Below are 51,015 nucleotides of genomic sequence, written 5' to 3'. Positions count from 1 at the left end.
TCAGCTCAGGTCATGATCTCAGGGTCTTGGGATCGGGCCCCACATCGGGCTCTCTGCTTAGCGGGGAGCCTGCTTCCCCGCTCTCTCTGCCTGCCTTTCTGCCAACTTGTGATCTGTCAAATAAAAAAAAAGAAAAAGAAAAAAAAAAGAAAGAAAGTATCTTAAAAACCTGGTCATTGATTTCTCTCTTCAGTGTCTTTCAACTGACCTGAGGGCTGGAGGGATCCAAAAGAGGATCTTTGCCCCACCTGCTGATCAAGTTGCCTATCTTGTCAACACAAATCATAGAGGGGTGTTTGGTTTTCTGAGCCCCCAGTCCTCAGGCCTGGGGTCTCATTTCTCTGCCTTTTTTTCCCAAGGCTGTTCCATTCACTTCAGCTATGGGCAATCTGCATATCTTTTGGCTGGTAGTTGTGGTAACTTGTCAGAAAGGAAATAGTCATGACAATGTCTGTTTTTTGTGCTTAGTTCCCTTAAATATCATCCCACATGGAACTTCTAGTGAGCTGGCCTATTCATTCATCCAACAAATACTGAGAATCTTTCACATGCAAGATGTAATGTTAGGGGATGCAGGTATATACAGAAATCTTTGGTAATCAAGATAGTTTAAGGTCTAAAAAGGAGGTGAGAAAGTAATTTTTTTAAAAGATTTTAAAAATTTATTTGACAGCACAAGCAGGGTGAGTGGCAGGCAGAGGGAGAGGGACAAACAGGCTTCCCTCTGAGTATGGGGCCCTGTGGGTCTGGATCCCAGGATCCTGGGACCATGACCTGAGCTGAAGGCAGATGCTTAACCAACTGAGCCACCTGGGTACCCCAAAATGAAATAATTTTTTTTTAAATTTTTTTTTTATTTATTTGACAGAGATCACAAGTAGGCAGAGAGGCAGACAGAGAGAGAGGGGGAAGCAGGCTCCCCGCTGAGCAGAGAGCCGATGTGGGTCTGGATTCCAGGACCCTGGGATCATGACCTGAACCGAAGGCAGAGGCTTTAACCCACTGAGCCACCCAGGTGCCCCAAAATGAAATAATTTTTAAGGGGAAAATGCAAGTATCATAAACCGTATGAAAATGTTTTAATGGGTCCTGAAATAAATTTAGTGGGCTTGTTACCACTTTTTAAAAGATTGAAATAGGATATAAAATATCAGTACATTGTCTGTACTAATGAAATGTTTAAAAACTTGTTTGCTGTATTATTTATACTCGAGTTGTTATTTATAGTGGAGTGTAAAATATATACTTTTTAAAGATTTTATTTATTTATTTGACAGCGGGAGAGGGAACACAAGCAGGGGGAGGGGCAGAGGGAAAGGGAGAAGCAGGCTCCCTGCTGAGCAAGGAGCCCAATGCGGGGCTTATCCCAGGACCTTGGCATCATGACCACAGCCAAAGGCAGATGCTTAAGGACTGAGCCACCCAGGCACCCCTGTAAAATATTTTTTTAATGTGGGTTACAATCAAGAAAGTTTGAAAGGGTAGATCAAATGTGCTACAGAAGAATCAAGAAACTTTCTGAAGTGGCTTTGAAGAGTTAGGATTTTAACAAGTGGAAATGAGAAGAGGACTAATAAGGGCTAATAAGAAGGGCATATTTTGTAAAAAGAGATACAGAACTGGGGACCCAAACATGGCACTAGGCATAAAAAATTGAGTAGTACTAGGCAATAAGGAGAGACTTAGGGTTCATCTACAGAATTTTGTGTGGGGGTGGATAAGGAGAGTTAAAACCTTTTGATTTTAAGCTGTGTTAATAATTAATTGTATTCCCCTAATGGATTACTGATAGCTTATCAGCTTTGGTGGACTTTGGCAACTGTACCCTTCGTCTGGTTGCAAACAAGTGAAGTGCTGCCATAGGCCCTGTGGTGGGGTGTCTTGTCCTGCCTGCCCTTCTGTCTGTCTCTCTGAAAGGAGCCTGTTCCCCTGGGTGCAGTACTGACACCTTGCTGGAGAAGTCATGGTATTGTTTTTGGACCTCAGGTTTAAGAAGAGATTAACACCCCTGTGCAATCTGCATTTAAGGGCTTCATACTTTTCAGAGCTGTATGTGTTGGAAGCATGCTTATTTTGTTTCATCCCTGGGTGAGTTTCTCATTCCTTTCCCAGTACTTTAAAGAAAGGAAGGAGTGGTATAGATTGGACCATTTCTGACAGCCCATTGGAGATGGGATTGAGTCCCAGTGGATGACATAATGTCTGAAAAATACTCCGAGTTTAACCAAGAAAGACAAATATAAAGGGTTATTACAAAGATGAAGGGGCTCTGAGGGAAATTCTGCAAGATACCATTACTTTGAAATCACTTGGAAAATGAGAGGAATATCATCCCACCCTTATCCAACTGGAGCACTGTAATTACAGTATGAGGATAATTGAACTTTAGAAAAACCCAGGGCCCAGCTAGTCTCTTCAAGAGTGGCATAAACACTCTGGCCCGCTCTGGCTTTGTTTCAATTCTTTCCTTTCCCGTCCTTACCCAGTACTTTGGAACAAGCTGTCATTGAGCCCCGGATTCTTACTGCTGCGTGCTCCAGAGATTGCTTTCCTTTTATCGTTAGCACTGACTGCCAGCAGGAGGCTTCCTCTCTCCCAAACTCTGCAGAGTGGGATATGGTCCCCCTTCCCTGAGCAAATTCACAGATACCCTAAGTGCCACTGAGGCATCAGTCATTGAGGTAAAACTGGGACATGGGTACTAACTGGCTGTAGTTCTGCTTCAAGACCTTTCCTTTGGGTCCCCTAGACCCAGGTGGCAGCTGGTTTAGCTGTAGAGGAAATAATCATGATGTCCAGCAGAATAGGACAATGGGAGTTTAATGGGTGGCTTATTTTCTCAAGAAATTAGCATTTCCGAGGCCTGATATCCATCTCAATAGGACTATCCCACACCGGAAGAGACTCCTAGGACCCGCCGCACTCCAAAATTAACATTTCTCCCAGTTTGGGATTAAGAAATGTAGCGCCCTTAGAGAGCCTGATTATTTGGGGGGTGCGATGCGACATGCATGGTTTATTCGCAACTCGAGTCGGAAATTTTTACTTTTGTTCCTTTGGCTGGTTAAAATATGCAGAAGAAACATTGTGTATGGGTGCGTCCCCTTCTACGGTACATTTCAGAACTGAGCTGGGGGTGAGAAGGTTTTTACATCAACCAAAAGTTAAGATATATAATGCATATCGGGTGAGTAGCAGTCTTACTGCTAAGGGATGGAGGCCAGGTTGTAAGAGCTGCCCACGCTGAGAGGGAAAGGTCTTAATGGGAGTTTCCAGGGGAAGGAGGAGTCTACATGGCCTCAGTGAATGAAGAATGGAATTCGCGTAAGGGCTAGAAGACCAAGCTGCTGCGGCTAAGATCCCCGCGAGCTAGCTCTCGCCTGGGGCGGCAAGGCGCCAGCGCCGGCCGGGCCTAGCCGGCGGCCAGCCGGCTGACAGCTAGCGCACGTCGCCCTACGGCCCGCGGGGGTCCCACGTGGCAGGCCCTGGGGAGAGCAGGGTGGGGCGAGGGCGAGGTTGAGGGTGGGGGCGGGGCCAAGGCCCGGGGGTGGGCCCGGCCGCTGACGCGCAGGCTTATAGCGGGGCATGCGCAACGGTGGCGGGGACGGACGCAGGCAGCGGGGCTGGGGCACGCGGGCTCCCTCCGCAGACGCACCGACTGGGGTACCGCTGGCGTTGCGGCTTGCCCGAGGGCCTGGCTTGTGAGGTTGCGCGGAGCACAGGTGGCGTCCGCCCGAGCTTCAGGTGAGGGCGGAGGGCGTGCGTGCGTGCGGGACCGCGCAGTGCTGAGGAGTGGGGCATCGCGCGGAGAAGCGGCGCGCCTCCAAGTCTCGGGGTCACCGGGTGGGGGCGGGGGCCCGGCGGCGCCAAGGACTGGGAGCTGGGCTCCGGATTCCGAAGCCTCGGACTAGACCAGGGAGGCCCCCCCCCGGGGCACCCGCACATGCGCCTGGACGCTGGATGGAGGGGACACCTGGCCGCGGTGCCACGATGGGGGTTAGTTGGTGGCAGCTGCTCTCCTTTCGGCAGGAGATCGAGGGATGTGGGAATCAAAGAAGGGTGTCCGGAACGTGGATAGCCGCACTAAAAGCCCAAAGGGCTTCCTGGAGCCCATAGATAGGAGAAAAAGCAGAGAGCAGATGGGCAAATCTGGTGGGCAGCTCCGATGGGACACTCGTCTCTGTACTTTGCTTTCCGGGAACTGTGTCCCCCAGCCCATCCCACCCCGGCCGAATCGCCAACCAGCAGAAGAAAAATGACCCAAATCTTCCGGATGACTAGTACCGAGAGCTGGAGGGACTGTGTGAAACCCTGACCTGGCTTACCCCGTGGGCATGGTTTTTTTTTTTTTTTTTTTAGCTATTTTTGGTCCTGCCGACCAATTTGGGCGATCTGGCTCAGACTGCCCTCTCTTGGTGGGTTAGGGCAATGGGACAAAATAGCCATCCAAGCCCTTTCACCATGTGATTCTGAGATTCAATTAAAGCCAAGAAAATTTTCTCGACTCGAAGTTGTGGCTTCAGTTGTGAGGATCTAGTGTCTGCTAGGGTCCGGGGGTCCAATAGGACGGTGTGGGCATGATTTGATAAAGGCAGAATGCTCACCTGGGGCATAAGGAATGGTGGGGGCAGGAACCACTTTGAACCCTTGAATCCTTTTCTTCCTGGAGCTACCCTGGATTTGGTTTTGCCTTCAGAATCACTCTTCCCTAGGAACCACAGGCACGTGGGTAGGCTACTGGGAAGTGGTGGTGGTAATGTGTACTGTGTACTGGCCTGGTTATCCTGGTCCCTGTCCCAGCTCTGCTCTTAACTTGCCCTGTGACCTTGGGAAGGGGTCAGTGCTAGGGTCAGAATAGATCTCTCACCTACAGCATCTGTGATTATTCCTTAACTCTTGAAACAAGAGCCATAAAAAGTGAGAGGAACTTGATGATGAAGCAAGAGAGAGGGTGTCCAAAATTGTGACTTTTAGAAGCTGTAATTAAAAACTACATATTCCATTTCTTGTTGGAGGCCCAGAGGTGGGCTTTTCCTAAGTTGTGTGGTAGCCAGAAGTTAGACTAGTGGTACTCTTTCTGCCTTTGGTTTGCAGGTGTGACTAAAGGGCATCAAACAGAATTAATGGCCTTGTCATTTAGGCAAGAAGAATAAGAACTGTAGGCTCTATCGCTCTTTGAGTAGTCCTCGTCTCTCGTATGTCAGTACACAGGGCCCAGTCTGTGCTCAGCTCTGCAGTGGCCACTGCCAGGTGCAAGGAGGGGATGAGGCCTGGCTCCTGCAGACTCCTGATGAGGAGAGGACATCCAGACACGAATAAAGTGGCCACAACAAGAGAGGCCACGCTGTTGTGTTCAGTTAAGTTAGGAAAAGACGGCACTCTACTGGAGACGGTGTGAGGCGGTGTGAGATTCTGGGCTTTCGAGCCAGATCAGTCTGCCCAAATCCTGGCCCCATTACTCTCCAGCAGGGTGGTTTCGTAACCTCTGTGGGCCTGTTCTCCCTACCGTGAAGCACGTTGTGATTGTTCCTGGAACATGGTAGAGGTCTCAGCAGCAGCAGCATCTCTGTGGGATGGGGTGTATTATTTAGTGGTTCTAGAAACTAGGTAGGTTGGGTTGTAGGAGTGCTATGAGTGCAGACTTGGGCCTGATTCATCTCCTCCTTGGGAACATGAATGCAATTTCCCTGCCTCTGGGTAGGCTGCTTTTCTGTGCCCTTCCAGGGATTGTTCCACAGAATTACTGGACATAGGGAAAAGGGGTTCCCCGCTACCTTTAGTTTTGGGAGCTGTTGTGATTTCTTTAGGTAGCAGAAGTACTTATTTACTGGGCTGATAATGGGCTGGAAGGACTAACATTGTGTGGGGGGCTTGCAGGTATATATCAGTCACTGGACTGGCTCTATTTTCAAACCCTTCCCACAGTCTTCCTTTTTCCTTACCTGCTCATATCCCACTCAGTTCCGGGAGGAACCTGAAATCATGTCCAGTGTTCACAGGATCTTGGGATCTAAGTAGTAGTGCTGTGAATAGAGTGTATATATCTGAGAATTGGGACCCCTTCTCTCCACTGTGTTAAAATAATTCAGCCTGTTTGTGTGAAAGAAGTAATGCTTAGGCATCTTGCAGAACTAAAGGCAGCAGGATGTTGAACTGCAGGGATTTTGAGAATCTTTCAGTCTAGGCTCTTTGTTCTACAACTAAAGAAACTAGATTATTTTACAACTAAAGAAACTAGATCTGGAGAGGTTAATGGGTCACATTAACCAAGTCACTTTGCTTGCTAGTGACCATGAGGCTTGATGGCGAAGACCATCAAGTGTTCTGTTTTTATTTGTAAATGTGATGATGAAATTGGTAATTCTCCTTGAAAATGTGAAGAGGAAGGAGCCAGTTATCCCCTATGCCTACTTAGGGGGAAGAAAGTCCCTTTACTTGTGTGGATAAAAGTTTCTACTGCAGGAGTCCTTTTTTATTTTACTTTATTTTTTTTTAAGGTTTTATTTATTTATTTGACAGAGACACAGTGGGAGGGGGAACCCAAGCAGGGGGATGTGGGAGAGGGAGAGGCAGGCTTCCTTGCCCAGCAGGGAGCCCGATGTGGGACTTCATCCCAAGACCCTGGGATCATGACCTGAGCTGAAGGCAGACACCTAATGATTGAGTCACCCAGGCGCCCCAGTGCAGGAGTCGTCGTCTTCTCTTTCCAGAATACTTTGAGACATGTGAGGGTAGGGACTGGATGTGGAAGGGTCATACTGCTGGGGCCCCAGCCAGGACTGGCTAGATGTCTACAGTGGGACTTGTCTGACCTGGAGGCTGGTGGTTTGGCAGAATGTCAGCAGATAAGGAGTCCAGAGTCTGCTGCCAGCCAGGGGCCTCATGCCCTCCCGGGAGCCAGCAGGACAGCCTTGCTACAAGGTCTCTGAGACCCTGCTGCCTTGTCCCCACCCTTGCTGTGGTCACTGAGCCTTTCAGAGGCAGAATACACTTTGGGAGGCCCACAAAGCGGGAGGGAGAGTGGCCATAGAATCAGCCTGGAGAGAGCCTGGCATGCCCAGCAGTGGGAAACCGTCTTGGAAACTTCAAGATCTGACTGCGTTCTCAGGCCTAACCACCTTCCACCAGCAGCTGGCCCAGGAGAATGTTGGAGTTTGATGGAATGAGAAGGTGACAGTCCCGAATTTGTTACCATTGGATCCCTAGGAGCTCTTAGGCAAGGCACTTGGTGTTAGTAGTTAATAAAAAGTCAGTTTAAAGTGGAGAGTTTTAAAACAATCCATGTTTTAAACAATTCATTTTACTTTAAAAACATATGCATGTATTTTTTTACTCACCAAAATTGATTTAGGGCTGAGGCCTTTTCTTTGAGTCTCTGGGTACTCTAATTAAGCTTGCAAATTCTCTATAAAAATCATACCTATACATACCACCTGCTGTTTTCTCACATTTTGTTTTATTCCTTTTTTTTTTTTTTTAAAGAAGATTTTATTTATTTATTTGACAGAGAGAGAAATCACAAGTAAGCAGAGAGGCAGGCAGAGAGGGGGAGCAGGCTCCCTGCTGAGCAGAGAGCCTCATGCGGGGCTCGGACCCAGGACCCTGAGATCATGACCCGAGCTGAAGGCAGTGGCTTAACCTACTTAGCCACCCAGGTGCCCCTCGTTTTATTACTTTTAAAGATTGTATGAGCGAGTGGTTGCACGAGCAGGGGGAGGGGCAGAGGGAGAGAGGGAGAAGCAGGCTCCCTGCTGAGCAGGGAGCTCCACATGGGGTCTGATCCCAGGGCCCTGAGATCATTACTGGACCCGAAGACACACACTTAACCGACTGAGCCACCTAGGTGCCCCGACATTTCCTTTTATTTTATTAAATTTTTTTTCACGTAGTTGAAAAATCAAAAGGTTGAAAACAATATATACATTCACACACACACTTGGTATTCAGTGCAACACCGTACCCCGCCCCTCCACCCCTCTTTTTTACAGATGGTTCGGGTTAGCACTTTAGACGTGTTGTTTAGCCCCTGGATGTTTTCACCTAGCAACTGTGTTGGATCTTTCCATATGAGCACAGAGAACACTTGGGTCATTCTTTTATTGTAGCCACACAATATTCAGGATATGGAAGTACGGTGATACTTTAACCAATGTACGTAAGTCATCTCTCTCTGTCCCTGAACTATGTTGTTTCCATTATTTTGTCTATTCTGTTGTTACCTACAGCGCTGCAATGAATAACTTTGTACAAATGGCTTTTCCTACATGTGTAATTACGACTTGAAGAAATTCTCAGAAGGGGAATTCTGGGTAAAAGGCCATATACATCTGTTCATTAGTTTTTCTTAAAGAATTTAAGACATTTGCCTATCATTCTGCATATAGAAACCTACTTTTTTTTTTTTTTTTTTTAGATTTTATGTTTTTGTGGGAGAGGGAGCAGTAGGCTTCCCGCTGAGTAGGGAGCCCAGTACAGGGCTGGATCTCAGGACCTTGATATCATAACCTGAGCTGAAATCAGATGCTTAATTGACTGAGCCACCCAGGTGCCCCTTTTTTCCCCTCATTTGTAACATGTCTTTCTAGATGAGCAGTTCTCAGACTTCTTGATCCTAGGATTCTTTAATATTGTCTTTTGTTTATGTGCCAAATCTTTTGATATTTGCTGTGTTAAAAATTAAAACAGATTTGGGGCACCTGGGTGGCTCCATCAGTTAAGCATCTAGTTCTTGGTTTCGGCTCAGGTTTTGATCTCAGCGTTGTAAGATTGAGCTCAGTGTTGTGCTCTGAGCTTGGTGTGGAGCCTGTTTGGGATTCTCTCTCTCCCTCTCCCCCTACTCCCCCTCCCCACCAGATTAAAACATTTAAAAATAATAAATGCAAGATCATTACATGTTAACATAAAAAGCATGTTTTTATGTAAGTACCTGTTTTCCAAGAGTAAAAAAATGGAGAACAGGATGGCATTGTTTTTACATCTTTGCAGATCTACAGAATTTCAAAATAATGATTTATTAGATGATGAGATAGCAGAGATTATAATAGGTATAATGTAAGTTTGCTGGTAAAGACTCAGTTGAAATCTTGAGAACAAACTGAGTTAATCTCTGAACACACATATTTATACCCTAAACTTCTGCCATAGAAATCTTTCAAAACTAAGACTTCTGTATTCACCACACTTCATGTAGCCTCTGAAAAATGAGAGTGAAAAGGCTTTCAACATCTTAATATTATAATGAAAGTCGTTTTTAACTAGTAGACCTCCCAAAATGGTCTCAATGACCCCAGGTGTCCTCTAAGACCAGAATTTCAGAATTACTGTTCTAGAGCACTGAATTTTCATAGAAACCAAACCTTTTTCTTTCTGCACCTACATTTCAGTTACTGTTAATTAAATTATAACCACAAAAACAAACAGAACTAGTGTAAAAAGGTTTGGGCATAGGCACAGCAGACTTGCCAAATGTGACCTCTGCTTGTGAGAGCAGAAAGGTGATTTGCTGGAGGATGTACTGGGGCAGGGCAAACCAGTGGAGCTCAGCTGAGAGCGTACGCCCTGTGAAGACAGGTAAACCTTGTCTCTGGTCTGAAGATGCTTGCAAAGTCCTTGCGGAGATGCACTGACGACATGTGGAAGTTTGTGTGCTGTCTTGTGGGTTTAAGCTACAGTTGAGGGAAGCAGGTGAGATACTTAAGCAGACTGGAAGAAGGTGAAGTGCTTAGGGCGGGAGTGGTCGGGGAAGGCTTCCTGGAGGTGGAATTAAGCCAAATTTTGAAAGCTATGAAGAAAGGAAAGCTGGAAGAGGGGTCCTGGCGAGGAGGTACAAAGATGGACGATCCTGGGGCAGGGGTGATCAGCATAGGCCATAGGTTGGTAGTGATAGAGGGAAGGGCTGGTGACAGGCATGCCTGGAAATTTAGGTTGGACCCAGGGCTTTTGAAGGGCTCTGGGGTCTGAGGTACTTATACTCACTCTGAGAACCCTTAGCTGTTTCCATGTCAAAGACTTAACAGCTCTCTTTCAGCAGCCCTTTGTCTTGGGGTCCAGCCTGCTCTTACCTAGAATAACAACTCTGTGGCCCCAAATCTAGATCTTTTGCACCAGTCCACTTAAACTGCCACCTCCTGCCTCCTCTTAGCCTTCAGAGGCAGGAAACAGCTTTCTATCCCATCTTAACATGGACCTCTCTACCTTAAAAGCCTCTTCCAGAAACTTGGATTAATCATACTCCACAGCATCCCCAAGCAACTGTTTGGTATTTTGGAAAAAAAATTATTATTTTATTTTTTGTTTTAAAGATTTTGTTTATTCATTTGAGACACACACACAGCACAAGCAGGGGGAGAGGCAGAGGGAGAGGGAGAAGCAGACTCCCCAGCTGAGCAGGGAACCCGACATGGGGCTCGATCCTAGGACCTGGAGCTCACAACCAGAGCTGAGGGCAGCTAGCTATTCAACCGACCGAGCCACCCAGGTGCCCCTGAAAATTTTGTTTTTTTCTGGTTGTCAAAAGTAACGCATCCTTATTGTAAAGAAAAGAATAAAGAAGTATTGGAGAAAAAGTCTGTAATCCTGTGGCCCTGAGGCAGCCTCCATTCACAAAATACCTGTTCCCTTGTCATTGTTTTTCATGATATGACTGGGTATCTATCCCCCACTGTACGTTGGCATCAAAATTTCTCCTGAAGCATTTAGTCTGCCTTTTGGCTTGAAAAATATCTTAGGCAGCCACTTCCTTTTAAACTTTTTATTTTGAACTAATTTTAGACTTAAGGAAAAGTTGCAAAAAAATACAGCAGATTTCCTTCATGTCCCTCCCTCTGTAGTACAATTATCAAGAAGAGGAGGGGCACCTGGGTGGCTCAGTGGGTTAAAACCTCTGCCTTCAACTCAGGTCATGATCCCAGGGCCCCACGTCCAGCTCTCTGCTCAGCGGGGAGCCTGCTTCCCTTCCTCTCTCTCTGTCTGCCTCTCTGCCTACTTGTGATCTCTGTCAAATAAATAAATGAAATGCTTTATTAAAAAAAAAAAAGGGGCACCTGGGTGGCTCAGTGGGTTAAAGCCTCTGCCTTCAGCTCAGGTCATGATCCCAGGTCCTGGGATCGAGCCCCACATTGGGCTCTCTGCTCAGCAGGGGGCCTGCTTCCTCCTCTCTCTCTCTGCCTGCCTCTCTGCCTACTTGTGATCTCTGCCTGTCAAATAAATAAATAAAATCTTTAAAAAAAAAAAAAAAAAAGGAACTCAACACCGGCAAATACTATTTAACCAAACTGCGGGGCTTCTTGAAATGTGGCCAGTATTTGCGCTAATGCCTTTTTTCTGTTCCAGGATCCCATGTTGCGTTTAGTTGTTCCTTCTTAGTCTCCTCTAGTATCTGACAGTTTCTGTGTCTTTCCTTCTTAGAATGGGGTCATGCATTTTGGGCGAGAATATCACAAAAATGATACTGCATCCTTTCAGAGCATCCTATCCAGGCACCCGGGATGTCAGTATGTCTCGCTACTGGTGATGTGTTCTTTCACTTGGTCCAGCTGGTGTCTGCTAGACTTCCACACTGGAAAAATTACGGTTTCTCCCATGGTGAATCCTTTTATGCCTCAAATCCCTTTGGCCAGGAAGAGCCTGTCTTTTTCCAGTGCTCACCTGATTAGTTCTGGTCACATAAAGTAATTTCTCTATCTTAAGGTCAACGAATTTGGTCAGCTAACACCAGCAAAATCCCTTCTGCCAGATAACGTAACATAGTAGCAGGAGTGATACCTCATATTTACAGGGCCTACCCACAAGCAAGGGCAAGGGTCATGGGGGGTCATCTTAGAATTCTGCCAGCCATACATAGCAAGAGAACCCCAGATAAAAACAATCAGGCATTAATTCCAGCACTGAAGCATTTGCTTCCCATGGCTGCTTTAGCAAATTTATCACAAATTGGGTGGCTTGAAACAGCAGCAATGTGTCCTCTCACAGTTCCGGAGGCTGACTTTTGAAATCAAGGTGTCAGCAGTACTATACTCCCTCCAAAGGCTCTAGGGGAGAATCCTTCCTTGCCTCTAACAGCTTCTCTTGGCTCCAGGTGTTCTTTGGCTCATTCCAATCTCTACCTCCATCTTCACATATCCTTCTCTGTGCCCCTCTGTCCAAATCTCCCTCTCCTTTATCTTGTAGAGATGCCAGTCATTAGGACCCACCCTAAATACAGGATGATTTCATCTCAAGATCCTTTACTAATTATATCTGCAAAGATCCTATTTCCAAATAAAGTCACATTCTGAAGTTTTGGGGAGACATGGATTTGGGGGGATGTTTTTCAACTCACTACACTCAGGATGGGGAGAAATGTCCTGTATAGACTGTCATTCACAGAGTTGCAAAAGAAAAGGGAGGCTTCTTTTTAGACCTAAGACAGAATTCAGGATTTGCTGTTGAGGCCAGGGCCCAGCCTCAGCCTGCCTGCTCCCCTCATTTGACCCAGATCTGAGAACCAAGCAGAAATTTGAAAGCCGGCCTCTGAGGTCCTTCATGCTTGGGATCAAGACCAGCAACTTTTCGGTAACAACAACGTGTGTGTTCATGGAGCTCTCACTGAGCACTAGTTTCCCTGTAGGGTGGGCAGGGCAGAGGTGGTGGGAACCATTTGGTAGAGAGAGGGGTGATCTGACTTAAGAGAGTTTAGATAAATCACAGAAGGTTAATAGCTAGTCCTGTCTAGTATAGCAGTCCTGAAATGTCAGACCAGTGCCCCAGACTACAGTCCAGTTGATCTCTCAGACCTAGATGTATAGATACCTGGATCTCATCGAAGAAGCCCTGATCCAGGAGAACTGAAGTGAGGCCCTGCTCAACTTTAAGATTTTAAAATAAAACTTAAGATCTTATTTACTTAGGAACCAGGCACAAATGTAGTGCAGCCCAGGGCAGATGAGGACTGCAGTCCACCTCCATATTCTTAAAGGGGAGGAAAAAGCCTTCTCACTTGGTCATCATTAAGTCTTTCCCCTTTCCCAACTGGAGTCTAAAATTAACTGTCTTCTTAAAGTAATATATGTTCATTGTAAAAAATGCAGATGAATAAAAAGATAATAGATGTAAGCATTAAATCCATCATCAGAAGATAACAATTATGCGTTTTTAGTCTTTCTCTGAATGAATACAGCTTAAGGAAAGTTGGTCTGCTGTGTCTACAGTTTTATAGGCTCTTTTTTAATTTTTTTCCACTTCCCATATCATGAACATCTTTCCATGTTAATCTTCCCCCAAATAACTAATATTAATTGAACAGTTACTGTGTGTTGGCACTTATAATTCAGTATCTCATTACCTGCTCTTAAGTAGGGACCATTAGTAGGCTTTGTTTTTCTGTATAAGGACCACGAGTCTCCTTGACCCAAGCCTTGAAGCTAGTAAAAGCAGACTAGGATTTGCCCTGAGGTCTTTCTCACTGAGAGCCAAAGCGCCTAATCTCTGCTCAAACATGTTTTTGTTACATGGATTGCCTTACTCTAGCAGTTCAAGTGTATTATACATTTATTCATTTTAAGGATTTTTTTTAAAAGATTTTTTATGTTTATTTGATTTTGTTTGTTTTGTTTATTGCTGTATTCCCTAGGCCCAAAACAGTCAGCACTCAATAGATCAAAATCACCATGATTTCCATAGGATGAATTCCAAAAGGGAAGTATTGGGATTTGACAAGAGGACTTAAAAAGTTTTTTCTGAAAGAATAAATGTACAAAAATCGCCAAAACAATTTAAAGAAGAAAGTAGTGAAGTTAGACTTGATTTACCAGGGGGGGAAATGGTGACATTGGTACAGGATAGGTGAATAGAACAAAATAGAAACATCCAAAACCAGACCTCAGTATGTGTAGGAATTTAGCAAATAATGGTATTTCTGACTAGTTGTGGCCTGATTTTGATCAAGTATTCTTAGCTTCAGTATCCTCATCTATAAAATGAAGATGATGTAATTTTGTGATGCTTTTATTTTAATGTTTCCAAAATAGGGAGCTGTCTTACTGATGTGTGCTTTTCATGGAATCTTTTCCTACTCCAAAAAGGTGTCATTGATACTTTTACAATTATAGCGAAGTCCTGTAGACTCTATCAAAACGGAGGTTGTTGAGAAGATCAAACGAGGATGAAAACAAATTGCTTAACTGCAGTGCCTAGCAGACGACAATAAATCTGAGCAATTCTTACTATAAAATTAAGGAAGAAAGGATCGTGGATGAGTTACAGGGATGTTTAGTGCAAATGACAGAGTCCAACCAATGCCGCTTTGGGAAATGACTTGTAAAGCATCTGGCAGTTAGCTTTGTGAGGCCTGTGCTCCTGCTCCGCGATGCCTGTAGGGTCCCAGGCTCTCCTTAGTGTGTCTCTCTGCTCTGCCATCCTTTGCAGGTAGGACTTCTGTCTTGTAGTTGTTACTTGCCAGCCTATACTTCTGAGCAGGAAGGAGAGGAAATAGATGGCACCCACATCTTATTAGCTAGAGTAGCCACCTGTGCAAAGGATATGTTTGAATCTACCTCCATTTCTTACCTTTTATAGACTCTGCACTTGAAGTTTATAAAGAAAATAGACATTATTAAACAATATTGGGATAATTGAGTATCTTTTTAAAAGTTAGATTCTCTTTGTTTTTTTTTTTTAAGATTTTATTTATTTGCCAGAGAGAGAGCGAGCGAGCAAGCGAGTACACACAAGCAGTCAGAGAGGCAGGCAGAGGCAGTGAGAGAAGCAGACTCCCAGCCGAGCAAGGAGCCCGATGCGGGACTCGATCTCATGACCCTGGGATCATGACCTGAGCCGAAGGCAGCGGCCTAACCCACTGAGCCACCCAGGCGTCCCTAGATTCTCTTTCTTACACTGTGTCAGATCAAATTCTAGATGAGAGGGCTCCTGGGTGGCTCAGTCCCTTAAGAGTCTGCCTTTGGCTCAGGTCCTGATCCCAGAGTCTTGGGATCAAGTCCTGAGTCAGACTCCTTGCTTTGCCAGGAGCCTGCGTCTCCTTCTCCCTCTGCCACTCCTGCTTGTGCTCTCTTGCTCGCTCTGTCAAATAAATAGATAAAATCTTTTTTAAAAAAAATTCTAGATGAGAGATTTAAAATTTTTAAATGCAAGAAAATGAAGATATATATTTCTATAATTTATGAGTGGGAAAGGATTTTCCAAGCATGCTACTTAAAGCAGTAATCTTAAAGGAAATGTGTGATATATTTATTTGCGTTATTTAAAAAATTTGTCAGTTATACCTATTAACAAAATTAGGAGGCAAATGATTAATTAGGAAGGTATTTGTAACATATGAAAAGAGATTAATATTTTTACCATACAGTGAGCTCCTACATACACCAATAAGAACAAAGATGAATGAATCTCAGCAAAAATGGGCAAAGGAGAGTAATAGTTTATGAAGGAAGAAATATAAATGTCAGTAAACCTGATAATACGTTTAGCCATACTGAGAATTTGAGAAATGCAAATTAAAGGAATTGAAAGAATGATTTTTAACCTATTTGGTAAAGATGAAGTACTATTTTAATAGTCATCGTTGGTGAGAATCCTGAAACAGGCCTTCTTTATTTTTTTAAGAGTATGCACCTGTGAGTGGGGAAGGGGCAGAGAGGGAGACTGCCAGGCAGGCTCCACACCCGGCTCGGCTTGGAACTGACAGGGGCCTCATTCCATCTCACAACCCTGAGATCACTACCTGGACTGAAATCAAGAGTTGGATACACAGTCAACCGAGTCACCCAGGCTCCCTTAAGCAGGCATTCTTTTTTTTTTTTTTTTTTTTTTTTTTTTTTTTTTAAGATTTTATTTATTTGACAGAGAGATCACAAGTAGGCAGAGAGGCAGGCAGAGGGAGAGGGGAAGCAGGCTCCCTGCTGAGCAGAGAGCCTGATGCGGGGCGTGATCCCAGGACCCCAAGATCATGACCTGAACCAAAGGCAGAGGCTTAACGCACTGAGCCACCCAGGTGCCCCTGAAGCAGGCATTCTTATACACAGATAGTCTGAGTATTAAATTAGTTAAACCTTCAAAAGGGTGATTTAGTAGATTGTGGAGTAAGGGTTTTATTTCTAATAGATTTTTTTTTTTTTAAGATTTTATTTATTTATTCGAGAGAGAGCAGGAGCCGGGTCTGGGGGGAGTGGCAGAGTGAGAGGGAGAAACTGGCTCCCCACTGAGCAGGGAGCTGGATGCAGGGCTCGATTTCAGGATGCTGGGATCCTGAAGGCAGATGCTTGACGGACTGAGCCACCCAGGTGCCCCAGTTTTGTTTTTTGTTTTTTGTTTTTTTTTTTAAGATTCATTATTTATTTTTGAGAGAGAAAAAAAAAATCATTATTTATTTATTTATTTTTGAGAGAGAGAGAGAGTTTCCATGAGCAGCTGCACAGGGAGAGGGAGAGAATCTCAAGCAGACTCCCCGATGAGCTCGGAGCCCGACCACATGGGGCTTGATCTCACAACCCTGAGATCATGATCTGAGCCTCAGCCAAGACGGACAGTCAGACTTTTAACCCACTGAACCATCCAGGTGCCCCTGGAGTAAGTTCTTAGTAACTGTTTGTTGATTGCCACTATGGGGACAGGACTGACCCCCAGGCAACTTGCTCCTCTATCTCACTGGTCCTTTCCTTCTGCAGAGATACCCCTGATCCCTTAGGGCCTCTCTCAGGTGTCTGGCTGCCAGGTGGAGATTGAGGGAGGAGGCAGCCCACTCTCCTGAAAGGCCTTTCCCATCACCACCTCCCTGGCCCCAGGATTGCTGAGCTGACCCAACAGCTGTTTTGTTTTTTTTTTTTTCCCCTTACTTTTTTACTGGAAGCCTAAAAGGTTGGTTTGTGGGAGAAAGGACTGGGGTATATGTGTGTCCTGCTAGTCAGGAAAGCCCTGTAAATCACGGGGAGCAAGCTGAACTGTTGGACTACTGTTGTCCTTTCCTGGAAACTGGAGGGCTCCCAGCCAGTCCCACAGACTCTCGTTTTCTTAGAGCACAGAGTACGTGAGGCTTGGGGCAAGGTGGAGCCATGTCGGCCTGGGAAAGCTGGCCCTCTTTTTCCTCTAGGAGATGAGCCAGAGCTGTAAGGCCCTGAAATCCCTTCCTGCCTCTTTCTTTCTCTCCTGTGCCCACGGATGGCATGTCCTGTACTCAGCCATCCCAGGCCCAGGTGACATTGATTGGCGTGTATATATTTCAGTGCTTTTTTTTTTTTTTAAGATATTATTTATTTGACAGACAGAGATCACAAGTAGGCAGAGAGGCAGGCAGAGAGAGAGAGGGGAAGCAGGCTCCCCACTAAGCAGAAAGCCCGATGCGGGGCCCGATCCCAGGGGATCATGACCTGAGCCGAAGGCAGAGGCTTTAACCCACTGAGCCACCCAGGCGCCCCAGTGCTGACCATTTTTTCTCTGATGTTGGAAATGTTCCATTTGAGAGGCCAGGCAAATTCTCAGGATACCAGGTCCCCGGTGAGTTTCCAGGAGCTGCAAGCCACGACAGTTCTCATCACTTTTCCCAGAAAGGTGCAAAAAGTAAAGTCACCCATGCCCCCAGCCTCAGGCCACTAGCCAAAGTGGCCTCTGGTGCAACCTGAGCAGCCCTAGGAGCAGAGACTGTCCCAGTTCCTGCTCCTCCCTCCTCAGCCACCGCCCCCCACAGCCAGCAGACACTGCGTGGGGATGCCTCCTACGGCAAGAGGCCTTGACCGGGGGCGAACAGAGGTGTGTGCACGGTTCTGCTGGCAAGATTATGCCTGTGACCTTGACTATTCTCTCACTATTCCCTCTTGGCGGCCACTCACAAAGCCCCTCCCCCCGCATTTCAGGATGTGTGCAGTTGGCACGTTGAGAGGTTATATGCCACTAGGCTGAGACTCAGAGTTTCCATGAGCAGCTGAGAAATTCTAGAAACAGCCTGTACTTGTGGGGTTTGCTTTCCTTTTCTCCCCCTGCCACGGGGGAGAGTTCACGTTATTTTCGGCGGGATTATCAGATGGTTGCCCATCCTCGGCACATTTGTTGTCTTCGGGATTGCTGGGAAGGGAGGCTGCCTGCCTGTGTCTGCTTCCCTCCCGCCACCTTGCTCTTGGATCCCCTGCTGTGGTTTAGGTTTCTCTTTAGTTTCTCTGACTGGTGTTCTGTATTCCAGCTCCAGACAACCTTCTGGCTCTCGGGGAGAGGAGCTACAGGAGAGGAGATCTAGCCCCTAAGGTTGCCAGCAGTTCAGCTGTGGCTAGGGACCAAAGAACAACACAATTCAACAACACAATTCTGAACTGCCTGGCGCTGTGACAATGGGCGGTGGGAAATTAACACTTCCATTCATTTTTTAAAGATTTTTTTTTTTTTAATTGAGAGCACTTATGTGCAGAGAGGAGCAGCAGATGGAGAGGGAGAAGCATACTTCCTGCTGAGCAGGGAGCCTAACCACGTGGGGCTTGATCTTAGGACCCTGAGATCATGACCTGAGCCAAAGGCAGGCACTTAACCCACCAAGCCACCTAGGCACCCTATGAGAACTATTTTATTTTATTTTATTTTTTAAAAGATTTTATTTATTTATTTGAGAGAGAAAGGGGGAGGGGCAGAGGGAGAAGCAGACTTCGCATTGAGCAGGAAGCTCCGTGTGGGGCTCCATCCCAGGACTCTAGGATCACAACCTGATCCAAAGGCAGACGCTTATAGTGACATACACTAAGAAGAAAATAAAACAGTGTTTTGGGATTCTGAATACCTGGAAGTGAGCTTACCACCCTCCCCATGAACCACATGGGCATCCATACCTTTGTAGAAGTGACATTTGAACTGAGACCTATGAAGATCTAGGGGGAAGGCTCTCTAAACAGAGGGAACAAAGGCCCTGAGGTCAGAATGCACATGATAACGTTAAAGGGACAGAAAGAAGGCCAGAGTGGTTAGATCCTAGTGAGTGAGAGGGCTCAAAAATGTCAGTGCAGTTGGCAAGGGCCAGATGACACAGTGAGTTTTAGGCTAGGAAAGGGAGTCGAGTTTTTATTCCACTTGTACTGGAAAACCATCAGAGGGTTTAAAACAAAGATCGTGCTGTGATCAGATTTGTAGTTCCAAAGGAAGTACATTGAGCTGTACACTTAAGATTTGGCACTTTACATGTGTGTATGTTATACTTTAAAAAAGAGAGAAAGGACTGACAGTATGGGGGTAGGTGCCCAGTGGAATCTGGAAGGCTGGTTAAGAGGTTTCATTTCATTTCAGCATCTCCTCCACTCACATTTCCTATGCCCCATCAGCTTTATGAGGAAAACTGGATGGGTTCTTGTCCACAGGGAATTTACAGTGCAGTATCTTCAGATTCAGACCGTCCTTCCCAGCCTTCCTGGAGAAGAGGTCTGGAAGAATGAGTGGCATTCCCAAGGCAGTTGTTAGTAACATCTTAGAAGGTATACACGCAGTGTTTATGTCACTATGGTTGATTCACTCTTGTATACTATTCCATTGTGAGAACTGGTTTGTTAATTCATCCACTCCTGCTGATGGGTTTTTGGGGTTGCCTCCATGGTTTTTACTATCGTGAATAGTGCTCCCCCAGAATTATTCTTTTTCTCTCTCTGTTTGGAGTGGAAAGTCATGCAGACTACAGCATGTCTGAGTAGCAAGCTAAAATCAGAAACCCTTTCCAGGTGGTAATCCAGTTGCCCCTCATGGTTGGGGTTAGGGTTGGCCGGAGAGGGGGTAAGCCTTTAAGTCTGGTCAGAATGTTGATCCCTTTTTAATAGACAAGCAGTTTATAGGCGCTAGGGAAGTGGAAATACACGCATAAGTAGTTTTGTTGTTAGGGAAGTCACTTCTGCAGCTGAAGTCCGGACTGCTGCGGACCCACAGCCTTGAGGGTGTTTTAACCTGGGAAATGGAAGCTTTGCCTGTGTGTTTTTTTCGTTGGTCCTGGTCTGGATCTGAGTGTGAGAGGACCCAGAAACCTGGTTGTCTTTGCTCTGGAATCCATCTGTGTGCTCTTGACAGCCTCTCTAGAGCTCTGGCAAAGAAAGGACAACTTGGAGGGCAAAGGGTCAGGTCCTCATGCTCTCCCTTCACCCCTTTATAGAGGGGCCTTTGGGAAGACACTCATTTGCTCCTGCCCTTGATCCTGCAGCTGAAAGTGGGGCATCTTCAGCGAGGTCTGTCCCAGCCATTTTGTGATCTCTAGAAAAGGCGGGGGTATATCTGAGTCCATATGCATTGGTATATATGTGTTCATGCAGCAAGTACTTACTAGGTTCTACTGGCCTAGGATTGTCATGAAGCAACCTGGGAAGACAGTTGAAAGGACTAGAACCACCCTGGCCTTCTAAGACAGTGTATAGTTGAGACAGGAGTGGTGGGAGCCCAAGGAAGGTGCTTCCCTGTGTGGTGGGACCGGTGCTAGGCAGGATTTGGGGTGGGTCAGAGATGGGGCTTTGCCTGCCCCCCCTTTTCTCCCTCTTTCCCCCCCCTTCTTCCCCCTTCACATCCAGGCCCTTCATACCTTGCAGAGAGAGTGCTTGAAACACATCCAGACTTTCTGACAGGCATTTCTAACAGATGTTAATCAGACTTCTAGCCTGTGGGTTGCAGAGACAGGAGGTGCAGGGGTGAAGTGGGGTGTGGGCAGAGCATTCTGGGTAGAATCCAGGGCCCAGGCCAGAGAGTAAAGATGGGCGATGATGGAAGCGATGGGGTCTAGTTGCACAAACTCTTAACTATAAGCAGAAGGACTGACTTGCTGTTGGGTGAAAGAGATTACTGGAAAGGTAGCATTTTATCAGGAGGTAGGATGGTATGGTGCAGGGGAGTGGAGGCGAGGGAAGGGAGTATGTAAGCAGATACAGCATGAAACTGTGGGTGACACTGCATTCTCTTCGGGATTTGTAGGAAGAGGGTTTCTCTGGGCACATGGGGAGGCCCACAGTGAGGAAGCAGGATGTGGGGAAAGCCTTTTGCCTCAGTAATCAGATGGTGACTGCCAGTAACCTTGGGTCAGTGATGAGCCACGTGGGCAGTTTGGACAGTGGGAGGGAAAATGGGAGGAATGATGATTCAGTAGTGTAATTACTTAGTGTCCCTCCCTTTCCTGTTACTTTTCCCCAATTTGGAAATACGGGCTTTTTCTTTCTTTTCCCCTAGAATCTTCTTTCTCATGAGAGTTGGGCTCATTTATGGCTCTGCTGAAAATCAATTATGGTGCTGGCCACTGAGAAATCTAAGACCCCAGATGGAGCCTGTGCCTTTCTGCTGGGGTGGAAAATCGCTCACATGCAGGAGCAGCGGCTGGGCAAGAAGGGGTTGCCCTCTTTGGTGAAGAAATCTGGAAATCTAACAAAAGCTCTGGATCTTCCTCTGAGAACAGTGGTCCTCAGACTTTAGGATGCATTGCGATCACCTAACGGGTGTCCTAAAATGGATCGCTGGGCTCCACCCCAGATCTTTTGAGTCCTCAGGTTCAGGTGCCACTGAGAATTTCACTTCCCAGTGCCCAGGTGATACTGCTGCTGCTGGTTCAGGTACCACACTTTGGGAACAACTTTTCTAGAAAAACTACCACACGGTCCACCATCTCTGCTATAGAGATCCCCATGGTCAGAGTCTTTGGGGGAGGAGTCGGGGACTTGAACGGGCTTAAGGATGAGGGTTGTATAGGGAGAGCTAGGGTGCAGAAGCCATTGAAGGGGAAGGGCAGGTGGAGCAGCAGGCCTCAGGGCCAAGATCGTCTTCTTCCGCGGAGCCCTGGAGCTGCCCAGGACCTGGCTTCTAGTAGAGAGAGGTTCACTGCACCAGGGAAACGAAGCACACCTCTGCCAGCTGTAGCTCAGGGTCTTACAAAGGCTCACTGTTTGGGAAGGGCCCACCTCACCTCCCAGAGGGATCCTGAGGCTCAGAGAGTAATTCATACCCATTTTGGGAAGAAGGCAGCATAAGAGACTTCTAGTCAGGGTGGCAAATTCTGCCCACAGTGTTGCTGCCAGGGAGCGGGAGCTAGTGTTTATAAATGGCCCTCCTGTGACAGCAGGACAGCGGAGCTGACTTGTTTCAGCCTGATTTAGGAAATGATGGCAGGAGGTAGGTTGGTTTTTTTGAACTCTGGTACTTTGGGTGATGAGGACAATGATGTGGCTTGTTCCTTCCTGGTGGCTGCTAGAGAGGACCCTATTCAGTTTTTTAATGGAAAAGTATGTGACCAGCAGCTTCGGGGGCAGGGGAAGCGCCCCAGGCTGGCTTTTGAAGCAAGGAGAAAGAAGCCTTGCTCTTTAGAACAAGCTGAGTGCTGTGCTCTCCCACCCAGACACGAGACAGCCTCCTGGTCTCCCAGCCTCAGGGATTGACAACCTTCAGTCCATTCTCTAGACTGTAGCCAGACGGGTATGCTAAAACCACCGGTCGGATCACATCGTTAGTGAAAATGAGGTCCAGTCACCTTAACGTGGCCTATTGGACCACTGCCTTGGCCCCACTGGACATGAAAGTTCTTACATGCGCCATCTTTGCAGCTACATTCTAGAACATTCCACCCCACCCACACCCCCTTGACCTTTACCTGGCCCACTTTTACAGCCCTTCATGTCTCTGCTAAAATAATGTTTTCTTTTTAGAGGTCTCCTCTGACGCTAGATTTGATTGCCCCATTGTGTTCTCCATGGCTTCCTGTACTTCCCCATGTCATGATCTATGGTGTGTGGTGTGCACGGACTTAGTCACCAGGCATCCATGCCAAGGTCACTCTGTGGTTTACTCCTGTTCTCCCCATGTGTTTGTTCACGGTGTCTCCTTTCACCGTCAAGCACACTGCTTTGGATAATTATGGTCCAACCTATCAAAAGAAAATCAAAAACGTGCCAGGCATCCTTGCAGTAAAAGTCCCACTGTGACTTGGATTTGCCAATTAGCAGGATGTAATCTGGTCTTAAGTGGCTGGATATCCTCTTCCTCAAGATGGACCCCAGAACATCCATTTTGCTGGTGTAGATCATGGCAGGGGCGACATGGTTCTGGAGTGGGCAGCTTCTTGATGCCATACTACCTCATGCAGCAGGGGCCGCTGCTCCTTGGTGGTCCGCGTCTGCACTGTGATTTTTGGGAGTAGCTCCTCAGTCTGCAGCATGCTGTGGGTTTCTTCAGCTCTTCCCATGATTCTCCAAGCCATTTAATTGCCATAACTGAACCCTGAACAACATGATGACCCTTGTCACCGTTGTTCTTAGAAGTTGTTGAGTTGTTTGCTCTCCCCACTCAGTGAGGACAGCTGCTAGGCATTCTCAGTACCTAGCATTATTCCCGGTATGAAGCCAGTATGCAATGAATATTTGTTGAATAAATGAACTCTTGGGCTCAGTTTTTCAAAGTCTGGTTGGTGTAGCTAGCTTTTAGCGAATAAAAATGAAATTGAAGGAATGGGGATGGGTTAGGCTAAAGAAGAAAGTAATAAGTGGTGTTGGCCACTGACCTCAGATAATGTCTGAAGGCCCTGGGTCAGGAGGACAGAATGTCTCTGGAGGGGGCCTCTGAGCTCCCTGTTCCTCATCAAGCTGTAGGGGCGATGCAGGCAAACATCATTTAGAAGAAACCTCATTAGAATGAAACATCATTAGACATTGGACTTCACATATTCCAGCAGAAATTTGCTGCTTCTGCTTCCTTGTATGCTCAGTACTGGTCCAGGCACTGTGTTCTGGGGATAGGTAAAGGGAGGGCCCTCCTGGCCTTTACGGAGCAAAAATCTGTTGGGAAGGATCCCTGGAAGACCAGATAATGAGGAGTGCAAAGTAGTTGAAGAGTACCTAAATAGTGATCCAAGAAGGCTTCCTGGAAAAAGGGATCATTGAGCTGCTTTCTTTCTTTACTTTTTTTGCTTTTTTAAGATTTTATTTATTTATTTTAGAGCAATGGCCAGAGAGACAAGCAGACTCTGCACTGAATGGGGAGCCCAACATGGGGCTTGATCCCAGGACCCTGAGATCATGACCTGAGCTGAAGTCAGATGCTTAAGCAGCCTGAGCCACCCAGGTGCCCCCATTCAGCTGCCTTCTGAGAACACGCAGGAGTCAGCTCTAGGAGAAAGGATTGGCCTGAAAGCTTCAGGGAGGGAACAGAAGGAACATGGCACTGGGCTATGACCCTTAAGGTCTCATTTATCGGGGTGCCCATGTGAGGTTGGACATTTTGTTGCTTCATTGTACTAGGGGTACATGGTAAGTTAGTGATAGGCCCCAAATTTGAACCTAGGTCTGCCCAACTTGTCATGTTGTCTGTTGATTTAACCAGTAGATCATACACTTCTCTTATTTATTGGACCTTGAATAACAAGTCCGGGAGTTTTACTTCAAGCAGGTGACGTAAGTGGTGGATGGGAGCACCATGTTTCCTAAGCCACATGTCAAGCCCCATGGTCTGACAAAACAGGAGTGGACATAAGGGACAACAGGTCAGAATTTTGCAAGCCAGTGTCTGGGAAGTGGTGATGGATGAATGATGAGAACAGCAGTGACTCTTGCCCTGGCCTCCGGTGGGGAAGCCCCGACTGGCTGCTGCTCACCAGGCCGTCTGACTCACTCAGTTAGTTTTGGAAGACTCCTCTGCTTTGTCAAATCCAGCCTCCGCCTGAATGCTGGAGCCTGGCAAATGTACTCCCTTTCTCCCCTGGTCCAGCCCCTGGGCCTGGCTGTCATTTCCCTCACTCAGGGCTCAGCAGGTGGCTAAGTCAAGCCACCAGCCTCCCCCCTTACCAACCCCAGCTGTCTGTGCTGGGCCCTGACACTAGGCTCTGCCTTTCTCAATCTCCCTCCCATAGGCACTGACACACACAGTGGGGGCTCAGTAAATATTACTCAATGAGCAGCAGGCTGCTGGTTCTAATTTTGTTCCCTGCTTCTGAGTCCCCACTGATTTTTTTTTTTTTTTCAATCTTTCCATCCTGCCCCTCCCAGCAACGGGGATTTTCTGGGGAAAGTAAATGGGCCACCACCTCTAGGTAACACCACCCTCCTCCCTCCTGCCAGCACCGCCCCCCCCAGACCTCCTGCAGTGTTTGCCGAAATCTCCCACCCTAGGTGGCCTTTGGTTGAGCCAAAGCTTGAGGCTAACGTTCTGGGAGTGGGAACTGGGAGAAGAGAAGATGTCCTTTTAGGGTGTGTAAGAGAGCAAAAGCCCAGAGGGGGGCAGAAGAATGGGCCCATTGAGACCTGGGCCTCTTGGGTGAGGGGGAGGGCTGGCTTGCAAGCTTGAGTGTTTGCACTGTACTTTGGAGGGGGTTTCAGCTTGCCCCAGAGGAGAGTGGTTTCTTGGACTTGGTTCATTTGGTGGGTGGAGAGAGCTGCAGACTTGGTAGTTGTTCTCAAAATTCTTTGGAACTCCAGAAAGCCAGTGGGTGGTATTTACCTAAGGACCAGGCTGTGAGGCTACTGGTTTTCTCACTGGATCTGTTGGTACTTACTCAGATGACTGTATTAGTTTGAGCATGAATACTGGAAGTATACTAATTTATAGAACACTGGGCAGTTTTTGTAGTCAGATGTCTTGATCATTGCTTTTACAGGATGTAGGTTTTGTGCCATACTTAGAAAGTTCTCCCTAACTCCTTGACTATAAAAATAACCATCCATGTTGTCGTGTATTGCCCTACCCCCACCTCCCATTGGGACACATCAATGAGTTGAAGTAAAAAAAAAAATAGAAACAAATACTCAAAATCCCATCACTGAAATAGTCCTTACTACTTTAGGTGAATACTACTATGTAATCTTCCAGCTTATTCACAGATAAATGCATATGGAGAAAAAGAATAATCTTACACAGAAGTATTTAAAATTTCCCTGAATATAACCGAAGAAAAGGAACTAGTAAAATTAAAGGAACTATTAAGCTTTAAAGAAATGTATTTTTCGCCAAGAGATTATTTTGTAAAAGAGGCTTAAAAAAATCTTTGTGAGTCATATCTATAATTACTTACCCATTTTATGTAGTATTTACTGACTCTGCTATGAGAGATGAGGACATTAGCATTTCCGCCTTTTTGTCTCTTCATCTTTTGCTTGTACTAATTATTAGTAGTAAATAGTCCATTTTATAACCCTTAGATTCCGTCCTGTAACTGTAATCTCCAAGGTTTTTTTTATTATTTCTTTTTCGAAGGTTTTTAATGATTACCATCAGTTATTTTCCCATGGTTTCTGCATTCCTGAGACCTTTATTTTTATTTCTCTATTAATTAGCTGCATTTCGTTCTCCTGTTTTTTCACTCTAGGAAGGAGAATGTAGCCTCTGACTTCTTTCATGCTTGAGAATTTCCGCCCGTTGTCCTTTCTAGATTTGTGTGACATCTCAGCCAGGAACAATATCTCCGGTTCTTTTCTCTCTCCCAATGATGTAAACACTGTTGCAATTGCTTCTGATACTGAATGTTACTCTGGGGAGGAGGAGGGCAGCCTGAATTTTCTGCCACTTAAGAGAAGTTTTAATATGTTTCACAATTTTTGTAATAAAATATTTTGGCGGTGGGGGGGGGATTTCCTTTGCAATGCCTGAAAACGTCTTTCAAGTTCAGCATTCAGTCTTCAGGTTCTGTTGCTCCTTTCGATTCAGGGAAATCGTGTGTTCTTTATTTTTGAACATACCTCGTAGTCCAGTCTCGAGTTCTCTAGGAACACCAGTTATCCTATGTTTGATATCTTTGTCTCTCATTACATGTTTTTTAGTGATCTCTACATCCAGCCTGGGGCTTAAACTCACGACCCCGAGACCAAGAGTCTTGCAGGCTGCGCCCACTGAGCCAGCCAGGTTAGGTATTTGTTTGGTTGGTTTGGTTGTTTTTTTTTATTTTTTAAAGATTTTCTTTATTTATTTGACAGAGATCACAAGTAGGCAGAGAGGCAGGCAGAGAGAGAGGAGGAAGCAGGCCCCCTGCCGAGCAGAGAGCTCGATGTGGGGCTGGATCCCAGGACCCTGAGACCACAACCATAGCCAAGCCACCCAAGCGCCCCGGTTGTTTTTTTTTTTTAAGATTTTATTTATTTTGAGAGACACCACAAGCAGGGGGAGGAGTAAAGGGGGAGGGAGAATCAGGTTCCCCACGGAGCAGGGAACCCGATGTGGGCTGATAGGGGATGGGGCCTCAGTCCCAGGACCCTGAGATCATGACCTGAGCTGAAGGCAGATGCTTAGCCGACTGAGCCACCCAGGCGCCCCTCATTACATGTTTTAATCTATCTTTTCCATCTACGTTCACTGTGGTTATCTCAAACCCTCCTTTGTCAGTATTTCTGTTTTAAATTACTGGCAGAAATTTGTTCTCTGTTCATTATAATTTATTTATTGGTTCTTTAGTGATGTTTTGTTCTTCTGCTTTTTTTTTTGGGAAGCCTACATCCCCTTTGATCTCATTTTGTTTTGTAATTTCATCTTTGAGCTCTGGTTTTATTGCATGAATATTCTGCAGTTAGGTGAAGTGGTCGGGAAGATTGCTGCTCTCGAGTTAGGTTTTACTTTGGATTGACATCTTTTGTTTTTTTGTATGGTTTGCCTGCCATTCTCCTCGTGTTCACGCTAGTGCTGTTGGGCTTGTGGGCTCTAAAGTAAGACCTGTTTTCTGTAGCCTGTACCATGTGAGTGCGGGGCTGAGGTGGGGGAGAGGCAGCTGTCCCGGACTCTGGGTTTGGGTGGCAGCCCTGTGGTGTGGCGCAGCCCACAGATCAAGGAGGTGTGCTTCAGTTCTGCTGGGGAAGAATGCCCACTGCAAGTGGATCATTTCTCCAGTTCAGTCTGTGGCCTTGGAGCCCCGATTTCCTTCACTGGAGAATCGCTCATTGTTCTGGTTCCAGTGTCACCTGTTTTGCCAGCAGCTTTCCCCACCACTCCTTAACTGAAGAGGAAAAAGAATTAGCAGCTGTTGGCCTCTGCAGATTGGGGGAGGTGGGTGAGAACTCTGGCTGTGAGGGCTGGGCCAGGCCTAGGAGGTGAGCCCAGGTGAGCCATGGGTGGTGCCCCCTGTTCTCTTAACTTGCCTCTGGTTTTGAAGTTACTGCATTACAGTATGCCTCTCTCCTTGTTTGCTTGCTGCTAGTGATTTTTTTCTGGGGGGGGGGGGGCTAATGTTTTACTCAAATGTTAATGATTAAGGGAAAGGAAATTGTGAATACCATTTCAGTTCTCCATTTAAACTCCGAAGTCCTTATTTTCATATCATGTTTCAACATACTTTTTCTTTCTTAATACTCAGAAAACTGCAGGTTTCTTTTCCTCTTTCGGGAACTAAGGAGACATATGTAATGAGATCAGGGCATGGCATGGAGTTGCTGTGAGTTGGCCTGCTCACACAAGATCCAGTGGTCCTTCTGCTGCCAAAGCCAGCACTTCCTTTAGTTACTTGGGCCCAGGGTTCTTGATTTCTCAAAGACCTACCCACCCTCCCTCCCCCTGGCTTTGTCTTGGTAAATCTCAGGGTTTTGTAACGGAGGCCAGGAGTGTTGCCCCTGGGACTCCCCTGGAGCCATCTGCCTTTGTTTACCTTTGTAGTTAACCGTTAGTGGGGAGTGTTCCCTGGGGAGACAGTCCTATTGGGCCTACCAGATCTGGCCCCAGTGTTAGAATGGGACAGGGATGGAGACAGGGATGGAGACTGGAGCAGGACCAGTCTGTTGGAAGGTATTCTACAGAAGTGAACTCTTGACCAGGAAGGAATCCCCAGACGGGTGGGGAATTGCTTGTGGTTAGTTGGGGGCGTTGGTGCTCACAGCCCTGGAGCCCTGGCTGTCCTAAGGTCAAGGTGCCTCAGAGAGCCCATGCTGTCTGTCCCCAAGAGGAACATAAGGGAACTACACACCTCTTTTGACATCCTTCGGATTTCAGGTGGGGAAGCAGGCAGTTGAAAGGAAAGCTTAAGGGCCCCTGGGTGGCTCAGTGGTTAAAAATCTCTGCCTTCAGCTCAGGTCATGATCCCAGGGTTCTGGGATTGAGCCCCGCATCGGGCTCTCTGCTTGGCAGGGAGCCTGCTTTCTCCTCTCTGCCTGCCTCTCTGCCTACTTGTGATCTCTGTCAAATAAATAAAGAAAACTGTGTAAAAAAAAAAAAAAAAGAAAGAAAAGAAAGGAAAGCTTAAGGTAATTCACTGGGGCCCACCAGTAGAGGGGCCAAGGGCTCTTGGGAGCCTCCCTGTGGATCACTGTGGCCTCCCCTTCCCACACCTCCTCTTCCAGCCCTCCAGCCCCCATGGTCATTCTTGCTTGCTTGCTTTGGTAGGAACAATCAACCTTTTCTCAATTTTAAGTAAAATGCTTTGTAGAAACCCAGTTGAGACTGCCCTTGCCTTGATGGCTACCCTTCAACCTGCAGTGAAGGCCTCAGCTTGAGTTTTAGCTTTATATAAATTCATTGTGCTCCCACATAACCCATCCTTTGAAGGGGCACAGAACAGGCACAGGGAGGTGTGCTTACAGACATCTTTCACCCATTTCCTGTGGCTTACCAGTGGCCTTGGAAAGAGTTGTCTCTGGAGCACTTGGTCTCCCTGTTTCATTCCTCAGCTCAGAAGACCTGAGAGTGAGTGGGGTGGGTGACCCGGCCAGCTGGTGGTCAGGGAAGGGAGTGGATGTTTGGAGACCTGGTAGCTCCCAGGCTCATTGATCGGGTCCCAAGCTCCAGCTTCTGGATTAGTAAGCATCATGAAGAGTTGCTGCTTCGTTACTGTGGGGAGAAGTCCATTTTCACTCCTCTCTGACAGGGGGTGGGCCTAGAAAACAGGCAGCGTGGTAGATAAAACAGTGGGACTATGTCCCCAGCACAGAAGTGCCGTTTGTAGGATAAGATACTTCTGAACAAGTGAAGGCATGGCAGGCAGATGAGATTCTGATTTAGGAGGCCCCCGAAATGGTAAGGAGACCCAAAGTCTCAGGGTCTGAAAGCAAGCATCTCTCACTGACTTTCTCTTGGGTTTTTTACTTCCCCTAGGAGGACTGGGTCTGGCGCCTTGGAGGCAGACCTAAAGGCACTAAAATAATTTACTTCTTTGAACCCAGGCCAAGTGAACAAAGGAGTGGAGAGACTCCAGCTTCTCTTGAGTGGGAGAGACTGGTCCTCTGAGCCAAGAGCACATTCGGACCTTTGTCTCTTTCCCCTTGTTTTCATGTCCTGCCCTGCGTGCTTCTCTTAGTACTTCTGGAAGGTGTCCTTGAGGGCAGCTGGCTTGGCTCCCTGGAAGGCCTGGAGGGGCCCACCCAGGCCCCACCCATTTCCACAGATTTCTAATAGATGCAGCTTCGTCCTGTAGCTGAGCCCACACTGGGAGGACCCCTGCTCGACTTCACCATCCAGCTGCATCAAGAGCTGTATGTGTTCTCTTCCTCTCTCCTTTCATCCAAATACTCTTTTGTAAACTTTTTCTTCCCCCTAAGAATTAACTGGTAGCTAAAGAAAAAAGAAATTTCCATCGGAGCAGAAAGCTCCCCTTTTGTGTCTGCCAGAAGTCCAGAGTCCCTTGGATTTGAAGTGTCTTTTAGCAGCTCCAAGATCCCTGGACCGGGACTTCTTCCTGCCCTGCAGTTGTTTTTAGGTGCTCTGGGGAGTGGGTCATGTCATGAGTGGTGGGTCAGGGAGCAGGTTCCGCTCAGCTGAGTCTACTCAACGCACTCCAGGAGGCTGGACCAGCCACGCCGAGGGGCCACTGGGGCAACAAAGAGCAGATGTTTTGTAGATGCTGACTTTGACCTGAATGCCCATCCAAGTAAAGCCGCTAAAGTTCTGTGGGGTGTCTCACATGTGGGGTGATTCTGTTTCTTCTGAATGTTTTGAGGTTGCTGCAGATAAATCTGAGAAATATGGCTGAAGTGGGAACCACTGTTTTTTTTATTAAGAAGGTGCCCTGTAATGCAGCCTGCCCTCTAAGGTGTACCCAGGGTGGTCCCCTGCACAGGTCTTCCATGCCTGGATTTGGGGTGCTACTTGGGGCTGATAGAAATTGGGAGGAACTGGGGCGCTCAGCTGGACCAGGTGGTCGCACGTGCGGCTCTTGATCTTGGGTTGTACAGTTGAACCCCACGTTGGATGTAGAGATTATTTATTTTTTATAAGATTTTTATTTATTTGACAGAGATCACAAGTAGGCAGAGAGGCAGGCAGAGAGAGAGGAAGGGAAGCAGGCTCCCTGCTGAGCAGAGAGTCTGACGCGGGGCTCGATCCCAGGACCCTGAGATCATGACCTGAGCCGATGGCAGAGGCTTTAACCCGCTGAGCCACCCAGGCGCCCCGCCGAGATTACTTTTTTTTTTTTTTTTTAATCTTTAAATCAAATTGGGAAGACCTGCCTAGAGACCTGTAGGTTTTTACAGACCTCTCTGTGGAGCCTGTGTCTCCACACAGCGGGGAAGTGGTTCAGAATGCGCAGACTTTCATTCAGACCTGGCTTCGGTTCATGAAAAATTTAATTTCTAGCTTCACTACTCAGCTCGTTGGCTGTGGATCTTGTTTCCTAATCTCTGAAAATTTCCTCCTCTCTTCAGTGAGGATAAGCATCCCAACTTCTCCAGGAATCCATGACTGCCAGGTGCTTCTCAGGCTTGGCACTGGGGATTGCCCATGGCTGTCCTCATCTCTTTGCCCTCCTTTGGTAAATCCACACAGCCCTCTTCTCCTTTGCTCTGACAGTACAACACATGCCTCAGACAGGTGACAGGGTGGTTAGGTAGAGAGGACTGTTCTTTTTGTACAATGGATTTTAGCCATTTGGGCCTAAGATCCCACCTGCCCACTGTATTAACTTCTGGTTCTCAGTATACATTTGAGAGTTGGTCGTCTCAGAGTGACACTTTACAGACCACTGTTTGTGCTGATGGCTAATCTACCCTTTGTGTGACTCAAAGTGCATTCTGCTGAAGACTGAGATTTTCTGTCCCCAGATTCTGTGCATTCTGTGTGTGGAGGCTAAAGCCTGAAATGTCCGCTGGTGTGTTTGTGGTGGGGGACTTGTGTGATGTGTGTGCTGTTGGTCTGGAGCAAAGTTAGCCACAGGGGTATTCCTCATAGTGCCAGCAGAAGCTCTGTATCTGGGCTGGGAGCGAGTCAAAGTGGAGGAACCCTGCTGATTATAATCAAATTATAACATCTGGTTGAGTGCTTTCTATAGGTCAGGCACTGGGAGACTTGACATAGTTCATGTCATTTGAATTTGCACAGTAATCCAGTGGGGTGAATACCCATTTTGTAGATGAGAAAACTGAGGTAGAGAGCCCAGGTAACTTCCCCAAGGTTACTCCTATCTGGCCAGCAGTGGCACAGAAATTCAAGTCTGGTCTTTCTGACACTAAAGGCCAGGGTGAGCTGCATCACTATTCTTTTTTTTTTTTTTTTTTTTTTTAAAGTAATCTCTCCGCCCATCATGTGGGGGTTGAGCTCACAACCCCAAGATCCAGAGTTGTAGGCTCCACTGACTGATTCAGCTGGGCGCTCCTGCATCACTACTCTGAGTGACTCTAGAAGGTTGACTCTGGTTAAAAAGCTTGCCCAAGGGGCGCCTGGGTGGCTCAGTGGGTTAAGCCGCTGCCTTCGGCTCAGGTCATGATCTCAGGGTCCTGGGATCGAGCCCCGCATCGGGCTCTCTGCTCAGCAGGGAGCCTGCTTCCTCCTCTCTCTCTGCTTGCCTCTCTGCCTGCTTGTGATCTCTCTCTGTCAAATAAATGAATAAAATCTTTAAAAAAAAAAAAAAAAAAAAAAAAAAAGCTTGCCCAAGATTGTACCACTTGTAAGTGGCAGAACCAGGATGCAAACCAGCCTGCTTTTAAGCACTCTGCTCTAACTCCTTTGTCATAAGCAAAGGCCCAGAGGTGGAGTGACCCACTGTGGGGCAAGCCGGAGCCCTGGGAGCCTGGGAGGCATGGAAATGCCTGCAGTGATTGGGTTTCTAGGTCTAGATTAAATAGGCTCGTCCCTCCTCTCCCTGCCTGGTGTTTGCTTATTTCCCTAATTAAACTATACTGAGGGAAATAATTAACAAAAGGCCTGCTTTCTCTGAGACCTATTTTTCCCTGTTCCTTCTCACCTAATAACTTTGTTACAGAATCTTTCTGCTTTTTTGCTGAACATTAAACTCCATTTTTATAGCTGCATACTAGTCGATGAAATTGCTATAATTCGCCTGACCATAACTTTCTGCCTATAGACTTTTTTATTTGGGGGTTGCTTCTGTTAGTACAGATTGTAGATGTAACAATTGAAAGGATTGAGACACTTATTATCATAACTTTTCAAGAGTCTGGTTATTTAATGTCATTACATAAATATGTAATTTTACCTGCATTATTTAAAGATAATGTAATATCTTCTATAGCACCATCTTACTCTGGTGTTAAACCTCACTAAATTTGGTTTTGTATTTTTTAAAAATCTGTTTTGCTGTTTTAATAAGCAGCAGTATAGCACCATCCATCTTTTAAGTTTATATATTTTTTTTTACTGAAGTATAGTTGGCAAACAATATAGTAGTTTCAGGAGTTTAACATAGTGATTCGACCTTATGTATGTATACGTTACACCCTTGCCACCGTAAGCGTACTCACCACCTGTTGCCACATCAGCTTATTAACGGTGGTGTTCACCGTGTTTGCCGTGCTGCGCTTTTCATCCCTGTGTCTTACTTCTTTTATAGCTGGAGATCTGTACCTCTCAATCCCTTTGACTCATTTCGCCCATCCACCTGACACCCTTAAGTGTATTCATTTTTGTTCTCTAACTAAGGTTTATAGAAATAGGGGCGTCTGGATGGCTCAGTGGGTTAAAGCCTCTGCCTTCGGCTCAGGTCGTGATCCCAGGGTCCTGGGATTGAGCCCTGCATCTGGCTCTCTGCTTAGCGGGGAGCCTGCTTCCTCCTCTCTCTCTGCCTGCCTCTCTGCCTACTTGCGATCTCTGTCAAATAAATTTTTTAAAAAACCTTTAAAAAAAAAGGTATATAGAAATAAACCTTTGTTATGTTTGATGGTGGACTTTTCCCCACTCTATTTTCCCCCTCTATTAGTTGTAGTTTGTTTGTTTGTTTTTTAAGATTTTATTTATTTATTTATTTGACACAGAGATCACAAGTAGGCAGAGAGGCAGGCAGAAAGGGGGAAGCAGGCTCCCTGCTGAGCAGAGAGTCCAGTGCAGTGCTCCGATGCTGGGCTCCATCTCAGGATCCCGAGATCATGACCTGAGCCGAAGGTAGAGGCTTAATCCACTGAGCCACCCAGGAGCCCCTAATTGTAGTTTTTTTTTGTTGTTGCCCTTTTGTGTGTGTTTCGTTTGTTTTTTAAAGATCTTATTTATTTCAAAAAGAGAAAGCATTTTAGCAAGCACAAGCATGAGTGGTGGGAGGGGCAGAGGGAGAAGCAGACGCCCGGCTGAGCAGGGAGCTGGATGCTGGGCTCCACCAGGATCCCGGGATCCTTACCTGAGCCAAAGGCAGACGCTTAACCCACTGAGCCACCCACGTGCTCCTGTTTAAACAATATATGTTTGTTTGTTTGTTTGTTTGTTTTATTTTGGAGCATTTCCAACATATTAAAGTGTAATAGTGTGGGGCACTTGGCTGGTTCAGTCAGTGTTGAGTGTAGAGCTTACTTAAAAAAAAAAAAAAAGAATAGTATAATAAATTCCCATTCATTCATCAAGCAGTTTCATGAGTTACTAACTTATGCCTGGTCTTGTCTCGTCTATGCTCCCCGTGCAAATACCCCCTCCTTTCTTATTTTGAACCAAATTCCAGATGAGATATTGTTTAAAAGTGTTTTTTTTTTTTTTTTTTTTTAATTTATTTGACAGAGATCACAAGTCGGCAGAGAGGGCAGGCAGAGAGACAGACAGGAAGGGAAGCAGGCTCCCTGCTGAGCAGAGAGCCGGATGGGATGCGGGGCTCGATCCCAGGACCCTGGAATCGACCCGAGCTGAAAGCAGAGGCTTAACCCACTGAGCCACCCAGGTGCCCCCAGATGAGATATTGTTTAATGTGTGATTCTTTCAGTGTCTCTAAAAGATACTTTTTAACCACATCACAGTTGTTTTACTTTGTAATTTTTAAATTTAGTCAAATCCGTTGAATTTGTCCTTTCATTATTTTTTTATTTAACGCTTGAAGAGAAAGGTTTTTCTCAAACACTTGGCAGAAGCATTAGAGAAGGGTGGAGAGTCGGAGGGGAGAGGGGGCTGTCCAGAGCGAGGCTGCTGGGTCCTGTGTGCCTGGCAGGGAAGTGGGAGGAGAGAGTGGGTTTCTGGAGCCTGTCGCTCACCTGCCTTTCCTTCTTGCAGGCTTTTTTGTCACCATGAAGCTGCTCCACCTAGCCTTCCTCAGCTGCTTCCTGCTGACCTGCGTCAGCTTATGGAGTTCTGTTCCTAAAGCTCATGCTGTGTCCACGGGGATGCCAGGCGTCAGTGCGGCCTTTTTCCTGCAGGACCTCCTGCATCGCTACGGAGAGGGTGACACCCTCACCCTGCAGCAGCTCAAGGCCCTGCTCAACCACCTGGACGTGGGTGTGGGCCGGGACAATGTTACCCAGCCGGTGCATGGACAGAGGAACCTCTCGACGGTAAGGCTCTCAGCTCTGCTGAGCACTGTCTGCCGTGAGGGGGGGTCACAGTCTAGTTGGGCACGGGGAGCCCAAGACACTTGGAGCAGGCAAGCCGTGATGGCAGAGCAGAGGGGCCAGTTCCTCTTCGCCAATTGTCTGGGTCCCCAGCAGTGCCTCCTGTCCTCCCATGTGGCTGTTCTGAAGCTCTGGCTGGAGGGAGCGGTCAGCAGGAGTTCTCAGCCCTCTGTGTTCCTCACAGCTGCAATGGGATCACCTGCGGGCAAGCCAGGGTGCCCAGGACAGCCGGCATGTCTCATGGGGTTTACAGGTTACAAGGCCCTTTGCCTCAAGTCGCAGGGGAGCCTCACACTCCCACCGGGTGCAGGTGGAAAGTCTTCATTATTTAGAAGGGAATGCCAAGGGTCCCGCACTGAGTTCCTGGACAGTGCAGGACTGAGACCCAAGTCCTTTGGCTTCTGGTTCTTTGTTCTCCCATGTCATCTTGGCTAATCATAGTCCGAGGCTATTTATGGCAGCCAAGTGTAAGTCAGCCAGCAATGTCTTTATATATCTGCTTTGTTCCCTGTGCTGAGTGCTGGGAGAAATAGAGAAAAATGAGTCATGTTAAAGAGTCTGCTTTCAAGATGGAGAGCTTACCCAATGGAGGACTGAGTTATCTGATCCTAAAACGAAGTGTTAGGGATGCCTGGTGGCCTAGTCAGTTGAGCTTCCAACGCTTGATTTCTGCTTAGGTCATGATCTTGAGGTCATGGGATTGAGCCCTGCTTTGGGCTCCATGCTCTCAGGGTGTCTACTCGAGATTCTCCCCCTCTCTGCCCCTTCCCCCTGCTCACTCACTCACTCGTTCTCTCTCCCTAAAATGAATAAATAAACCTTTGTTAAAATGAAGTGTTGGGGTACCTGGGTGGCTCAGTTAGGCGTCTGCCTTCGTCTCGGGTCATGGTCCGGGTATCAAGCCCTGCATCGGGCTCTCTGATCAGCGGGAAACCTGCTTCTCCCTCTCCCACTTCCCTGACCGTGTTCCCTTTCTTGCTGTGTCTGTCTCTGTCAAATAAATAAATAAAATCTTTTTTTAAAAAATGAAGTGTTAAATGCTCTGAGTTGGACAGTCTTCATAGGGTTCAGAGACCAGAGGGGGAAAGGGGTGTATGCTAGAGTGATCAAGGAAGGTTTGTGGGTTAGGTGTCCAGGGCCTTCATCTTGAAGGAGAACTTCCTGGAGAGGTCACGTGGCCAAGGGACCAGGCAGCCTGGATGCAGAACCGCAGGCGTGTGGTTAATGTGGGAGTTGGGGAGAAGGCTGTCCTCATGGGCTCATGCTCACTGACCCCGGAGGGCCTCTTGGTACAGCGGCAGTTATCTTGGGGTCACCAGAGTCCAGCTCTCTACTTTGTAGGCCCAGAATCTCTCACTTGTCAGCACACCCGAAGGGCTGTTAGAGACTGACCCGTGTTAAACCAAGCCAGATAAAGCCTGATGTGTAAGTGTATAAAGTATAATTAGAAGTAAAACTGCAGTGTTTCATAGGAACGGTATGTGAGAACCACCTACCTAACGCCTCCCGAGGGGACTGAGCGTTCTCGTTCGTGACCTCTACCAGCCCTTACGTGCTCCACGGTAGACCAAACCTTTAGATTTTCCTTCTTCCTCCCCTGATCTCTATCAACACATTCTTCAGGGTGGGGTCAGCACTACTGGGGTCCTGGGGACTGATGTTCCTCTTTAGGTGCCAGAGCTCAATAGCTCTGGACAAGTATCTGGAACATGCATTTTAATAGAATAACTCTTCAGGCTGTTGTGATGTGCGGGTAGGTTTGGTATCTGGATGAAGCTGTAGCTTCAGGTATGCAAATACAATCATGTTTTCCAGAAACCACACCGCGGTGTCAAAGACTGGGATCCAGTTGTTCCCAGACCTTGTGGGCAGCCAGATACTCGTGGGTGTGTGTCAGGTGTGTGACTTGCACCAGGTGACTGATCTCTGAGATTGTGTCTCAGGTTTTCAAGTTTAGGGACCACCTTGCTCTCATCCCTAGAGATGAGCCTCTAGATCATCTTCAGGTAATCTTCAGCTCTTCAGGTGATGTCAGATGTCCAGATCCCCAGGATCTGGACAGGTTCTCCTCGTGGAAGGCTGAGTCGGTTGCTGCCAGGGCTGAGATGTGATTCTGCGTTCTGAGAAGCTTCCTGCCTCTCCCCCTTCGTCTCAGTGCTTTAGTTCCGGAGACCTTTTTGCTGCCCACAACTTGAACAACCAGTCCCGGATTGGAAGGATTGAGTTCCAGGAGTTCTGTCCTACCATCCTCCAGCAGCTGGATTCCCGGGCCTGTGCTTCTGAGAACCAGGAGAACGAGGAGGATGAGCAGACGGAAGAGGGGAAGCCAAGCTCCATCGAAGGTGAGTGGGGACAGGGAAGCTGAGGCTGGGGCTGCTCACGGGAGAGCTCACCGGTGAGCAGCTCATCATCACCAGGGGAGTAGATTAGAGGGACGATGATAACTGGTGTCTTCTGACTCATGTGACTGCTCCGGCATATTGTCTGACCCGGTGGCATGGCTGGTGAGCTCGGTGCTAGGCTTTTGGACCTGCCTATGGATTTTTTTTTGTTTTTGTTTTTCTTTTTTGCTACTTTTTCCTTTTTGTTCTTATTAAACTACAAGGGACTAATGCCTTGGCGTTTCAGTTTGGCACCTCTCCCCTGTCCCCCTCCCTGCCCGGTACCTGTGCTTCAGCCACGGCGGACTCCCCGCGGCTGAGTGTCTGTGCCTCCCGAGGGCCTGCAGTGCCCTTGGTACCTAGCACGTGCCGCCTGCGTTCTGCTCATTGTTCCCCGCTGTCATCATTTCACTCCTGGTTTTTAAACTCTCCTGTCATTTTCACCTGCCTCTCCATTGGAAAGGTAGCTTCTTTTGAGAGTGACTTCGCTATGTTGTCTGTAGGCTGCCCCACAGCACCCAGCCAGAGATGGACTCCAGTCTGTACTGACAGGTTGGTGCTCTCTGTCTGCCCTGAGCATAGCTGAATTCCGACCGGGCCGCCCCGGGCAGCGAGAACACCCCCGCCCTCAGTAATGGAGGCCTCGTCTGTTCTTGTTCCTCCACAGTGTGGGGCTTTGGCTTCCTCAGTGTTTCACTGATTAACTTGGCCTCTCTGCTGGGAGTCCTCGTCCTGCCGTGCACGGAGAAAGCATTTTTCAGCCGTGTGCTCACATACTTCATCGCCCTGTCCATTGGAACGCTGCTCTCTAACGCGCTCTTCCAGCTCATCCCAGAGGTGCAGTAGAACAGAACCCGTGCGTCCTCTTTCCCCTGCCGGCCGCTGTGCTGCCTCTGCCTCACGGCCGGCCCCGTCCCCACCCTGTGTCCCGAGGCACCTGACCACTGCCACCTGGAAAATTCACTTCTCCCTCATATCAGGGCACACAAATATGACTTCTAACTCTGGATCTCTAGGGCCTTCTCTTGCTCCTGGGACACCCAGGTTGGCCTGTGGCCTTTTCAGGTGATGTCAGATGCAAGGCTCTCCCCCTTTGCCCTCCCTGGCAGAGACCTCTCAGCCTCCCTTCGCTAGTCCCTGCCTCTCTGAAGCCCGGTTCGCAGGGCTCGGAAGGAATGCTGTGGTTGGTTGGTGGTCGCTGTCCAAGCCCTGGTACTCCATACCTGCTCTGTTCTAAGCAGAGGCCCCACCGGTACCCAGGTGTGGCCACCACGAGATCACCCACCTGGAAGGAGGTAGAAGGAAAAGAGGCTACCAGCTGATTGATAGAATTTGGCTCAAAAGCAAGGGATCCTTCTTTTTCCAAGTAGGCCATAATTCATACCATAGAGAGCCAAACAGAACAAAAACTTTTTAACAGAAACAAACGAAATGAAAATTCCGAGACAAAGGAAAGAGCACTCGGTTCTCCATACCTTGCATCTTGACTTTTTCCTGGGATAGGACTGACTTCCTGGTGCCCTTGACTGTTTTGAAATATTTGTTAATTTTGCTTTTTAATTGTGACCACCAAGGAGCTAAAAAAAAAAAAGTACCCAAGTTGATGGCCTGCCCACTTGTCAGCTCAGGCAGTGCTGTGGCCATGCAGTACAGGTGACTGTGTGTGGACCTTCTTTGGGAATGAGGCAGCTGCCTTTCATAAGAAGAGACTGTGTCAGTGACTGCCCCGCTTTTCCCAGTCAAGAGACGTACCAGGAAGAGATACCGATGGGATGCCCAGGCCTTGCCTGTTCCTTCTAAATGAGAGAAGAAATCTGGTTTAAGAGGAACCATCTCAGTGTTATCTCAAAATCCCACCTGAGTCTAACAAGCACCTCTCACAGGAGGCCTCATCTTGGGTTTTTTTTTTTTTAGCTCCAGAAATTGAATTTATTAATTCTTCAAAGATTTGAAATATGCCGTATTGCCTGTTGAATGGAAATATAACAATTGTACATGCTCCGCCCCTGTGCCTTATAGGGGTGCGCCTCGTCCCGGCTCCATGTCATTCTACCTGGAGTGTGGGACACTGGGAAATGACAGAGGAAACATTTTTTGTGACAAGGTGATCTTGGACTCTGTCCTCTCAGAGCACATTGAAACGAACTTGGGAGAAAACAACAAAACCTTGAGAAGTTAAGAAACTGAATTTTATGGGCCTCAGTTTCTTCTGTTCTCCATCCCGCTGCCCTGCACATCCGATTTTGTTGTATCTTACACCAACCAGACTGCGTCTGGGTGGTACTGATGTGCCTAGACAGTGTGGCCTGAATATGAAAAGCAAACACGGCAGCACAGTGAGCTCCCTTTGTCCCTTAATCTTGTTAAAGGGAGGTCCTGTTAAAGGGAAAGTCCTGGAGTCCAAAGTCTGCCACGGGCTGCCTGGGGATAGGCCTGAGCACACCTCAGATGTGTGACAAGGCAGCGCCCTGCCCTGTAGCCACGCCAGCTGGCAGGTGCGCCTCCAAGTGTCGGTTTGGCCACCAAAGGCAACAGCTGGGGCAGGAGCCAGGGGGTTCCAAGGCCACCTTGAATTCCTCCTCATTTCTTCTGAACGGATTAAAGGAAATTTCATCAGACTTGAATCACTAACAAATTTTCTGTTTCTCTCTCCCTCCCTGTCTCTCTGATTTTTCTTTTTTGTTTCCTTGTTAATTTCCACCCAAACCTCCTTCACTGCCTCCCCATCCTTTCCACCCCCACGTTTCCCCTAATTGGTGGTTGCTGTGAAATGGGGCATTTGCCCTACTCCCTGTCCTGGGTGGGGCTGGCTCTCCCCCAACGGCAGTGTGGGGATATGGTCTCCTCTGTGTGACCGTCATCTCCCTCTGCTCCCTCATGGGGGCCAGCGTGGTGCCCTTCATGAAGAAGACTTTTTACAAGAGGCTGCTGCTCTACTTCATAGCTCTGGCGATTGGAACCCTCTACTCCAACGCCCTCTTCCAGCTCATCCCCGAGGTATGGCAAGCCAGGGCTTTCTCACACAGGAGCATGCCAGTCTCGGGGGGCCTGTGGGGCACAGTGGGAGGACCCTCCACTTCAACGCAAGGCAGAGGAGGGAGGTCCTTTTCCTTTTGGAAAATGAAGCTGAGATTGAGTCACGAGTTAGGAGAGGCTGCATAGCATAGTTTTGGGAGCTGGGTTAGAATCCCAGCTCCACCATCAAACAGTTCAATGACCTTGGGCGGATGGATCACTGAACCTCTCTTGTGCTTCTGTTTCCTCATGCAAAACAGGAGAGATGATAGGACTGACCTCATGATGGTGTTGTGTGGGCTACATGTTAGTACTTGTAAAGCATTGGGGGCCTCGTACGTGCTCTTTGACTACTGGGTGAAAAGACCTAGTGTAGTGGTAGCACTTGATGGCTCCTGATTGGGAGCTTTTGGCCCACACAGAAAAACCAGCAGAATCCATTGGTCTCCATAAAAAGATCTGTTCTCTACAGTAGGCTGTCTTGGGGCAAAGGTAATCTAAATAAAAGAGCCTATTTTCACATACATGCATAGCACCTTTGCCCCATTGCCTGGGTTAATGAGAAAATCTCCACAGAACAGGAGTAGCTTAGTGTTTGTCAAGTCTGGCAAGCAGCCTTGGAGAAGCTTCGTCTGATTTGGTGTAATCTCTGTGGTAGTCTCCCTAATGACAGGAAGCAGGTGGCGTCTCCTTGTAGGTGGTCCGACAGGCCTGGGCATACCCAGAGTTGAAGCACGAGATGATGCCACATGCTTCTTCTCAGAGCACCTTAGGTTTTCTGAGTTGTGGTTTTGTGTCTTCTTAGTTGATTCTTAAACCCACGGATGTCTAGAGAACATGTTTTACCCATTTAACAGATACAGAATAAGACCACGTATCCTAGAGGCTGGGTTTCATGAAAGCCATGCTTTTGTACTCTGCCATCCTTCGTGGCTTCTTGTGGAGAACTGTTAGTTGATGGTTTTCACTCCACTCTTCTTAAGATGATTTTTCCTCTCCTGGAAAACCGGTCTATATGTGCCATTTCTACCCTAGAGCTGGACCTTTGTGTCTGAGGAAACTATACAGGCAAGTAGAGATAACAGTTTGCCCCTTTAAAACAGAAAGGGAAAACACTTACCTTTTAAGCAGGCCAGAGTTCCTGGTATTAGGATCACTTTCATCTCTGACCTTTTCACAAGAAGGCTGGTTTATTCAAGAGACTTGTTTCCTGTCAGAGGATGGAGGGAGCAGGTCACTCGCCAGTTTCCCAAGGCCTCACCATAAGTTAGGAGCATCATGGAGTGTGGAATTCTCCTGATTCCTGCTCCAGTCCTCCTCCCAGTAGATGATTTTCTCCCCATGATCAGTGAGGTTTCCAGAAATAGCCCAAAACAAACCCCCACCCCCAAATTGACATGTGCAGTAACATAGTCTGCTTTCTTGGCTTTGTGGTCACTGGGAGGTCTGTGGTCAGGAAGATGCCGCAATTCTTACTATTTAACTGGGGAATGGGTTTCCCATTTTAGAAGGTGTAATTAGACCATCTCTCTTTGTGTTTATAGGCAAATCAGCCAGGGATTAGATAACAAAATAAACACAAGCATCTTCCTAAGTATGGAATTTGAGGACAGATTTTGCCCATGCAGCAAAGCACCAGGAAAAATAAAGGCAGAGTCTTCAATAAAGTGGAAAACCATATCCAATGCTGTTCTTCCTGAGAGTAAAATTCTAAAGAGGCTCTATCTTTTGCATCAGAAAGTAAGCTAGAGAGAACCTAACGGGCCTGGTGATGTGGCATGAAGGAAGTCAGGGGTTCAATTTTGCTGGAAAGGGAAGGAAGTGGTAGGTGGCAGAGCTGTCCCAGTGAGTACATCTCTTTTTCCTTTCCTAGAATCAAGGAAGTGGTTAAGAAACAATCAGGGAGCTGTGAAGATTTTTTTGTTTTTTTTGTTTTTTTTTTTTAAATTAAACTCTTTGTTTTCCTGGGTCCACAGGCTTTTGGCTTCAACCCTCTGGAAGATTATTATGTCTCCAAGTCTGCAGTGGTGTTTGGGGGCTTTTATCTTTTCTTTTTCACAGAGAAGATCTTGAAGATGCTTCTTAAGCAGAAAAATGAGGTGAGGCTTAATTGTTGGGAAAGGCAGTGCTTCTAGGGAAAGCCTCCATCCTAGAAACGTTTGTGTGTTTTGGTAGTGGGGTAATGTGAATGCTGATGCTGTGGACAGATTTCAGTAGATCTCCCATCTCACCTCACGAGGAGGATTACCTTTTGTACCTTTAAGAGGTGACAGAGGGGGGCACCTGGGTGGCTCAGTGGGTTAAGCCTCTGTCTTCAGCTCAGGTCATGATCTCAGGGTCCTGGGATCGAGCCCCGCATTGGGCTCTCTGCTTGACAGGGAGCCTGCTTCCTCCCCTGTCTGCCTGCTGCTCTGCTACTTGTAATCTCTCTCTCTCTCTGTGTTAAATAAATAAATTAAATCTTTAAAAAAAAAAAAAGAGGTGACAGAGGGCCTTGATACATACAGTCATTGGGCCGGAAGTGCCTCCACAAAGAAACTGAATGTTACTGCAGTACAGCTCTGGAAAGGTATCTTTGGTGCCTGGCATGCAGTTATCCTCCAAGGAGTCAGTGAATGGAATCAGATTAGCCATTGCGAAGGAGGAGCTCCGAGCCTTCGGAGCAGGACCACCCTGCTGGAATGAGTGTTGGCCCTGAGGTCGTTGCTTTGATTTTTGTCCTACACCAAGTCTTGGTTCAGCTTTCTATAACGACTTTCCCTAGGTTTCTGTGTGTATTGCCTGCTTGTGTTTTCTGTGATGCTGGGAATGAGGAGGTCTTCCCAGTGCTGGGAGCACCTGCCCCGAGTGAGCGCTCAGGAAGCTTTGTGGTTTGCGTGAGCGTCATGCTGATCCCTTCCGGTGGTCCCTCCAGCATCATCACGGACATAGCCATTATGCCTCAGAGACGCTTCCTTCCAAGAAGGACCAGGAGGAGGGGGTGACTGAGAAGCTGCAGAATGGGGATCTGGACCACATGATTCCTCAGCACTGTAGTAGTGAGCTGGATGGGAAGGCCCCTGGGATGGATGAGAAGGTCATCGTGGGCTCACTCTCCGTCCAGGTCAGTGGGCCATTTGCTGTTCGGTGGGAGCCTTGAACTGGTAATGGCCTTGATGCCCGAGGCTTCCCTGGAAGGTCTATCCTTTGACCTGGAAGCCATGGGGATGGGCTCTCTTGTAGGACCTGCAGGCTTCCCAGAGTGCTTGTTACTGGCTGAAAGGCGTCCGCTACTCTGATATCGGCACTCTGGCCTGGATGATCACCCTGAGCGACGGCCTCCATAATTTCATTGATGGCCTGGCTATTGGCGCCTCCTTCACCGTGTCTGTTTTCCAAGGCATCAGTACCTCCGTGGCCATCCTCTGTGAGGAATTCCCACATGAGCTAGGTAAGTGTGCTGGCACTGCGCCATTCCCGGTCCACCCGAGCTGCCTTGGTTGTCGGCACAGGACCCTTCCTGTGTCCGACCCCCTCCCCATCCCAGCCTTCAGGATGCTTATTGTAATGAACACATTGTGCTCTGTGAAATCTAACCACTGATTCTTAACAGTCGAATTAATAATTGATATTGATCATTGACAATGATGGAGATTTTTAAGATTTTATTTATTTTAGAAAGAGAGAGCGTGCAAGTGGGGAGGGCAGGCAGAGGGGGAGGAAGAAAGAGAATCTTAAGCAGACTCCCTGCTGAGTTCAGAACCCCACCCAGGGCTGCATCCCAGGACCCCAAGATCATGATCTGAGCCAAAATCAAGAGTTGGATGCTTAACAAACTGAGCCACCCAGGCACAATGAAAATGATGGAGATTTTTTATAGGGGTGTTTGTTTCCCTGTAGCCCCGTATCCTGAGTCTCAGTCTCCTTACCTCTAAAATGGGGCTAATAATACTGCTTCATAGATTTTTCATGAGGATTAAAGGAACAAAAACAGGGGGCGTCTGGGTGGCTCAGTGGGTTAAAGCCTCTGCCTTTGGCTCAGGTCATGATCCCAGGGTCCCGGGATCGAGCCCCACATCAGGCTCTCTGCTCAGCAGGGAACCTGCTTGCTCCTCTCTCTCTGCCTGCCTCTCTGTCTACTTGTGATCTCTGTCTGTCAAATAAATAAATAAAATCTTTAAAAAAAAAAAAAAAGAGCAAAAACATTGAAAAGGACTTGCTTTGTGCCATACACTAATTCTAACTGTTCACTATAGATTATCAATCTCTGTCTCTCTCTCTTTTTTTTTTTTTAAGGTTACGTCTCAGTCCTATTAATCTTTCAAAGGTTGAGATGTCTGTTAAAGGTCAGGTGGGTGGAAGAAGTAGATGAGCCAGGAATTAGAAGGTCTCTGGATTTATCAGAGCAAGAGTGTGAAAGGCCCAGACTTCGGAGGCTCATAGACTCAAGGTCAATTACTGGCTTTGCCAGTTCACTGGCTTGTGACTTCGGGCAAATTATTTAACTTTTCTCAGTCTCACTTCTGTTTCCTGAAAATACCATTCAGTGTAGTTGTGAGGAAAGAGGCTCCTATTTCATCATCCATCAAAAGAGCAGCGAGGCTATTGCTGGTGGCTTATCTTTGTTGAAAATCTTGTGCGTCATTTTCAGCCTCTAGGCTAGAAATACCCGGTTAGTTTTGTAAATGGAGACAGCTCCCAGACGTGAAGAGGAAGGGTGCCTTAGACTTGTCTTGTGACCTCAGGTCTGAGGCCAGACGTTATGCATAGTGGAAGCAATGTAATGTGCTCTCCGTCCATGAACGTGCCTAACTCTTGCACCCCTTCCCTCTTGTCCCGCCTTAGGAGACTTTGTCATCCTGCTCAATGCCGGGATGAGTATCCAGCAGGCTCTCTTCTTCAACTTCCTTTCTGCCTGCTGCTGTTACGTGGGCCTGGCCTTTGGCATCCTGGCTGGCAGCCACTTCTCTGCCAACTGGATCTTTGCGCTGGCTGGAGGGATGTTCTTGTATATTGCTCTGGCTGATATGGTAAGTCTTCCATAGTTCATGCCATGTAGGCAAAATGGGACTGGGTCATTCACTGGACGGGTGGCAGCTGAGAGGACATGAGTTAGGTTTTTGTTTTGTTTTGTTTTTTATTTTCTTAAGATTTTATTTATGTATTTGATGGAGACAGATACAGCGAGAGAAGGAACACAAGCAAGAGAGAGTGGGAGGAGAAGTAGTCTTCCCGCTGAGCAGGGAGCCTGATGCGGGGCTCAATCCCAGGACCCTAGGATCATGACCTGAGCCGAAGGCAGACACTTAACGACTAAGCCACCCAGGCACCCAAGTTAGTTTGTTTTTAATAACAGCTTTATTGAGGAATCACTCACATACCACATGCTTCCCCTAATTAAAGTATACAGTTCAGTGCTTTTTTTTTTTTTTTCTTTTTAAGAGATTTCCTCCCCCAACCCCCACTTGAGACAGAGCAAGAGAGAGAGCATGAGTAGGGGAGACAGACAGAGGGAGAGGGAGAAGCAGACTCCCCGCTGACCTGGGATCCATACCTGGGGCTCAGTCTCGATCCCAGGACCCAGAGATCACGACCTCAAAAAAAGGCCGACACTCAACCATCTGAGCCACCCAGGCATGTGTGTATCTCTCCCCACCCCAGGCCCCTCCTTCAGTGCTTTTTAAGAGGACATTGGATTTTGGGGTGCCTGGGTGGCTTAGTGGGTTAAGCCTCTGCAGGGAGCCTACTCCCCCCCGCCCCCCGCCTGCCTCTCTGCCTACTTGTAATCTCTGTCTGTCAAATAAATAGATTAAAAAAAAAAAAAAACTAATAATAATGTGATAACACTCCTTCATTTAAAAAAAAGGACATTGGATTTTAAAGGACAAAAAATCTACCAGCATGTGTTATTAAAGAAAAGGATTAACCTCTACTCCAGTCCTCCCTTAAATACTTAAGTATCACAGAGTAGATTCGTATAGATAAAGGAAGGAAAAGAAGGAGGGAATGGAAGTGAACATTGAGTATACAACTTTATGTTCGGATTTCCTTTTTTACTTACTACATCCTAGACCTTTTTCATTTTGCATGCCTTTAGCAGCATCCTTTTCAGTGGCAGTATTATTTGGCGAGAGGCTATACCTTATCCAGAGCTAGAACTGCTGGCTCAGAAAGGATGCGTTGTGGTTTGAGGCTTGTAACGAGTATCGCCGTTCTCAGCAGCGTCTGACATCATGCGTGCTGTCGTACCTGCTAACATCTGGCGTAACCCTTCTAAGGAGCTTCGAGTTGGCTCATGAAATACCCTGATTGGTTCCATCTTTTGTAGAATGAGGACGATTTCTTGTTTGTTGGCCTGATCAGTTCTCTGTCATGTTTGCACAAATGATTTCCCGTGTCCTTTGAAAAATCAGACTTGTGATGCGTGGTGCGGGTGTTGACCACCGTGACCCCATCCTTATTCCCTGGAAACGTTTTAGGTTCTCTCCTCTTAGGGGGAGCCCTCCCACGGTGAGGATACTCTCCTGCTTGCGTTGCTCGAATTTGGAGCTCTGCTCTTGGTCACCCGTCTTGCCGGCCTGCAGCGGAGGGCCTGGAGTCCCAGCAATGTCATGGCTCCAGGCTCTGGCTCCTGACACAGTTGCTCCGTTTCCCAAAGAAGGGGCAGCGGCGTTTTGGTAACAACATCTTGTGAAGTGTTTTTCGAGTGCACAGCAAACAGCCAGCATCTGCACCTATGCAGGGCTCCACGCACGGATAAATGCTTGGTTTTACCTCAGTAGTTGAAAAGTAGCCGAAGCTGCCTTGGACCATGGCTGCTGATTTGACTTTGTCTTTGTGACTGAGTCCTATCTGAGGTACATATAGCTTAACTATGTATTCTTGCTCTAGAACAGTTATTACGTAATGATCCATATCATTACACTGTAATCCTGTACTATGGGGTAATTACTGTGTTCGTGTTCTAATACAAATAGGCTTAGGGATCGGTATTATAGTGATGAGCCAGGGTGACCTTGTCTCTCACTGAGTTGTCCTGGACTGCCCAGATTAAGAAAGGGGGTGCAGCTCTCTTGATTTTTCTTCTCTTCCTCAGTTCCCTGAGATGAACGAGGTGTGCCAGGAGGATGAAAGGAACGGCAGCGTCTTGGTCCCCTTTGTCATCCAGAACCTGGGCCTCTTGACTGGCTTCACCATCATGCTGCTCCTCACTATGTATTCAGGGCAGATCCAGATCGGGTAGAGCCCTGCCAGGAGCCAGCGGGATTGGAAGTTGGCCCTCGGCCACCCGGTCCCTGGCCCGAGGACTCGGCACCCACGACGCACCTCCGAAGAGGCAGTTGTATTAAAAACTGTAACACGGACTGTACTCCTGCATTCAGATGTCAGCTGTTTCTACACATGCTCTGTCCTAGGAACAAGCCGCCCTGGCAACCAGGCTCTAGGTAGTGCCTCTCCCTCCCCTCCCCCTTCCTCCTCAGAGTGACCCTGGAACGGCATGCAGCTTCCTTAGCAGGCAAGCCTCACTTCTCTCTCTGGCTACCCTGGCCTCTTTCCCTTCAAACCAGCACCAAGAGGTTTTTGCGTCCTTGCCTGCGACACAAAAACACTGCCAGTGCTCATGACTTGGTTAGCAGTATCAGGAGGTGAGTCTGTGGTGTCAGGGCCCATGAATCTAAATGTGTGTCCTGGGCCTCAGGATGATCCATTTTGAAATAAATTCATCTATTTTTCCAGAGAAAAGGTACAGGAAACAAGAATCCCTCCTATTTTTTCAAAGTCTGTCCAGTTGCCTGTTTTCTCAGAACTGAAAGTTGGAATAGAGGTGTAAGGCAAGAGGAGGCGAGGCTCATCCTGGCAAGGGGGGGTGGTGGATAGAAGGGACACAGAAGCTGTGCCCTGTCATGAGGCTGTGTCCTGTCATGCCCAGTTTCCAGTTACCCCTGGGAAACGGGATGGTGATGACGGGGCTGCTGCTGGCATGTGCGGCTGTGCAGGGGAACCAGTGCTCCCTGCTAGTGGCCTTCTGTGCAGGGTCAGTTGGTTTTGCTGTGATTTCCACCTCCCCTTCCTCCCCTCTCCCGTCTTCTGAGAGACTTTTTATCTGCCTCCCTAGAAGCACATTTACAATCTTGTATCAGAGGGGAGACTGCACAAATTTCCCTCCCCCATCAACACTTCTGCTGCAAAGTGGCAAGTTTCCATGCAGAATTGGGGGCAGGCAGCTCATGCTCTTCTTAGACAAAGGTCAGAAATGGTCAGATCAGAAATGGACTCGGGGCAGGCACGGTTTAGGAGTTGTTAATTGCATAAATGAAAGTACAAGTGGCTGAAGTCTGAGACGGAAGGTGGGGCACTGCAGATGCTCGCCGAACAGGGGCTTCCTGAGGAGACCCTGTGAGTGGGTTTTAGGTTCCCCTCCCTCACCCCTAGCGAGAAAGGGTGACTCCTGTACCAGATTGAACATTCACCGCACTGACCCTCTGCAGAAGACGGATTGATAGCCTTGTCTGTGAGATTGTAGGCCAGCCCCAGGCACTGTGGAGCCCTCTCCTCAGAACTCTGGCTTCAAGGGGAGCTCATCTCCAGGTTCACTAGGTGAATTGATTTATTATTATCATATTGATAATGTGAGATTCTTTAGCCACTTTGGGGAGCCCGTCTCTCCAGAAGCCTTTCTTAGTGGTGCCCACAGTTGCAGCCCAGGGGCTGTGTTCACTAACTGATTTGCGTGCATGACTGACGAGTGCTGGTCATGGCCAACACCTGTGAGTTTTTCTGTTCTTACACAGGAAGACTTTCCACTGTACAGTAATTAAAAGTCACGTCTATTTTGGTTTCCTTTTTTTTTTTTTTCCCCTTCTTGGGAAATGACCCCCCAAACCAGGAATAGTCTTGAAAAGAGTATGAGTGGGAAAACTGCTGGTGATGCTTTGTAAGTTTTTCTCCTTCTCTTGCCTGTTGACCTGGGTAGATTTGAGAGTGGGCTGAAGAAGAGGGAAAACTTCAAGTCCTCAAGATTCTAGAGTAAATATCAGGACTGACTCCTGATAGGATTATGGTCCAATTTTACCAAAGAACCAATTCCTTGAATGTTGGAATCTAACTTTTTATATTATCATTATTTTTATTATTGTTGTTACGGTTTTAAAACGGTCCTTTGTCTTTTCTGTTTTATTTTTCTCAGTGTCTGACATTGCTTTCAGGAGCTAGTAGCAAATAACACTCAAACTTTAAGACTTTACCGAGAGTTTTCTTTCCCTAATTCACATGGATTTATGAAATTTATAATTTTAGCATTCCCTGTAGACCTGCCATTCCTTACAAATACTGTTCTTCTTGGAGTAGAATACTAAGTTAGAGTTGGGTCCTAGTTTTAGGAGAAGAGCTTGAAAATGTAATCGTTATCAAATTTAAAAAGTATGAAGTACTAGGGTGCTTTCCTTTTTCATGCACATCTGTATTAACTTAAGAACTTACCTTTCATAGACAGCTGCCTCAAAGGGAAATTCTCTTTAAACCATAACGGGTCCAGAGGCCAGTCCTGGCTGGAACTTGGTTGGGGTGAAGGCACGCGAGTAGTAAACTGAGTATCTGTTGTCAGTGGCGGCAGATTGACCTCAGGCGTTGAACACGTGGCGATTCTCTTTTGATTTTTAAGTATTGGATTTGCTGTTTTAAGCATTTGGACGTATTAGACGTCTGGGGAGTAGCAGGTTTTGAGAACTTGTTCACCCCGGCATTAGCGTCTTCCACGTCTTTTCCCAGGTGACCAGCTGCTAACATTAGCAAGGAAAGCTTACATCATGGGCAGGGGCAGTGGCCCAGGAGCAGGCAGGTTGCCTTCTGTCCTTGCCCTCAGATGTGGTTAGTATCTTTTGTGTCTGGTGTTAGCGTCAGGCCTCATTGGTCCTTTACCCTGGGTTTAAAAGAGAAGGCCTCTGTTTGGGTATCCTAAGACCTGTCTTTAGTAAATCCTCTTCCAAAGAGATGGTAATATTCTGGAAGTCTGCTTAAAAACAAGA

At 47.2% G+C, this 51,015-nt stretch overlaps 1 protein-coding gene across 2 annotated transcripts; it reads left to right on the top strand.

The window, feature by feature from the left end:
• Nucleotides 1–3,594: 3,594 nt before the first annotated feature.
• Nucleotides 3,595–48,367, top strand: SLC39A14 (solute carrier family 39 member 14). Of its 2 annotated transcripts, none has more exons than XM_032855851.1 (9): nucleotides 3,595–3,744; nucleotides 35,281–35,558; nucleotides 37,771–37,957; nucleotides 40,824–40,993; nucleotides 42,988–43,110; nucleotides 43,926–44,114; nucleotides 44,234–44,441; nucleotides 45,836–46,020; nucleotides 48,087–48,367. In XM_032855851.1, the coding sequence occupies exons 2-9, from the start codon at nucleotides 35,295–35,297 to the stop codon at nucleotides 48,231–48,233; spliced, it is 1,473 nt and encodes a 490-aa protein (XP_032711742.1). In that variant the 5' UTR covers nucleotides 3,595–3,744; nucleotides 35,281–35,294; the 3' UTR covers nucleotides 48,234–48,367. The 2 variants fall into 2 exon arrangements, with proteins under 2 accessions (XP_032711742.1, XP_032711741.1); XM_032855850.1 differs by lacking the exon at nucleotides 3,595–3,744 and adding an exon at nucleotides 22,062–22,086.
• Nucleotides 48,368–51,015: the final 2,648 nt, after the last annotated feature.

The sequence above is a fragment of the Lontra canadensis genome, unplaced genomic scaffold (genome assembly GCF_010015895.1).
Source record: "Lontra canadensis isolate GAN:19392208 unplaced genomic scaffold, GSC_riverotter_1.0 scaffold10, whole genome shotgun sequence".
Classification (NCBI taxonomy): Eukaryota; Metazoa; Chordata; class Mammalia; order Carnivora; family Mustelidae; genus Lontra; species Lontra canadensis.
The sequence above is the reverse complement of the archived record's forward strand: the minus strand, read 5'-3'. Positions and strand labels throughout refer to the sequence as shown.

What these genes read in the sequence shown, in the direction of transcription:
- SLC39A14 (XM_032855850.1), top strand. An exon ending in GACAGAGGAACCTCTCGACG is followed by an intron (nt 35,559 to 37,770) that starts GTAAGGCTCTCA and finishes CCTTCGTCTCAG; the next exon opens with TGCTTTAGTTCCGGAGACCT. An exon ending in GAAGCCAAGCTCCATCGAAG is followed by an intron (nt 37,958 to 40,823) that starts GTGAGTGGGGAC and finishes CCCCAACGGCAG; the next exon opens with TGTGGGGATATGGTCTCCTC.